This window comes from Gossypium hirsutum, chromosome D10, assembly GCF_007990345.1.
Source record: "Gossypium hirsutum isolate 1008001.06 chromosome D10, Gossypium_hirsutum_v2.1, whole genome shotgun sequence".
NCBI classification, from domain to species: Eukaryota; Viridiplantae; Streptophyta; class Magnoliopsida; order Malvales; family Malvaceae; genus Gossypium; species Gossypium hirsutum.
Window position 1 is genome coordinate 52,442,059 of NC_053446.1, and position 72,089 is coordinate 52,514,147.

The following is a 72,089-nucleotide window of genomic DNA, read 5'->3' on the forward strand; positions in this document are numbered from 1 at the left end:
TCCATAGATATGACGAGTCATCTAAAGAACTAGTGAAATTAGTTAAAAAGTGATAGGATGGTTTATGAAAAGATCATTTAACAATCTAATCGCCAATAGATAAGTTCGAAAAACAAATCAAAGACCGTCGGGTCAGGTTGAGAGAAATTACCTAAAAAATGAGTACGAAGTTAATTGCATTTAGTTTCTTTTCTTTTACTACCCGTATGAGACGGGGTCTATTTATGAGAAATCTAGTAAAAAAACTCACAAAGTGCTTTTGGAACTTATAGAATTTTAACATATGGTTGCAGGAATTCGCAGGATAAGGAACTCGATGAGGGATTAAGCCAGACCGTGTTAGATCAAGGATCAAAGTCAGAAAGGTGTCATGCACATTAGAAAAACGGGTGCCTTTAGAGGCTTCGCCTCAGGGTCGAATATATTGTAGTCGAATAGTTCCCTTAGAGTTGAGATTGGAGATAGTAAACTTTTATTTAGAATTCATCGTATCTGTTGTAAGAATTTTTTTAACAAGTAATACAGTTTGTTTTCAATTTAGTGAGTTTAAAATTTATTGATCAAATCGGGTTCATTTGTAGCACCCCATACCCGGATTCAGTGATTGGGTATTGTGAAGGTGTTACAACATCAAGTGTGCCTTTAATACAACCAAGTTTACAACCCTAAGGTTTGAAAAAAAAATGTCTTTAAAAAGCATGAGTTGACTTGAGTTGGTGTTGGACACAAAATTGCTCTGCAGTATTTGTCACCCTGTCAAGCTTCAGTGTCGCGACACACAAGCTTTAGTGTCACGACGTCCTCGGCAATAGGCACAATTTTGGCTTGGGAGTTCTCGATGTCATGACACAGATTACATGGTGTCACAACATCCTCAATAGTAGCCCTGGTTCTTTCACTTCAACTATCAACAGTAGAGTCACAACTTTGAAGGCTTGGAGTCGAGATCGGGGCTTGATTTCGCGACACAACACACCTGGTGTCGCGACATCCTTGGAAGATTGCTCCAGGTTGGTTTCTCGTTGAATTTTTGCTCCTCTAAGGTAATGGAGGATCGATGTCGCGACATCCTTACATTAGTGTCACAACAACTTAAGTATTTGATATTTTCCTCAAGGTTCGGTCATAGCCATTTCCTTACACACACTCAAATTAACCATTAAAGTCCTAATAGCATAGTTTTGCCAATTTGGGTCTCAAAAGGATTAAAACGATAGAAAACTATCATTATCACTAAAAAATAAAAGTGAACAAAAAGCGTTAAAAAGACTCGTCAATTACTTGAGAGCAAACTCATCAAGTGTTCGCGAGAGCCTAATTTGACATATCAAATTACGATAGATCAATTTCTTAATCTATTTCTATTTTGAAAGTATTTCAGAATAATAAATGTTTTCATGAGTTATTTTTGACCCATGTTTTCTTGAGTTTTATGCTTTTTTGTTTGTTTACCATTGGTTAATAAGTCTTCACTTTTAGAAGTTTTAGTCTACTCTTGTAGCACTTTTTTCGTCTTGCTTATGCATGTAATCTTACTGTGCAAGTGAATTTAGGGATGGTTTTTTCGTCGTCCTCTCTAGTTTTGTGGATGCTCGATTCTTTTGCTGATTTTGCCCACCCGTTGTTTTGGACCATCTACGGCTGGTTTTCTTATTATGATAGTTGCTTGCAATCACTCTAGATATGCCATGCTTGAGTTATAACAAAGTCGGTTGTTAACAAGTTGTAATGTTTTATTGATGTTAAGGTTCAACCTTTGTTGTGTTGATAAAGCTTATCATTCATTATCGATGATGGGTATTTATTATTATTATTATTTTACTTGAATTGTATGATAGTAGTTTGCAATGTTAATAGTCTCACATTGCTAACAAATTTAAGTATATAAATTATTTAAATATACAATTCCTTGTAACTTGAATAATTGACTTAAGTGCCTAGCTCACTGGAAAAGTGGACGGGTTTACCTATTGGGCTTTATATAAATATTTTAAAGGTCAAAATATGTGCACTTGAGACTCTTGGGATTTATTTGTTGGTGCAAATAATTTGTATATATATAATTATTTTTTTATTTTCTGAAATAAATTATTATTTATTTATGTTTAAACAATTTTATTCAAATAGACATAATTTCCAAAAAAAAAAAATCTTAACGAAAAGCACGGTTTTTCTGAAAAGTTACAATGTTATAGAAAAATGAAACTTGCGCCACAAGTTTTGTACTAAGTGTCTACATATAAAACTCAAAAATATCATTTTCACTATTCTATTTTTGTTGTTGTATTCTAGAGGCAAAATTAATAGTCTATTTATTTTCTTTTAATTTTCTTTTCTTGCACCATAAATTTCTTTCTTGTACTAAAATTTTTCTAACATATAATTATATGGTTGTATTTATGAAATGAATTAATGAATTTTCCCTTTAAAAAACAATTATATATAAGCATGTGATAAATTTGACACTAACAAAGCATAGATAAACAAATAATACGCACTCAAAAAATAAATATATAAAATTCATAAATAATAAGGTAAATGTACGTTTTGATATTTGAACTTAGTTTCAGAGTTCAAATTGGTACCTAAAATTTTTATTGGTAAATGTATGTCAATTTGCCTTTAAGCTTAAATTTAATACCTAAAATTTATTTTGGTCCAAATAGGTATGTGAACTTGGCTTCTTGGTTAAAATTGGTACATGAATTTAGCTTTTTGATCCAAATCAGTACTTAATTATTTGGACTAATTTGAACTATAAAGCCAAGTTCAAATACCTAATTGAACAAAAAAAATTTAAGTATTAAATAAAGTTTAAGTACCTAAATAAATAACCTTAAATACCAATTTAAATCTTGAAACTAAATAAAATAAAATTTATTAACATATTATTAAGAATAAAATTATTTGAGCCCATAACAAGGAAATCTCAAAGAATAAAATAAATGAATCTTCTATTTTGATAAATTTTCCGTACTCCATTGATCTTTAGTAAACTTTTAAAATGACATAAAATTATACTTAAAAAATTATTTAAGCAGACAACACTAAGAATCTTTAGAAAATTCCTAAAGTTCAGTCTGAAAATCCTTTAGTCCGAGCCCCACCTCATTTTGAATATTTTTTAATCCACAACACCCCATGAATTTTTAGAAATTTTTGACAAATCACTTGGCACCTTGTAAATCTTTTTAAAAACCGAAATAAATTTATTTTTCGGAAAAAAAAACCCCAATTTTATATTTCATGTTTTGGGAATAGACATATAGACCACTCAATCACATACTATTAGCTACAATTTGATAGTAAAAAGAAGAAAAAGAAAATCTCAAAATTTATACAACCAACACAAACTGCTGTAAAACTCCACAATTGTTAAGAGCAATCCATTGTGGGATTCACGCAAATTGAAATAAATCCGCATATACCAGAGTTTGTTTCCTTTATTCATGATGATGTTGCGGATGAAGGAGAAACAGTGAAGGGTTCTTGTTCTTCACAGGTGAGCATATCATGAGGACCAGCTTCTTCTCGGCCAACTCCCAAAAGGTCAAGGTAATAAAGGTAATGAGAGATCATATTGTTCATGGAATCACTATCACCTTGACCACAAACTTGGTCACCATAAAGAACATTCATGGTGGTTCCAAAACCTGGAACCCTCTTGGCCAAGGTGTCGTTCTTGGTTGGTTTCCAGTTGCCAACGAAAACGTCATGGGCTGAGGGTTGGTGTTTCTTCACCGGCGTCATCCACCTCCACATTGCTGTCTGGAAAGCCAAGGTTGCGTTGTCTTCTAAGTATTCTGGGTGGTTCAACAAGTCCACCTTCAAAGCCTCTCCAGTTTCCCCATAGTTGTAGTTCCAGTAGATAGGCAAGGCACCACGGCCATGATATGAGACTCCTGGTGTGCAAGGATAGGTGTATTTGTAGTAATCATCGCAATATATTTTGCTAGGGCTCATTTCTTTGTTGTAGCAAAGACCCCAAGCCAATGGTCCCCGGTAGCGACTCCGTAGCCACCTGAAATTATTATAAACCAGAGCCATTGTTCAAGAATAACAAACAGTTAGATAAGCCACATTCGTTTAACATTGCTCTTGGATGATCAAAAGTAATATTAAACACTTTTAACTAATCACATATTTACTTACATGAAGTTTTGCTGCCGACATGTCCAAGAAAAGCAGCGACTTCCTTCATATTCTGGAGCTTTTCCCCAGTGGTACCAAATCCATGAGGCTGATACTGAGCAGCAGCCGTAATGAAAGAATGGTAATCCCAGAACCCAACCGCATGAGCTACCGGCGTGTTACGCTTCGCAAAAAGGTCCTCAAACTGGTAAGTTTGGAAGTAATCAGAAATGGTATGGTTGCAACAATACTTTGACCACCCTTTACATTCCCACCCTTTGTCACACAGCTTCTTGCCCTTTACCATCTTCACCAATGGCTTCACAGATTCCTGGCAGTTGGCCAGTGCCATCAGCATTGCCGCCACTGAAAAAAGAACCAGCCATTTGGCTTCCATTATCAAAGATTCAAAGCAAAATGTGGTGGTTGTGGTTTGGATTTGGAGTGGAGGAACCAACACTGGGAGTTTATAGTAAAGATTTGGGGAATGTTTTTGAGTGCTGCAGTGAAAGGGTTAGAAAGTGAGGTTAGAACTGATTAGGGGAAGGGCGATTTTCAGGGTTGATGACTGATGGGCACTCACACTCACACTAGTGTCAAGTTTTGCTTGCGTTTTATGCTTCTTAGAGTGAAAGCAACGAATAGCTTAAAGCAAAATGTTGATGTTCTATTCTTACTCTGCACACTTGGCTTGGCTTCTAGGATTCATTGGTTCGGTTTTAATCAGTTCTGGATGAGATAATTTTTTTTTTAAAATATGAGCTTAATTCAAATCGCCATCTTTATCGTTTTAGATTATTGATTAATTTATTAAAAAAAACAGTTTTATATAACCTTTTAAAAATTATGAACCGAAACCAAAACCAAACTAAATTTAATAAAATTGAATCTTTTCAATTTTTCCATTTCTTTCCTCAGCCCTAGACTGGCTTGGACCTGGACCAGTTGGGGTTTTTTGGGATTCATAATTCATTGTCCTGAAACTTTTGCTTTTGGGCCAAAGACTTCTCATGGGCTGGAAGGGGATAATGTCATATTTGATATATATACTTTTATAAAATGTTCAAAATGATATTTATATTTTGAAAATTTTTAATGTGATACTTGAACTATCAATTTATGTATTATTTGGTACTTTTATTTTCATAAAGTGATACGTGTACTTTAAAAATATTCAATGTACATAAAATTAACACCCTGAATAAATCATATCAAGCCAATTTCTTTTCGAGATTTCGAATGTTGAGATGTTAGAAGACTATGGAAGATTTGCAGTTCTCATTGTTAAAAGAAATTTTCATCGATGTTGAACGCTGGTCTCGGTTCCATTTCATACGTTTTCGCACAACTTGGATTGAAGTTACAGGCGCTCCTTTGCACGCTTGGAACCTAGAGACGTTCAAAAGCGTTGCTAATTATTAGGGTGATTTTATTTCCATGGAGTCTAACTCGCTTAATATCGGCTAATCAGTTAAAACAAATTGAGGAACTCATTATTCCTGAATGTGGAGGTGAACATTTCCGAAGTTGGGGATTCACAGCCTTTGAATCTGGAGGTGGACGTGCTAAATTCTCATATGGTCATTTTGATTTTGCTAAAGAAGATTCGTCTGGTGGTGGAAGGAGTTGAGAGGTTGAAGATACATTTAATGAAGAGGTGAGGTAGTGACGAGAGGTTCTAGGAAATCAAAGGAATTAGCAGAGAACTTAGACCCGATTATTGCTATTGCCTCGAGAAATGATTAGAACGAGGCTTTGGGGAGCAACTCAACATCCATTGATTTCTCATCGAGAAAAAGGAAGGTGAGTCGTATTGGGTCTAATCACGGGTTGAAACTGGGCCAGAAGATTATTTTAGCAAGGTCACAAGATAAAATTATATATGATGCGGGCCAGTTTAATAGGACAAGTTTTGGGCCTTATTTGTTGAAGGCAAGTTCACACTTCGGTCACGATGAAATGATGGGTTGCGGAGCAGATTTGAAAGATGTGTGTTAGGATCGACCCGATTAAGCAATAAGTAAAAAAAATAGCAAAATAAATTGAGAAATTGAACGCACAAATTTAACGTGGAAAAATCCTTCCAAAGAGGATAAAAAGTCACGGGTAAGAATAATTTTACTATAATGACAAAAGAACGAAGAGTACAAAAGATAGAGATAAAAACTAAACCCCGAAAGCCCAAAAATAAAGAACTCTCAAAACGTAAACACAAAATTCTCTAACACCTTGTTTGGTTGGGTGTAATGGATTAGCCATTACACCCCGAATCGGTGGCCCCACTGAATACAGCGTTTGGTTCGTTGTTTTCCCTAATACGGGCCTAATCCGTTGCGAACGGATTTCGCAGTTTGGCTGCTTCACCACCGATTTCTAATCCCTTGCAAAAGCAAAGATTAGGTAATCGGTGTCTCATTTACCCTCCCCTTACCGAAATCGACTCCAGCCGACCCTCTCCCTCCCAACATCAACAGAAGGTGCCGGCGAACCAAACCTCTACCCGCTCCCGATTTCAGCTTTGCATCCTTCTCCGACTCGACGGTGTCAGATCTCCGGACGGCTTGAATCAGTAATCTCCGCCTCTGAGTAACCTATTTCTTTCCTCTCTGCATGCGATTGTTTCAGTTCTTGCCAGTTATGGTTTTTTTTTCATTGTTTGTTTGTTTGTCCTGAATTACAGGTTCTTTGCTCCAGCAGTTCTTCATCGGTCTCCTCTCTGATTTCCTCATTACAGGTTAGTTTCCCCTCATTGCATGTGGCTATACAATTGTTTGCAATGGCTGCATAATTTATTAAATGTGGCTCCATCTACTTGATCAGTCAGAAATGAAAACAAAGGACTATGAATGCTCATGTCCTGTTTGGATTTGTAGGCTTTTTGAGATTTTTGTTGAATAGAAACACTCTGATATTCTGTCATGGCTACTGCAATTTAACATGCATATAATGAGCTCTAGAATGACAGCATAGTCCTGGTTGCCATAAAATTTCTCGGTGGTTGTTTTCAAAATGAATCTAAACTAGACAGAGATTCCAACATATATATCTTGAGCAAGTACCAAAAAAAGAGATCATCTTTAAAACTGACTTGACTACTTCAACTTTGAATGCTTTGAAATGTTTGCTCACTGATAAATGTTTGAAATGGTGCTGTTAATTTGGTACTGTTAACTTTGAATGCTTTGAAATGTTTGAAATGAATTAACACCCAAGTACATTTACTGCTAATTTGATCTCCAAATTGGTGTGGAATTATGAAACTAAGAGAGTTTTTTCCTATATGTTGCTTTTACGTTTCACTCTTTTTGAAATATTTAGCTGACAAGGTCTCCTTCCACTGTATCTGCTTCTGGCCATATATGAGAAACCAAGAAAACCCTTTCTTATTCGGCTATATATATATATATATTGAAGTGAAAATGAAGCCATGACTTGTACCTCTAGTGGATGGCACCCAAGGAAGATAAATTACCCAAAGCTTTCTTCATTACCAAATCTCTCATTTTACTTTTAAAAGTTTTAAATTATCTGTCAAACTTATAATCTGTCAATGCATGGTTCGGATTCCATACCTGAGAATCAAATTGGGTTGGTCGAATCCCATGTCCTAAAGATTCCATAGACATACGTCAATTATAGTTCTTCGAGGGTTGGCAACACATTTGTAGTTTTCTTACACTATTCCATTCACCGAGAGTTAATATCCACACATAATAATAAGAATCCATTCGCATCACATATATACACCCACTACATTTAAAGAAAACTATCTAAATAAAATTTTATCACTTACTTCGAATGAATTTCCCAATATTATTGTTGCTTTTTAACATGTCTTCACAACAATCACTAGCAAGGAACCCTTTGGAAATTGTCACCTAAAACTTTGAGTTTGATTTTCAAAATCCACTCTTGTATCTTACCTCAACATTTATGAGAAAAATTCGATTCAACTAGAAAAAAATTAATTTTTTTATTTTGAGTTAACTGAATTAAATTATTCAATTTTTTTGAGTTAATTCGAAAAAGTAATTTGATTTTTTGAGTTCGATTCAAGCTGAATTTAAAACTTTAGTACCAATTCTTGTATTAATATCAATTATGATAAAAATATAACGATTTTGATACTTTCAAAGATCTCGTTCAAATTTAAACATTATTAAAATAAATTGCGCTAACTTTAAGCTCAAATAAAAATTTTATTTATGTTATTTAAGGTATATTAAAATATAATTAAAATCATTTTGATTATATAATATTTTTAATTGAAATATAATTAAAATCATTTTGATTATATAATATTAATATAAAACTATACATTTAAATCCAAAATATAAATAAAACATGGCATAACAATTAAAATTTAATATTAATAGAAAAACATATTTAATATTATATTTATTATTTAAATTTTTTGTCCATAATATTTTTTAACTATGTGTTATAAATTATTGTTTGGGTGATTGATAAAGAAATGAAATTAAACCCTAAATGATATCATTTAATAGATACTTTTTTGCTTCGTGTGTTCTAAATTTGTGGTGTTTATTTTTTTTATATTGTGTAATTGCAACTTCAATTCTTTAATGTGTTGCAGTAATAGCTCGTCTGCTTTTAATTGCACAAAATGTGAGGCGTAAAAGAATTGGTATTGCAATTACAGATTGAATTGATTTGTTGATGTTACTTTAGGTATCTAGTTTATGAAACTTTGGTGGTGTTTGATTAAAATTCTGTATTGTACTAAACTTTGTTGAATTATAATTTAATTATCTTTTCATTCAGGATGTGTTATAAATTTAAATTTATATCAAACTAACGATATAATATTATAAAATGTTCACCTTTTGATTCATGATATTAAAAATAGTAAATAATGTTAATTTGTTTTTTTTCTTAAGATAAATATGTCAGGTGTTCCACAATCACATGCTTCTTCTCAAGCTTCTCGAGGAAGCAAAAGAAAATGGGTTCCAAAAGAAGATGCAGCCTTGGTTTCTTGCATGGTGGATTTGCACAATGTAGGAACATTTAATGCTGATACCGGGTTCAAAGTCGGTTATTTGAACGAGCTAGAGAAAATGCTAGAAAAGGCTTTACCAAGAGCAATGTTGAAGGCGAAACCAAATATTGAATCTCGGATTAGGTGCCTAAAAAGGGAATGGTCATCGTCTATGACATGCTTAATGGCCAAAACAATAGCGGCTTTGGTTGGGACGAGCATAGGCAGCTCGTTGTTGCTGAAAATGCAGTTTGGGAATCCTATGTAAAGGTAAAATGTATTTCAAGTATTTATTTGTTTTTTTTTTACAAAACTTATAACTAATATGATTTCCTCATTTTTTTAGAGTCACAAAGAAGCCTCTCATTTCAGTCATCGTTCTTTCCCTTATTACAACCAGCTTACTGCCATATACGCGAGATCGAGTGACTGGGAAAGACGCTCAAACAGCTGCTGATGTTCTTGAAGAAATACATGCTGAGGATGCACGTACTACAGATATGAATGAAGAGAGAAACACATTCTATGACTGCGAAGCTGACGTCTCTTTAGACGACATGGATGTTTCTGGTACAGATCCGCGAAGAGATAGAGACCAAGGGGGTTCCTCATCTTCAAACAAGAGAAAGAAGAAATCTGATGCTCGTGATAATGTGTATTCTTCATTTGATGAGGCTGCCACTTTGTTAGGGGAAAAAATTTAGGTCGTTGGCGATCAAATCAGTAGGAGTATTGCCTCCGATGTGGTAGTTCAGCAAAAGTCAGAAGAACATCAAAAGATGGAAGAGAAAGCTTCAAATTTATATTCAGCCTTATGGTCAATTGAAGGTTTAACCGACGATCAGCAGTATGATGCTTTGAGTAAAATTCTCGATCATCCAACTCAAATGATCGTTTTCTTTAGTTTACCTTCTGTTGCCCGATTGGAATGGGTCAGAAGATTTCTTTCTCACCATTAAATATCAATGTTCAAACTTTTTGATGTTGTAAAACTATATAACATATGGATTATGATGTACAATTTCATTTTCATCTAACCTTTTCTTAATATAAGTTAATTATGTTTATGCAGAATATAATTCTCAAGTTATATATTAATTTTAGTAAATTCATATAAGAACATTTTATTATTAAGAATTTTATGAAATTATATATCACTATTAAATTATATTTAATATTAATTATTTTAAATTGTATAAATTCATATAAGAAAATTTATTATCAAGAATTTTATGAAATTATATATTATTATTAAATTATATGTAATAATTATTATTTTAAATTATACAAATTCATAAAATATAATTTATTATTTATAATTGTTTTAAATTTTATTAAATCATATATTTTAATTATAATATATTTAATATTAATTATTTCAAATTTTCTTTTATAGTATAATATATTATGATTTGAGTAAATTCATATAAGAATATTAATTATTAAGAATTTTATTAAATTATATATTTTAATTATAATATATTTAATAATAATTATGTTAATTTATATTTTACAGTATCATATATTATGATTTGAGTAAATTCATATAAGAATATTAATTATTAAGAATTTTATTAAATTATATATTTTAATTAAAATATATTTAATAATAATTATGTTTAAATATGATTAAATTATTTATTATTGATATTAATAATCTTATTAAAATTTAAATAATAATAACAATAATAATTTACCAAAACAAATTTCTGCTAATTATTAAGAATTTTATTAAATTATATATTTTAATTAAAATATATTTAATAATAATTATGTTTAAATATGATTAAATTATTTATTATTGATAATAATAATCTTATTGAAATTTAAATAACAATAACAATAATCATTTACCAAAACAAATTTATGCTAAAGGTATTCTAGTCATTTTAGTTTTTTCCATTATGCTATTACACCTCTATTCCATTCAACCAAACACAAGATTACTATTACGCCTCTATTCCATTACATTCAACCAAACAGTTGATTTGCTATTACACCTCTATTCCATTACACCTCTAATCCAATACAGCGAACCAAACGTGCTCTAAATGTGTTATGAGTTCTAATCTCTAATGTGTGTCTTTTCTAATATTGTAAAAGAACCTATTTATAGGCTAAATTAGTAGGTCAAATAAACTATGCTAATAAATACTAAATATATTATACTAATAAATGTTAAATATATTATACTAATAAATACTAAATCTTCTAGAAAGAAAATATATTTTGTTTAATTGACTTGTAAGTAATCTCTTAGAATTTGAGTCACATAACTTTAACACTGTGAATTGGTAGACAGAGGAGATTGTTGATAAAAAAAAAAAGCAAAAACGTAGAGGTAGAAAACCAATCATATAAAGGTGTGGTGTCTGGTGAAGAAGCAAACAACGGATGATCGTATTGTTAATGGTTCCCTTACTGACTCTGACATTAGGAATCGCAAGAAAAGTATAGTGAAGGAAGCTGCTCGAGGTGAATGCGAGTGATAGTGAGGATTTAATTATCATTGAGGATCAAGAAGCTGGAGTTTCAGCTATGAGTACGAAGATGTTTCATCTCTAGAAAATGTTTGGGGTGTTGGGAAGGTGTCATAAAGTAGGGTAATCAACGTTTTAGTGTTGTGTACCCATTTATGATATGGTGATGATGCATGTTGGATGCAATACATAATTGTTGCGATTGTGTATAATGGGGTTGGTTTGGATATCCCTTCATGTTTTTCTTCGGCAGGGATCGTTTTGGTGTTCCTTTTGAGACTCTTGATTTGTATGTTTTTTTGCGTTTGTTTTGAGGTGGGTTACATATTACTAAAATTGCATTTGGATTTTTCTTACTCTACTTTCCATGGATATTACTAAAAGTTTATTTTTTTTCTCACTAAAAACTATATTAAATTTAAATAAATTAATAAAAATTCAACACGTGAATAATATAACATTACATAAAAATTTAAATAAAATAAAAAAAATTAAATAACTAAGTCTAAACAATAAGTTTAACTTTGAAAAAAAATTAATAATTTAATTGTTTGAGACCTTTCTTAGAAGAGAAAAAAAATCAATTTCATTGTTTGAGACCTTTTCTTAGAAGAGATTTGAAAAGTAAGGCAGTAATTGGTTTGGTCTTGTAAGTTTAACTCATAATTTCTCCATTTTGTCAAAAGTAGTTGAAATTTATACATGTCGAAGTTTTTCAAAATTAATGTCTTTGGGTTAGAATAGGAGGTTAAACAATTTAATTTCGACTACCATGAGATTCTCTCAATTTTGTTTCTAAAATATGTGGGTTCATGTTAAGCAAAAAAAAAAAAGTGAAGTTTTTTAAACCCGTAATTAGGATTTCATGTGTAGGAACTTTAATTTATTTTAATGGAGAATATGATTTTTCTTATGCAAGTGTTTTATTTACTTATTCTTTTTATTAACTATACCTCGTTTAGGTTTAGGTTTAGTTATTTGTTTTTTTAATTTAGTTTATTTTTTTTGTTTTATTTAATTTTCCACATAATGATATATTATCCATATGGAATGGATGACTTGGAAAAAGAAAAGTTTCCACATGTTGAATTTTAATTGGTTGGTTTAGCATTCACTAATGATGTTAATTTCAGGTACCATAATAATACACAAATTCATAGTTTAGGTACCACATTTGACATTTTATGAAAGTACATGTATCAAATAATACACAAATTGATAATTCATATACCATATTGGACATTTACCTGTATCTCATTGGACATTTTATAAAAGTACAAGTACCAAACGTGATATTATCCCTAATGTGAAATTTTGTTTTTAGGTTAAAATAAGTTATAAGTCTTTGTACTCTTTGTAAATTTGAAATTTAATCGATGTACTTTTATTAATTTAAAATTCATGTCAAATTGTTATGATTGTTAAAATTTCTTTGTTAAATTTGTTAGTATGACATTTTGAAATAAGAAAAATACTCATTTGATAGTCATGTAACTAAAAAAATTACCGAATTCGATAAAGGAATTTAGTGGCGATAATAATTAGACTTGCATTTTTAAATTAGAAAAGTAGAAAAAATTAAATTTCAAATTTATTAAGAATAGTAATTTAATATTTATATGTTTAATTTTGAAGTAAATAGTTAATTTTTTTTTAGAAGGTGGATTACACAAGAGGAGGGAAAGACCCTAACAACAACGCGACTAACGCGGCTCGAACCCAAACTACATTTGGAGCGATCAACACCCTAACTATTAGACCAACACATAGATTTGAATAATTAAAATTTTAACTATCCGTAATCTTAAATGTTAAAATGAAATTGCCTTACCATATTTTGAAGTGACGAAAAAAAAAACAGAAATTTGCAATTTCTAAATCTTGAAAGTTTTTTACCATTATATTTTTATGTTCAATTGTAGTACAATGTACAGTTCTATCTAATTAATTACTTCATTCGTGTTATCGCTTGTTGTAATGTTCGAAAATGATATAAAGTACCTCCCCGAGTGGACCACACACATGAAATGAAAGTAATTATGTATGAAAATTGATATGTGTGGCATACAATTACGAGGTTCATTCACACTAGAGCAGGGCCTTTACGAATGTGACATATGCCCGACCTTGCTTATTAATGGAGTTGGATATGCTTTCTTTTCTTCATCAAATGCATGCATGTCGATGCTTTTCTTCCCCCCCCCCCTCTATCTCTCTCTCTCTCTCTCTTTCTCCTTTTCAACAAAATACTTTTACGTCTTTATGTAAGATCATTAAAAGATTAAATGTCATTTTCAATAAAAAAAATTCTTTATGTATTGATATCCAATCTTATTTTGAGAAAAATGAATCATTGTTTTTGGTGGGACTTTTTCACTTAAATAATACAAAAATAAAATTAATAACTAAACTGATATGTTCATAAGAGTATTTACTAAAATGGTATGGTTTTATTGGTGTTGTCTATCAAATTGGCGGCACCGGATTGAAATGCAATGATCTAAAGTGTTTAGGGACTTGATATGCAAATTTACCCTTTTGAGTGGCTGCTGAAAAAGAGTGAAAGGGTTTCGCGGCGGCACCAAACTTTAAATGTGGCTAATTGCCTTCTAAGCCCTTCTTATTTATTATTTTATTTTTATTCCCCTTCAACTCACTAGATTGTGTTTAAACAAGCGCTCAACCTATTTTTATAGTTAAATAACCTCTTAATCTATGATTTTTACTCATAAAAGCCCTTTATTTTAATATTAAAGTAAATATATTTTGAATTTTAAGCTCTTATCTTAATCTTTTGTTGATGCAATAAAAATTATATACACTCTAATATCAACATAAAATCTTAAAAAGTAATCAAAATTTTCAAAAGAGTAGTTAAGAATATCATGTATTTAAGCACTCTCAAGAAATTTTAAAATTTTATTTTTCTATTTAATAAACTATTCTTATCAAATTCAAATAAACGTAAAATACGAATTAATTTATATTTTTTTAAATAGCTTTACTTTGGGTAAAATATATTTACTTTAATATTAAAATAAATGGTTTTTATGAATAAAAATAATAGGTTAAGAGCTTATTTACCTACAAAAATAGGTTGATGGCTTGTTTAAACACAATCTAATGAGTTGAAGAGGAATAAAAATAAAATAATAAATAAGGAGGCCTTAGAAGGTAGCCACATTTAAGGTTTGGTGTCACCAGCGGCACCCTTTCACTTTTTTCAGCAGCCACTCAAAAGGGTAAATTTGCATATCAAGTCCCTAAACACTTTAGATCATTGCATTTCAATCCGGTGCCGCCAATTTGACAGATGACACCAATAAAACCATACCATTTTAGTAAATAATCTTATGAACATATCATTTTAGTTATTAATTTTATTTTGTGTATTATTTAGATAAAAAAAACCTTTTTGGTTGTTTAAAAGTATTTTATGTCTTAATATCTAAAATATGGTTCATATATTAAAATTAATTAAATTTATATTAATTACTTCAATTTTATATTTTATGTAATATAATTTTTAACAATATCCTAAACTAACCTTTTTTTTATATAGAATATTAGGAATGAGAATGAGGTAACATAGTTAGAAGTCATGTTAAAAATTGTTTAACAAACATTATAGGTTCTGATTATATATATGTTCTTTTTGACATAATACTTAGAATTATTTATAGCCCCTCCCCAACCTATAAATAGAAGGATAATGCACTTTAACGTACTCGAACTCACGTCCTTCTGCATTAACAACAATGTTTATGCCAATCGAGTTGACTCAATCGGCACCACCATTTTATTCAAGTCAAAACTATATTAAACTAAACCTTAATTCATCTATGCAACTTTTTTGTGTTTTCCTTTAGAATTTAAAAGTGAAAAATAGTACGTAAGAAATAAATAGAGGAAGGTACGGTTACATTGATTTAATATGACATCTTTGGAGCTTCTTGTACTAAGAGTTGGATTGCATTTTGCTCTTTCTACTAAAAAATGGGCAAAATAGTCTTTATATGTCAGGCCAAAGAGTAAACTGGTCCTACTGTTAAAACTTATCAAAGAGCAAACTGGTTCTACTGTTAAAACTTACATCCATTTTTACTGTTAAAAACAAGTCCATATACGTTAGCATAAGGTAGACTTGGTTATTTCGTCAGTTTGTCAGTTTTAACCGTATAAATGGAAGAATTTTTTAACAGAAATGACCAATTTACTCTTTAATCTAATGAACAGAGACTAATTTTAAGTAATGGAAGCAAAATACAATTAAGCTTATAGTATATAAGTCTCCATCATACTTTTACCCATTTATCTCAAATTTATTTAAGCTTATACATCAAAATAGGCTTCATTGATAACCCTTGTCTCATTTAGGTCCTTAAAATTTGACCATTTTACCAATAAAGGCCCATTTCCAATTTTTTCATTATTTATCGGAAAGACCGGTTTTAGCAAAACACATTCACGTGGGAATGTTTTTGGGGGAAATTTTAGCAAAACACATCCCTGGGGGAGCGATTTTGCCATGTCAGCATAAAACGCACCCACGTGGATGCGCTTTGCTGACGTGGCAAAATCGTTCCCCTAGAGTCGTGTTTTAGCCCGTGTTTTTCTAGGGTTAGGGATTTTCCATGTTTAGTCCCTAGGGTTTTTTGGTTTAGAGTTTTTAGGGTTTTGTTAAAATAATTTAAGATTTTTGGTAGGTTTAGGGTTTAGAGTTTTTTTAAAAAAAAATTAATTAAATTAAGTTTTTGGGGTTTTAAATAAATTAATTAAATTAGAGATTAGGGTTTTTAAGAAAATTAATTAAATTATGGTTTAGTTTTTTTAAAAAATAATTTTGTGTTTAGGGTTTAAGGAAAATTATATTGACAATATAAAAACTTTTGTTTTTTTTTCTACAGTAGTTTCTGAAAAAATAATTTTGAGAAGACGGTTCTGAAAATATAATGTAAAAAACGCTTAAAGCAAGATGCGTTGTCAGCAAAATTACTGAAAATAGCTCCCATGTAGACGTTCTTTTTCTATAGTAGTTCCTAAAAAAATAATTTTGAGAAGATGATTCTGGACAAATGGTGTAAAAAACATTTCAAGCAGGATGCACTGTCAGTAAAATTGATGAAAAAAGCTCCCATGTGGACGCTCTTTTTCTACAGTATTTCTTGTTTGGCCTTAGACTATAAATGAGTCAAATTTTATTCTCAAGTTGCATAAGTTACAGCAAGAAAAATTAAGGAGGCTAAGTAGAATAGAAATTAAAGATGAGTGAACGTATTAGTGCTGTTATTTACTATGATGGTGAGGCCCGTGACACCGAGAACGGCATTATTTTTTACCGGAGAACATAGCGCGATTGGTTTTTAACCAAAACATTGATTTGACAGAACTTCGTAAAAGAATTAGGTGTAAAATCTTCAGAACGACTCCAATAAGAGTTTCGTCTATTAAGTATCAATTTTGTACTTCTGTTGATCCCGTGACATGACTCATTTGATATCAAAGGTGGTCGTAGCTTGGAGGTGATGTTGTAGACTCATCTCGCTAGTGGATCACCCTATCTTGAGTTATATGTACAATTTTCATCGCCAAATGAAGTATTTGTGACTTCAACATCTAATGCTGTTCGAGAGGAATACATGACCCCTGTCTGACACTCCGTTAGTGGGAGGCAGAACATGGAAGCGCCCGTGTTTGGTAGTAGTATGAAATACACAACCCCTACAAGACACTCGGTTAGTGGATTGGACATGCACCTCGGTGGGTTGATATTCAATGCTGGAAATATGTACTAGGAATGACATCAACTCCCAATGGTTAGCAATCCACATCTGATTAGGGATGTTATGAAATGTCCACAAGAAGGGATGATGTACTCCTTACGACGTCCATCGGTGAGGGGGCCTCGTACATTGCAGATGATAGTGGGTTGGATGATGAGTCTGATGTGGATCCCTCTCGAGAGCCCGGCCTCGATGGTGTAGAGTTGCATTATTTTCTAAATCGAAGCCTGTTCCAACCGAACCTGAAAATGTTGAAGGGGATTCAGCTAAAGAAGAAGAAGATCTGATTTCAGGGTGTACTCGCCTCCAACCCACATGTATAATGTCGATCTATCGGTAGATGATGCATTAGAGTTTCCAGATCTACCACACAGAAGGCGTGACCGTACAAGTTCGTCATTGGATTCAGATGAATTGGAAGTTGGTAAGGAGTTTTTTAGTAATGATAGTTTTCTTAGTGCATTGAAACAACATAGCATCATGAACGGGGTTAACTACAACGTGGTTAAATCCAAATCCAAGAAGTTTGAGGCCAAGTGTGCAGTGCAAGACGGTACATAAAAAATCATGGCTTTGGTTAGAAAAAAGATAGGCTTGTGGGAGATAAAAAAGTACAAAGGTCCACATACATGTGTTGCTGGCACAGTATCACTGGGTGTTTAAGATTTTTGAGTAATACTTTTATTACGTAATGTTGCATTATTTAACGTACTTCGTTGACAGGTGTTTCATAAGATCATCTCAAAATAGATTTAGATATGTTAGCTAGCTTAATACTATCGACAATGAAGGCGGATCCTAGAACTTCTATGTCGATCTTAATTGCCAATATTCATAGCCAATTGAGGTACACACCCTCTTACCGCAAGGCTTGGATAGCTAAGCAGAAGACGTTGGAAAATATGTATAGTGAGTGAGACGCTTCATATAATGAGGTGTGGCAGTGGTTTCAGGCGCTAGAGAGGTACGTCTCAGTTACATAACAGACCTTGAAACGGTACCTGCGTACTACAACGACTGATTGCTCCGTGGATGCCAAGTGTTCAAGCGTCTGTTTTGGAGTTTTAAGCAATGTTGGGACGCATTTGTATACTGCAAGCCATTGATACTAACTGACGATACCTTTATGTATGTTAGATATACCCATCGACTATTGCTAGCTGTGGCACAGGATGACGGTGGGAGAATCCTTCCAATTACATTTGCAATAACACCGGGGGATTCAGGTGATGACTGAGATTTCTTTATTTTTAGGTTAAGGAGGCATGTCTGCCCCTAACCTGATATATGTGTTATATCGGATTGAGGTACTGGAATACTAGCCACAATTGAGCGACAAGGAAGCCTATGAGATTGCACAAACCATTGGTATTGTCTAAGGCACGTTGCGTCCAACTACTTCGGGAAATATCGGTCTGCCACTGAACGACGACAAATGACCAACATGGTTATTTAATCTCTATTAATATAATTTTGTTTGTAATATTCAATTTATTCTGAATGGAAGAATGATATTTAATTTTCGCTATCAACTTATATTGGCAGGGTACGATATCAATAAGGACCGTTTTCATAAGATGTTGTCGATTTTGCATTCAATTAACGAACAAGGTGCAAACTGCCTTTATAACATACCTTTCGAACAGCGTACACAAGCATACGACGGCGGCCTACGATATGGTCATATGACCTCAAACCTAGCTAAATGCATAAATTCTATTCTAAAAGGAATGTGTCATTTGCCGATAATCTCGGTTGTGCGAGAGACATATTTTCGTTTAGCGGTACTATTTCCAAAACGAGAAGCGAGTTATAAAAGGTCAAATGTTGGGAGGCCATGTATGGTACCGGAAGGTATTGTAAGAAATTAACAAGGCGAAGGCGCGGGCCAACACCATGCACAAAGTGTGTCACGATCGCGACAACCTATGGTTTCGTGTGGTGGAGTTTGACAGATCGAACCAAGGTACTATAGACGGGCAATATCGTGTACACCTAAAAAATAACATTTGCGACTGTGGGACGTTTGACGCACTTCGTTATCCTTACGCTCATTCAATTGTAACTTTTCAGAATCTCCGTTTGGATCACATGAGATATGTCGACGAAGTGTACAAAATATAATACATGTACAATGTGTGGAGACACGTACTCCCACCGGTACCAGATGAACGTAAGTGGTCGTCTGTATCACTTGCTCTATTTAAGTTGTTACCGGATGGAGAATTGTATCGCAAACTAAAAGGTCGACATTGCTCGAGTGGAATACGTAACAATATGGATATCTGGAAAAGAACGAACCAACAGAAGTTGTGGTGATGGTGTAGGAACCTAGGTTATACAATTCAATCGTGTCCAAATCGAAATAGTTGATAGTTGCTGTAATAAAACTATGTTGTATTATTTCTATTTTATTAAAAATATAAAAATATTGTCTTATTCAAAAGAACTTCTATTTTATTAAAAATATAAAAAAATTACTATTAAAATATTAAAAATAACTTTTGTTTTATTAAATGAAATAATATAAAACTAGTTTGTACAAATATATTAAAAAATCAATGTTGGTGTCGGTCGGAATCAGTGCCACATGGGGGTTGTCGACGGTTATGCGCTGAAGTCCTTCTTAGTTTAGCTTTCGGAGGGAATTGTGGTTGTAGGTGTTGGGAGGATGACCCACCTTGATAGAATAAATAATGCAGAGGTGTTTGCATCAGCCACAGTGGAGGTGTTTGAATCCATAAGGCAATAAGGATTGGTAATGAGAAGAGCTCCCCAACGGCGCCTCGTGCGATCCCTCCTGCGACGGCAACCTATATATCGTTGGTTGACTCGGAGTCATCAGAAAAGGAGATGCACCGGGCCATGCATTCCAATTTGGCATAGAACTGGGAAAAGAAAACATATAAGGGTTAGGATACATATAAGGGCTAGGATACACACCTGGTATAATCTGAAGAGGCTGTGATGTGGGTGTTGTCGGTTGAGGCATTGGGCTCGGTAATTGTGTGAGCGCTGTTGATAGGCCCATGCCGTCATCTTTTCTCTTTGCCTTTCCCTTTCGAGTCTAATTTGTCGACGTCTCTGCTCTTCCAACAGTAAATATGACTTGTCATAGATCCTAAACCATGGCATGTAATCCGGTGCGCACGCTAACTCTGGAACAATGATCGGTTCCCGAGTAGGTATATGATCATACCGATTCTCTCACATTTTGACATATTTCGAGCAGAATACCGGCCAATTCGTATTCGATTATCGTAAATCGATTTTGTGCTCCTCATCGAGCACCTCAGGTGCCATGGGACTCAGTTGTTGAAATCTAAATTGTTGTAACACTCTATCCGTCTAGTGCATCTCCACGGTAACATAGTTGACCAATGGGACCTTCACATGCCAAATGTTTTGATTTTGAAAGTATTCATCTGGAATTACTGCCCGAATTTTTGGATCCTCGTATGGTGTCTATTGAAACTATATGAACATGATAAAATATTAGTTATATACATAATACTAAATACTAAATATAAAACGACTATTTTATGTATATATATGTTATTTAATACTTACTTGCGCTTTTGGCCGTTAGTGTAATAGAAGCCTTATATCTTCAAGAGCAATAGATATTCCAACATAACTTGCCGAATGGTTCCACCTAATTAAATAATTTTTTAGCATACAATTATATTTTAAATCTATGTAATAATTATAAAATCTAATATAAATTTTACCTCGTTATGAGTGGGAATGTATATGGGTGGTCTACTTGAGGATGTAAAAATGGAAAACGAAATTGAGCCCATGATTGTAGTAGTGATAGGCAGCCTCGGATTTTGGCTTTAGTTGGTGGCGTCACCCCGCACATCTCTCGGTACAATGTTGCCAACATGGACCCGATGAGTGCGGACCTATCCACCGGCAATCTCAATTGTAACTGCATGTCCTTCAAAGTGATGATACACTCTCCGCATAGAAGATAAAATGTGTGCGTCTCGGGTCTCCACCTCTCTATCAATGCGCTGATGAGTTTCGAGTCTAACTTGCACCCCTGGCCTATAGTGGCCACGTGCCAAAAACCCGTTTCCCGCAAGTAATTCTCTATCAACGGTGATGGAGGACCAAACATATTACAAATATAGCATTGTAACACCTGATCTACAGACTGTTATAAAAAATTATAAAATAAAAATTAATTAAAATTACATAAATGAAAAAATATTAAATTAAAAAATTAAAATTAACCCTTACTATTCTCATTTTGACGGAGATATGTTTATAATCGAGACGAATTAATTTCCCGACCATTGCTAACACAATCAAATATTTTTGAAATTATAAAAAAAATACTAATTCAGAAAAAAATAATTTAAAGAGAGCTTTTTTGCCAAAATTAAAGAGAACTTTGAGAAATTTGAGAGAAATTTGAAGAAATAATGTGTGAAAAAATATGATGGGGTTTTATAGGTTTTTTTTACCGTTGGACCCCCCAACAGTCAAAAAATTGAATAGCCGTTGGGGAAAAAAACACGGGTTAAAACGCGTCCCTGGAGGAGCGATTTTGCAACGTTAGCAAAGCGCGTCCACGTGGGCGCGTTTTGTGCTGACATGGCATAATTGCTTCCCTAGGGACGTGTTTTGACGAAATTTCCTCCAAAAACACTCCTACGTAAACGCATTTTGTTAAAATCAACCTTTTCCGGTAAATAATAAAAAAAAATTGACCCATTTCCATAAATAAAGTTAAAAATGAGCCTTTAATGGTAAAATGGTCTTAAAATTTGTTTGGGTAAATATTATACATAAACTATGGTAGTATTACACAAAATGATTCAATCATTACTTTTTTTTTAATTTCTTAACCAATTGTATCATGATACAAGGCATTTTCAAGTAAATAAAAAAATAAGTAAATTTAATATTATATTTTTCATCTTCTTCCTCACCATCTCCTAGTCATCCGTTCTATATATCTAGCAATCGGATGAGACAAGGCATGAGCTTCGGGTGAATTGATTTTGGATCTTTTAACTTCATGATGGGGCGGTTCTGATTATATTTGTATGTTTTTGCTGAGTTAAAGGGAGTTTAGGGGTGGGATGTGAATTTGTGGGGGTTTATTAAACCATTTTGGAGGGGTTTTCTGATTCTTGTCCTTGGATTCACATGCTTAATTCCACGGTTTTAAGGGCAGTTGTAACGAGGAGGATGGTGTCTGGACAGCCATGACATGCTTGTAATTGCTGATTATTGATAAAATTTTTATTTGAAGGAGAGAAAAAAAAAAAGCAGCATGCAATGCAATATTTGCGGTGATGAGCTGCTTGAGGGAGGAAGAAGAAGAAGAAAGAGAAAGAGAAAGAGAAAGAGAGAAAATGTTATAAATATAATATTAAATGATAATTTTATTTTATTTGTAATTTATTTTTTATTTAATAAAAAATGCCACATTGATTAAGATTTTTTTTTAAAAAAAATAACGATTGGATGATTACGCGTATCAAAATTAAAATTTAAATACCACTTTTAAAAAATTAAATATATTAAATGAGAAAACATTATAATTTAGAAATCAATTTTTTATTTAAGCAATAAATATATATTAATATATCAACCACCAGCGTAACTCAAAATTCAACTATATTTAATTAATGATTTAAAATTTGGGTTGTCATTTTCAAAATAATTTTTATTTTTGAAATATAAAATCATGAAATATAATATCAACATCAAGGATGATTAAGATAATTGTGTTCAATTTAATTAATATAGTTTCGTTTGTTAAATACTTTATATAAATATATTTATCAATTTTCATAAACGTAAGGTGTAGTTATGGTCTGAATCTCCGTGTTCTTTCCGACAATGAAGTTTAGTTCTTTACTTTTAATTTTAAGTGGGTTTAATGCTCACTTTTATCCTTAAATTATACTTGCTTTTTTTTATAGTACCTAATGTTTTTAGGGTAAACTGTATCAATTGTCCCTAAGCTTTATTTAGAGTTACATAATAGTCACTAGCATTATTAAATTGTTATATTTTTGTCACTTAATTGTTAACTTTCGTTAAATTGATAACGTTACACCTTAATTCAAAGGGTTAATAGCTAATTTAATCCTTGAACTACAGTTAAAAAATTATTTTGATATTTTTAAAATTTTCTTAATAATAATTGTAAAAAAATAAAATAAAAAATCTTGAACTAAAAATTATTAGAAAATCCATAAAATAATTAAAAATCATATATTTTAAATATAAAAATATTTAAATATGTATAGATCTAAAAATTTCTTAAAATTAAAATTTAAAAAATTTTAAACTATCATTTCTTGTAATGTTTATTATATTAAAAAAATCTTAAAATCTTTAAACTAAATTCCATTTGTTTTCCACTATTGATGAACAGCTTCATGTTGTTTTACTCATAAATTGTTTTGCAAATTTTATTTTATTTTATTTCTCAAATCCTTAAAAGTCCTAGTAAAATACATTTTAATGCAAGATTAAAATTTCACTATTATATCGATTGTTGCTATTCAAGTTTTGAAGAAACAAAATCTAAGCTTGCAACACTGCTTTTATTCTTGAGAATCATAAAAACTTTTATCCTTAATGGTCTGTTTGTAAGATTTTCCCGATAATTATGAAGAGAAAAAAGAAAAATTAAAGAAAAGGGCAAGAGAGAAGAGCAAAATGTTCTATTATACTATCGGAGTTCTTGGGTAAGTTTTAATTTTTTGAAATTTTTTATTTTTCTTTTAATTTATAATATAAAGTACCCTCTTTTTCTCAACCCATCATTTCTTTTATGTAACTTCAGTTACTAAATTGATTAGGTTTTTTAGTAAACCTGAAAATGAAGAGAGTGTACCAACAAAGCAAATGAAGAAATGAGTAAGATGAAAGTGAATAAGTATTTTCTATTTTTGAAAATTCAAATACTGTGATTTTTTATGAGATTAGATATGAAAAAATTAGCTGCAAAATTCTTGATTTTTCTTTTCTGTAATTGATTTTTTTAATTTATTTTAAATAATTTTTATTTTTATTTTACAATTATTGTTAAAAATTTTAAAATATCAAAATATTTTTTAATTATAGCTCAAGGACCAAATTAACTATTAACCATTTGAAGGTGCAACGTTAGCTTTCTAAACAGTTGAGTGGCAAAAATGTAACAAATTGATAAGGTTAGTGACTATTATGAATCTTTTGAAAGATGAGTGACTGAAATGAAAATTTATGGACAATTAGGGATTGAGAGCAGAATTGGACCTAAAAAGTAACAGAAAGGTAAAAAGCATCTCAGGAATGGAAACCACTCGTTTACGAGTAGACCCAGCGCAGAAATCAAAGGCATGGGTTCCGACAGCAAATGCTTGACCAAACTGTAGACTGTTATCTCCTCCACACAAAATTAAAAAAACCGCTTTATTTCAGCAAATCACTTTTCACAAAATATAAAGGAGAGTCATCTCATAATTAATAAACTAATTTCGATTATTTATTTTAACACCAAAATTAAAAAAAAAAAACTTCCATTTTCCACGCTCCAAGAACACACCCTTCACTTTGCACAAGGTTTTGCTAGGTTTTAGGCTAAAGCTGTTTTCTATTTTCATATTTTATTATGATAACTTCGTTTTAATGCGTTTAATGTGATGAAACTAGCTTATTTTTTACAGTGTAGAAAGTTAATTAAATCGAATATTCTTTTCTCGTAATCGGATTGTGGCGATGGACGGTAGTGGTTCGGGTCGACTCGCCGGCACTGAAATTCATGGATTTTATACATTGGAAGGTACCGTACACAGAATCTATCTTTTCTTTTATCTCATCTAATTCTGCTTTAATAATTTTCTCACTCTAGGAGTTTTGTAAAATCTGTTAAACTTGACGTTTTAAATTTATTTAATTACTTGTAAATTGCAAAGAATTCTGGCTTGTTAGCTTTTTGTAAGCAAATTTCTTACTTTTTGTTTCTAATTTGTTGAACAATTGAGGTTCTGTAAGAGTTATTTTGGCTCTTTGAGAGCTAGATAAGTAGTTTAAGCTTTGTATATGTCATAGTTATGTGACTGTCTCTCTTTTGCTAATTTTAGTTTCTATTGATAGATTTGGATGTTCAAACTATGATGGAAGAGGCAAAGTCAAGATGGTTACGTCCAAATGAAATTCATGCTATACTTTCCAACTACAAATACTTCCCCATCCACGTGAAGCCAGTGAACTTGCCCCAAAGTAACTACTCATAATACTCCATTTTCTTTACCCCATTTTTCATGTTTTCCCGGATTTCCATGAAGCAATAATCTATTCCATGTTTAATCACGAAAATTCTGATTGAATAAAATATATGCCTGAGCTTTACCATTTTTTCAGTTCTTCTAAGTTTATAATAAGAGTTTATAAACAACTGGCTGTTTGAGATAAAATTTGGGCTCCGATTGATTAATGCATTTGTTTTCCGTTCATGTTTTATTCTTTGCCTTTTGGCTTTCTGTACATTTTTTCTATTTTGCAGAAAAAAAAAAGGCACATAAAAAGTATGAAAATGTAAAGGGCATCAATCAAATGAACACTTATTTGATTCAGTATTTCATTAGGATTGCCAAAGTTATCCATGCTGCAATAGAATGTCTAAGTGTCATTACTTATGACTCTAGGAAATTTTAACTTTGCTTTCAAATTAACTGTGCTTTCTATACTTACATGTAATGAATAAGAAGGAAGTCTACCTTCTATAGAATCAATAACTGTATTCTTGATGTTGTAGGTGGTACTATAGTATTGTTTGACCGAAAGATGCTCAGAAACTTCAGAAAAGACGGTCATAATTGGAAAAAGAAAAAGGATGGGAAGACTGTTAAAGAAGCTCATGAACACTTAAAAGTGAGATTTTCTTGCTTTATAAGGTCTTATAAATTGCACCACCCTGTTATCTATACAGCTTATATAGCTAAGTGAATAAAGCATTTTTTCTTTTTTGGATTGAAATCCTTGGTTTCTGAAACTGTCCTATTTTTACATATATCACTTGTTTGTATTATATGTTTGTACATAAAAATTGTTAGATTCTACTGTTGTCTTACACTGCACGCAATACATTCAATGTTCTCTTTGTGCATTAAGATTATCTTATGTTTTAAATGTTCCTATCTCAAGTATTTGTGGTTTAGAAACTAGCTTCACTTGTATAGAATCTTCCGGTTGCTGTATCTACGCGTTGGCTTGCTTCTTCCTTTCCTTTTTAAATTTAAATTTAATCTCCTCTCCTTAAATACATGCATTTTATCTCCCATGCTTTTGAATGACCAACATGTAGTTATTTTGAGAAAGCATGGATCATTGATATTTTCACTGTATTTCACGTTTCAGGTTGGTAATGAAGAAAGGATTCATGTATATTATGCACACGGCCTAGATAATCCAACTTTTGTTCGCAGGTGTTACTGGCTGCTTGATAAGTATGTAATTTATATCTATTAGTTAACCTTCCTATCTAGTCCCCTCATTATTAGTTCTGAAATAAAAATCATGAAATTTTCTCACTTTATCTCATGTTACAGTGTGTGTTAATGTTGGCATCATTAGCCTAATCTTCTATTATGGTTTCTTTTGCTTCAGGACTCTGGAAAACATAGTTCTTGTTCACTATCGTGAAACAAAGGAGGTTGGTGTTAAAATACTTAAAAATGAAAACTTCGAGATACTGTCTCCAAAGATTATCAGTTCATTATTCTTTATGCCTTGTAATCAGATAGTGACCGACATTTTCCGTTTATGGTAAAGTTGCAGGGTTCTCCAGCCACACCTGTGAATTCAAATTCCTGTTTAACAACTGATCAGTCTACTCCTTTGCTTGTCATGGAGGACTTTGATTCTGGAGCCGCTAATGCATATTATAAAGGTGAGAGTTGAATTTTCTAGAAGTTAAATTATGTAAACGATAAAGGAGTTTCTTATTTGACGAGCAAAAGATAACTCACGAATAGCATGTCTTTGTCATCATGGTTTTCTCTGCTTATCAATACACCATCTTCTCATTGATTACTGTTCTTGAAAGTGAACAGATCTCAGTGATAGCATTAAGGCAAATCATGAAATGACTCTTCATGAGATTAATACACTTGAATGGGATGAGCTTCTGGTGACAAATGATGGTAATGACTCGGCTGTATCTAGTGGAGGTAACCGACTAGTTTATAGTTGTAGTACCCCCAGTTTAATTACTGAATTATTAACTTATTTTAATGTGATGGCAGACATGAGCACTTGCTTTGACCAATGGAACCAAAAAATGCTAAATGGCCTCTCAAATGATGTAAGAAAACCAGTTCATAGCTTTCAAGTTCCTATAGTTCTTATCCCTCTGTAAGAAGAGAGCGTTTTTGTTTATTTTTGTTATACTTCTTTGCTTTAGCCTGCATGGCAACTAGCTTTGATTGTCTTTGTAGGCAAAAGGAGCATATTGAATCTCCTCCAAATAATTTTTCCTCATGCATGTAATGCCCAAAATTAGCATGCCAGTTATGCAGAAACCTGAAAGTTACAGATCTATTGAATAATTTTCTAGATCTCTGTAGCATTTATTATATGTTACACTTCTCTATACATATATGTGGCATGTTTATCTTACATAGATTTATGAGTTTTGCATGCGTGGAAGTATCTGCTTGAGGTGTCTTCATATTCATCTATTATTTATTTATGTTTATCGTTCATTTTAGTTTGACATGTAAGTTATCATTTCTGTTTATGGTGAAGATCACTTAAATATTCTCTTTTGCCTTATTTTGTATTACTCTCTTAATGCTTGATAAATGATGACCACTCAAGTTGCTTCACTTTTGCAGGGTGGCCCTATCTCCGCCTATAATTCATCACCGGACATTTCATTGCTTGACAATTTAGTTGATCCAGTTGCTCAGAGTAATAATGCTTACCTCAACACCCCAGGAGGTGTTTGTTATCAAACACCAGGTACCGAAGTAAATTCTACTGTGCAGAGGGAAGACTCTAGTGCAATAGGGATGGGTAAACCATTGGACCTTTTGATCAATAATGGTTTAGAAAGTCAGGACAGTTTTGGAAAGTGGATAAACTGTACTGTGACTGCATCTCCACGTTCAATGGGTGATCCTGTGCCAGAATCTTCAAGTTCATCTGGTCAAGATTCCTTAACCTCCCCAGGGGAAATATTTAGCATAACTGTAGTATCACCTGCATGGGCCTATTCAACTGAGAAGACAAAGGTTCTCTCTCTCTCTCTCTCTCTCTGTTTTTGGGTTGATAGAAATCACCCCTGCTGTTGCTGCTGCTGCACTCATTTTAGTAACATGCATGAATTTTGGTTGTGTTATGTGTTTTGACTTTTATTTATCTATTAATTTGCAGATTTTAGTCACTGGAGTCTTTCATCAAGCTTATCAACATCTTGCTAAGTCCAATTTGTTTTGTGTATGCGGTGATGTATGCTACCCAGTGGAAACTATTCAAGTTGGGGTTTATCGCTGTTTGCTATCACAACATGCCCCAGGATTAGTGAAGCTCTATATGAGTCTTGATGGACATAAACCCATCAGCCAAGTTCTCAATTTCGAGTATCATGCTCCTTTATTGCATGACCCAGTAGTTCCTCTAGAAGACAAGTCCAGGTGGGAGGAGTTCCGGTTGCAGATGAGGCTTGCTTACTTGCTCTTCTCCACTTCCAAGAGCCTTAGCATTCTATCGGGTAAAGTGTCACCAAATTCCTTGAAGGAGGCAAAGAAGTTTGCTCAAAAGACTAGCAACATATCCAATAGCTGGACATATTTGATTCAGTCAATTGAAGAAAATAGAGCTTCATTTACACAAGCAAAAGATAGTTTATTTGAAATTGCTTTAAAAAACAGGCTGAAGGACTGGCTGTTGGAAAGAATAATTTACGGCAGTAAAACAACCGAATATGATGCTCAAGGTCAAGGAGTGATTCATTTGTGTGCTATTATTGGTTATGCGTGGGCTATTTATCTATTTTCATGGTCTGGCCTGTCACTGGATTTTCGTGATAAACATGGATGGACAGCTCTTCATTGGGCTGCATATTACGGCCGGTACATGCTTTTTGCAATCGTAAATATTTACTTTTCACTATACTTAAATTTCCTAAATTCACTGCTTGAATTTTGAAGCTTGCTTCATGTTTTGTAAACTGGAACCTGTTAAGCATCGTTTTGTCCGAAGTGATGACAGTAATGTTGTCTATTGTGAATGCATATTTCTTTGTTCCTTTTCTGTGAGTGTTATGAAACTTAAAGGTGTTGAATATATTAACAGTCTTGTTTCCACATGATCTTATTTCTCTCAGTAGTTTGTTTCAAGCAGCTTTGGATTATTTATTTGATTTAAAAAACCTTACTTTGCAGGGAAAAAATGGTTGCTGTTCTTTTATCTGCAGGGGCAAAGCCGAACTTGGTGACGGACCCCACCACCCAAAACCCGAGCGGTTGCACTGCTGCTGATCTTGCGTCTTTGAATGGTTATGATGGGCTAGCTGCTTATCTTTCTGAAGAGGCTCTAGTGGCACAGTTCAACGATATGGCACTAGCTGGAAATGCTAGCGGGTCTCTTCAAACCAGTAGAACAGAGGCAACAAACCTCGTTAACCTTAAAGAAGATGAACTGTATTTGAGGGAAACTTTAGCTGCTTATAGGACAGCCGCTGATGCGGCTGCGCGCATAAACACTGCATTCAGGGCACACTCCTTCAAAGTTCGAGCTAAAGCAGTTGAGTCTTACAATGCAGAGGAGGAAGCAAGAAGTATAATTGCAGCTATGAAGATTCAACATGCCTTTCGCAACTACGAGGCTAAAAGGAAAATGGCTGCTGCTGCCCACATCCAATATAGGTTCCGCACTTGGAAAATGCGTAAAGATTTCCTAAATATGCGCCGCCAGGCTATCAAAATCCAAGTAAGTGCTCTCCCTTTTCTTACTGATTTCGTGTTTACTTGTGTTCTATGTATTATTTCAAAATCCTTTTATTTTTGTTGGCGACTGTGAACAAGCATGATTTCTCTTTAATTGGACCAATTAAACTAGGATTTACAAATTTCCTATTTTCTCATATTCACAAAGGTTCAGAAATTCATGCTTTAATAGCTTTTTCTTAAACAAATTTCTTATTTTGTTTGGATTTCTGATTTTTTGACACGGTATTTAACTTTTTATTTATCTGGTTTTTCTTTCCGAGGAAGTGAGGATTGCTTAGAATAGGAAAGATTCTTCAACAATTGACATTGCATGAAAATTTAAATACAGGCCGCTTTCCGGGGCTTCCAAGCAAGGAGGCAGTACCGTAAGATTGTATGGTCAGTTGGTGTGCTTGAAAAAGCAATTTTGCGATGGCGATTAAGGAGAAAAGGTTTTCGTGGACTACAAATAACCACAGACGAAGCAGTTGAAGAGCAAAGGCAGGAAACTTACGTAGAAGAGGCCTACTACATAAGCAGCCGAAAACAAGCTGAAGAACGTGTTGAGAAAGCTGTTATACGAGTTCAATCTATGTTCCGTTCAAAGAAAGCACAGCAAGAATACCGGAGAATGAAGTTGGCTCATGATTTAGCAACGGTATGTGAAGTTGTCCTAAAGAAATCTCTATTTTGTACACCAGTTTACCAACACAAATCCTTTTTATTTTTTTGCAGTTGGAATATGAAAGCCTTATCGGCCCTCTTTCGGATATGATGCTCAAAGACCATAGAAAGTAGAGGATCGGAGAAAAGTAGTATAACAACATGGTAGTTTCATATGTAAGTATATTAGAACATTAGAAACATAAGATCTATCTTCCTCTTAGATATGTTACCGTAAAACCGGAGCAAATATGTTGTATGTATCTAGTTTGTTACAAATGTATCTTGCTCTGGAATTAGGTTAACATCTGGTAAAAAGCTTGTTAGGTAAACCTATATGTATATATAGGTGTATGACTAATTGTGCATGAATCACGTTGTGTGTAAGTTGATACTGAATTAGCTGATAATTGGTCTCGATGTATTTAGTTCTTTTTGTTTGATTATCACAATTAGAGTTGTTACACATGTTACTAGCAAATCTCAATCTTCGATCTAAAATTTAGTTTGAAGGTATGATATTTAGTGTTTGTATCTTTTTAATATCGTCTATCGACATAGGCAATGGACAAATTCTCACTTCTGTTTATGGATGAAAGATAGAATTGACTAATCCATAGCTTTGTAAGCTCGAATCTCATAATATTTTTGCTAGCTTCCCAAACCTTGTTTTAACTCACAATGAAAAGAAATAAAAGTTTTGGAAAATAATGTGTCGGATAAAGAAAATTGGCATAAAGAAAGCTCCAGCCATAAGATGTTTGAGGTTTGGAAATTAGAGAAGAAATTGTGTGAGCTTCACTTTGAATTGCTCAAACAATTATCCCTAAAAATGAATTATTCCTACTCGAGTTAAACTTTGGACTATAAATACTAAAATATTTAAATGACATTTTCATAGATTATTAAATGCACATTGATATTATTAGATGGAAGTGGACAATTATAAATGTATCTAATATCCATGAAAATAGCAGTACTCATACCCGCCCTAATCAAACCTGAATAATTTCCATGTTTAAGCTTATAATATTAAAAAAAAAAGTAATGTGTCTATCAAAAAAGTAATATGCAGTTTCATATATATATCCCAAAAAAGAGCTTAACAGTAGGCCTAACAAAGCAACAAACAAAGGCAGGAATACAGCGGCACAGCAATAAAAAGGTTTAGGAAGATATTATCTACTTAATATATTGAGAGACCCATTTGAAGCCGTCACCATATCCCATTTTGCGAACAATGCTGCACATAAACACCTCAAGGGGTCGAACGGAGGAGTTTGTAAGATTGACCTTGCCCTTCCCAGTCGTGAAATTGGTCAGCCCAAGATGATAATGAAGCTCATCTTCTGAAGCTGCGTACGGAATGTCAATCTTGTTGCCTAGAATTAGAAAAGGAACATTGGCCAATGCTTCATCTGAAAGCAGCGCATCTAATTCCCTCTTCGACTCTGCAAATCTTTCCTTGTCGTACGCATCCACCAAATATACCACTGCATCAACCTGCTCACTACATTAATTACACTTTTGCGCCTATACACATACATCCATGCATACAAACAATTACATTCTAAGGTGGAGAGAGGAAGGGGTTTCATAGGGACCGAAAATCCTACACAGCATGCCAACACTTGGAAACCAGAAGCTTGTTGGGTTTTTATGTTTTCACATATAATTCATTGTTGATATCAATGAAAAATCCATTGATGTATGGAAAAGCTACAAATAGGACACTTCCTATGAATTAAAAGAGAACGGTGCTTTCAATGATATACTATATTGCTCGGCCTCTTATTTTATTTTTTCTTGAAGTAACACAGGGAGATAGGATATGACCTCCAAGTATCCTCCAAATACATGAAAAAGAAACTTAGAAACGACTAAACATACCCGTATCCAACATTCACACGTGAATCCGAGTGACCATGGATGCAATATACATTGTTAATATTTGCCAATCATGAATCAGACACACTATGAAACTTTATTTGGGATTATAAAGGCAGAATTAGCCAACCAAATTAGATTACTTGGAAAATGACTCAAGCAGATAAAAATATAAATAAATAAAAAAAACCCCCCACATGAAACAGAGAAATTTATGAAGATTTAGGGATCAGAAATGAGCAAAAACTGGAAAAATAAATGGAAGCAATCCAAATCCAAAGCTAAATTTAAATCTAAATCTATTATTGATAAGCATTGAAGCCAAATCACTGTTCTTTGCCAGTTAAATAGAATCAACAGATGAAATCTATTGTTTGATAAAGATTCAACCCCATAATTATATATAAATGATGAAGATCTGACAAAATCAAATACCATTATAATAAAAAGAATATTACCTTAGCATAGTAATCCTTCCAGACACGGCGAGCGATTTGGTGACCACCCAAATCAAAAGCTTTGAACTTGATTTTGCCTATACTCAATTCCTCAGATGTTGGGTGCTGGGTTGGTTGATGTTGAACTAATCTCTGCAAATTACAATTACCCAAAATCATCAATGTTTCAACAACCCACAAAACACAAAAATACAAAATACAAAAAAGGGGGAAATTTTTGAAGAAAATTGTGTTTTACCTCATCTTTCAACATGTGAAGAAGAGTGGTCTTGCCAGCATTGTCAAGTCCTAAAAACAAAATCTTGGCTTCTTTTTGCCACAAACCCAAAGATGCAAGAATCCCATAAAACCAATCAAATAAAAACATGGCTTGTTTTTTTTTTCTTTTTCTCCCTTGATTGCAATGATAGATCCAAAGCTTGGATCTTTGAAAGGGGGAAAAGAAGAAATAAATGTGTATATATAAGCTTGTAAGGAATTAAGAGGGGTTGAATTGAAAAGAATGTGAAAACATAATGTTATATTTATACAAATATTTTTATTTTTCCAGCTAATGAATGGGTTAACGTTTACATTATTGCATTACACAGCTCAATCTCTTGACTAATTTATTGCACCTCTGTTGTTGGTCATGTTACTGTCAAATTTCTCTCTCTTTTTTAATTAATTTTATAAACATTAATTGATGTCTAGACTCTAGTATATGCCCAAAAAAAGGAAATATTTCTTTGTGGAAATAATTAAAATAATTTGTGTTTAATATTTTTAATTTTTTTTGTACCAAAAATATTTTAAATATGTTATGTGTTTTACACGCTCCTGGTGGACTCTATATCTGTAGTTTTTAATTTTCAAAATATAATAAAAATTAAATATTCTTCAAAAATATAAATAATAGCTGCTAACATGGATTTTTTTTTTAAATTTTCACTTCCATTATATTAAATAAGTTACCCTAATCTCAATTACTCATGAAACTGATCACTCACAAAAGGTTTATAATTGTACAAGTCTGATGCCCGCAGTTAACGATAAATAACTTGTAAAATTTATTTGATAGAATTTATATTTTAGATTTTTTTAAATATATAAAATTTAGAATCAGTGATAGTTTTTAAAAAATATAGTGGATTGAGTTTAATATAATATGATAAATATTAAAATTATTCATAAATTTTGATATAATTTGTAATATTATATATCAATTTTAAGTTCATACATTTGTATACATCAAACTTTAATTTTGAATCAATTTTCACATTTAACTCATTATCTATGTAGCACAATTTTTCGTTAAGTCCAAACGCATATTTAAGGGGATGATAATTAATGTCTAAAAACACGAAGATTTGTGTTTGCCCCCAAAGTTTTTTAAAGTTTTTAGCTTGATTTCTTATACATTTTTAGTTTAATTTCATAAATTAATACAAAATGGTATCTAAATATTGATTTGGTAAAATAATATTTGGTAACATTTTTAGTTTAGGTTGTGTTTCTCCTACTGAAAAATAGATTGATTTTATCTGGTGTTTGGATGATTTTGACAAATTTTATAAAAATTATTTTCTAAAAGTTGTTTTTTAGTGAAACAAACTCAACATAAAATATATTAGATATATATATAGTAGCATTTCCATTTGAAAATAAAAGTTTATTTTATAACAATTAATATCATATATACACTTAATAATTAAATTGCTTAATTAAAATTCACTTTAAATTACAATATTTGTTAAAGCGTGATTTAAACAAATACTCATATTTATATAATAAAAATTCATATTTTATTATAAAATATTTATTTAAATATTTGTAAATTGTAATATATATTTATTATTAAAATATTAATATAAATATTTTCAGTAATATATTAAGAATATTATTTAAAATATAATAATATTATTGTTAAATTTATTATTAAAATAAAATTATAAAATTAAATAATTTAAAAAAATAACAAATTATAGTAATAGTTTATTATATTATTAAATATAAATAATTAAATATGTATGTTTAATAATATTATACATTATAATATTTGATTATTAATATTTTAAAAATTAAAATTATAAATTTATTATAAATATAATAATATTAGGTTTGATTCAAGTTAATTTTTATATTAAAGTAAAAGTACTCATAAAATATCTCTTTCTCGAAAAATAATTTACGCGTTTTTAAAGGGTAATTCAATTTATAGAAAAAATGAGTTTATTTTCTATTGCCTTGTAAGTCATTTTTCGTTGACCAAATTATTTTTCATGAAACAAACACAGAAAATATTTTTAGTAAGTCATTTTTTGTAAAACAAACACACCCTTAATTTGGTAAACTAATACAAAGCAATGTCTAAATATTAATTTAGTAAGAAAATAATGTTAAATAATTGCAGTATCTAAATAAAAAATTGTATTAAATATTTATTTGATAAAAATAAACTTAAATAATTACAATATTTAATGCAAATTGAGCATTTAACCTTTTATTTTTTAAAATGTTAATTTAGGTTCTCAAGACTAGCTCGAATTTAAAAACACTTTGTTCAAAATAGGTCTAGACCGTAAATTTGAAAATGTCTACTTTATATAAACATCTCTACCCCCTTATAAATATTTCTGGCTTCACTCCCGATTAAGTCATGTGTAAATTGTTGACTTCATTTTATTAGGTTAAAAAATAAACAAACAAATTTAAATTATTTCCATCAAGATTAAAAAATAAACATACTTGGGAAAATAAATTTTTATTTCCTAGGTTTCTTATTTTCCCCCAAGAAATCTATTTTTTTAATCTAGGTGAAAATAATTTAAATGTATTTGTTTATTTTTTTAACCTAATAAAATGTCAAGTCAACAATTTATGCACGACTTAACAAAAAATTGTATCACATAGATAATTAGTGGAATGTGAAAATTGAACCAAAATTAAATCTTGATGTATACAAATGCACCAAATTAAAGTTGATGTTTAACATTACAAATTGTATAAAAGTTTTTGTATAATTTTGATTTTTTTTTATCTCAAATGACATCTATTTAAAGATTCCCTTTAGGTGGGATCCCTTTAAATCAAGGGTTGAAATAAAAAGGGAGAAAAAGAAACACCAATCCACCATTGATTTTGCCATGTCGGATTTCCATAAAGAAATGTGTTATTATCTTTCCACCAATTTAACCGGTTCCATCAACAAGAAAGGGATTTTTAGTAAAGTTTCAGTTGAAAGAAATAATCCTCTCTATTGCAGGACAGTATTCTGAAAAATTTTGAGCCATTGGAACTGGAAACCAAAATTCTCTATATTAAAGGAAGAAAAGTACCAACTTTAGGGGTGGCCATTTTGGAATTCTTAATAACTAAAGTTAAGAGGGATTTCAGTGCAAAGTATTGAGGATAATATTGAAATTGTTGTCAAACATCTTAAAAAGTAAGTAGGGTGATTTGTGTGATTATGCATAAATATATGTGAATTTTTTTTGTGTTAATAGAGTTTGTGAATTTGATGTTTATGGATAAATATTAAACTATTTAGGAATGGCTAAAGGTTCTGAACAAAATAGAGAAAATGTTAACTTAAATGATGAATTAAAAGAAGGTTTGGGAAAAGTTGGTTTTATATTTTTTTTAATTTTAACGGCGCAATTGAATTAACAACAAAGGAAGGTAAAGGAATGGGATTCAGTAGCGTAGAGGATATTCAATTGCTCTATCTAACCTATGCTCACATACTTGAGTTCAGTGTTAGACTTGACGGAATAAAGACAAACCCTAAGACTGGGTTTGTTGTTGCTAAGTATTTATATTGTAATAAAGAAGGGAAGCGTTCAGAGAAATGATTGAATAATAAGAAAAGGAGTTGCGAGCCTAAAACTATAACTCAAACTAGATATGATGCAAACATTCGAGTGGCATTCAAAAAGTGTAAAAGCATATGGGTTGTTACTGTAATGACTCGATTTTTAGCGGTGTTAGAAAATGTAGCTTCTGAACCTCATTTTCGTAAACCAAGTCTATAATGATGAAATATAAATATTTATGAAGTCATTATGAAAATATATTGAAGTTCAATTAAGCAATTTAACCTAGAAAATAGTTAATTAAAGCTCAGGGACTAAATTGTAATAGTCCAATCGCTATTGAGTTTTAATTTAGAAAAGACTTGGGGACCTAGACAATAATTATCCAAAGGACCAAATTGGTTAATAAACCAATTTTTAACATGAGTTAGTGGATGATGATGATTGTTCCACTTAGTTTAATTAATAGTAATGTTATTACAATAAAACCTTAATTAAGTTAATTAAACAAGATTAATTAAAGTTTAATCATAGTATAAATATAAAAGTAAGTGGAAAAAGGTGAGAACATCATATTTCTTCCTCAATTTCACTGTGCAACATTTTTGAAAAAGAAAGAGAGCTTCAAATTTTCTTAATACATTCGACCATCAATTGATTAAGGTAACCAAGCCCTTTTCTTGTAATTTGTATAGATTTATGATCATAGAAGCTTGATTTAGCTAGCCTATGTATCAATTTGTTCAATTTTTAAGTTTTTATCAAGTTACCATCATAGAGAAATTGATAAATTAGGCTTGAATTTGATAGTTAATAAGCTTAAATCATAATAATGACTAAATTATAAGCTAATTAAGCTTATTAGATACCTTTGTAACATTAGGGACTATATTGAATAAATAAAAAACTTGTCATGAAATTATGCTATGAATATAAAGTATAGGGTCCATAATGAAATAATGTGAAATCAGATTTTGATTCGATGTTAGATATCAAAAAATATGCATATCCCGAATATAAGGACTAAATTGGATCAAATGCAAAATAAATTTGGCTATGTATTTGAATGTCAATTGGATGTAAACAAATGTTGTTTCTATTATTGAATTATCAAACGTAGCTAAAGACGATGTTGGGTTGTCGCGAGAGAAGGGAAAGACGAGAGTCGTAGACGAGTGACGAATGTTTCGGTTTGTACTTTTATAATTTGAGATAATTTCATTTATATACATAAATATACATATTTGTTGCATATTAAATATTAAGGTAAGACTATTATTTGTCTTGAATTGAATTATACGACGATGTTAAATGTTGAGATTGTGAATTGTTCTGAGCATAGTAGAGACGAGTATGATATAAATTGCTAAATGAAATGTGATATGTGAAATGAATTATTGATGGAAATGGTATGGAATTGAGAAATTGAATTGTAATTGATTGTAGTTGCTTCGACAATGAACTCGGCATCCTGTAGCTCAGACTTGGCAATCAGGTTGGGTAGGGGGTGTTAAAGTTATTAACTTCATTAAAGAGCACAATCATGAATGGGTTGTACATCATGCACAGAATAACCTAATAAAGTCATTTCATAAAGTTTCAGGCGGTGTAAAGGTTGAAGCATCAGTGATGAGACAAGTTGGAATCCAACCTTCCAAGATGATCTCGTTCTTCGCTGACCAAGTTAGGGGATATGAGAAGATGAGCTTCAGGAAAAAAATATCTTATTAAGTTTTTGCAAGTGGAGTCAATGAAAGCAGTTGAACATGGGGATGCAAATGCCGCTTTAGAATATTTTGAGACGAAAAGAACAACTAATCCTAGTTTGTACATGACGTATACCAAAGATGAAGACAACCGGCTTCAAAAATTTTTTCGGCTGACTTATGTGGCAAGACGAATGACACATGCTTTAAAGATGTCGTTGCATTCGATATGACATACAAGAATAATGGATACAATCTTCCACTTTTAGTATTTGTTAGAGTGAACAATTATCACCAAAAAATTACTTTTATGTTTGCATTTTTGACAAATGAGTAAGGTGATAGTTCTATTTGGGTGTTGAATAAGGTTCTACAATGAATGAGAATGAAGAAGCCAATCTCGGTGGTTATTGATAGGGATTGGGCAATGCGTTCAATGTTGAAAATGATAATGCTAAAAGTTAACCATAGGCTTTGCGTCTGTCACATACAAAGGAATGATGCCTCTCATATCCACAAAGTTGAAGTCTAAAGGCATTTAAAATATGCATGTTGTAACTGTAACAACCCGATTTAGGGCCTAGTCGAAACAGTGGTTTCGAGACCACAAATTTGACGAGGAAAAATTTTATTATCATTATATTTTTATGGCCTACAATTTCATGGACAAATTTTTTGAAAATTTCGTTTGAAAATTTTGACGTTTGGGCACTCAATTTAGTCAAAAGGACTAAATTGTAAAAAGTACAAAAGTTGAGTTCTACATGTTATAGATGTCCAATTGTTGTGAAATTTTAAATTGGAGGTCCTTAAATGGAAATTAGACCATTGGTTAAATTGTGGACAAAAATGGACATGAGATAAGTGAAATAGGATATTTTTAAGTGAAGGGTATTTTAGTCATCTACTTATTAAAATGAATTAAAAACAAAATTAAAAGCCAATTTTTGTCCATCTTCAATATAGGGCCAAATTTTACAAGAGGGAAGCCATAGTTAGGGTCTTCCAATCTCCATAGTAAGTGATCTCAAGCCCCGTTTTTAATGTTCTTTACGTTTTTAGAGTCCCGATAACTTGATTTAGTTTATTCTAGCAATAATTTAACCTAGGGTTCATATTTGGAAAAATACCCATAGGTGAAATGTGTTTATTTTGATGTTCTATGGTAGAATATGAAGCTTGGAATTATGTTAAATAACTTTTGCTAAGCGATTTTAAGTGAAAACGAGTAAAACGACATAATCGGTAAAAATACCTAATACTCATAAGTAAGTGTTAGAGTGGGAATTTGATGTTACCATAGAAGGGAAAAATTTCCAGCATGTCATAAAACATAAGAATAAGGGATGAAGTTTAATTTCCGAGCTTTGGGACAAAAGTGGAAATATGCAAAAGTTTAGGGATAAAATCGTAATTTTTCCAAAAATTGAGTCGAGGATTGTTTTGATAAATGTGAATATTAAACAAGCTAAATTTGATATTATAGATCAAGAAGAACGTGGAATCAATCTCAATCGGGGAAAGGAAAAGATCGTAGACTAAATTGCAAAATTTCTATATTTTGCACCGAGGTAAGTTTGTATGTGAATAATGCATTGTTTTAATTTTATTTAATATATTGTTGAGATATGATTGAATATCAAATAAATATTTGATGTAGATTACAAAAATGTGGTTAAATTTGAAAAAAATTGGTAAAATGTTGTAAAATAAGGCTCCCAATTGAACACTCGGATTAGACCGAGATTCATTGAATGTAAGGGGTCGCTAAGTGTAGATTCCCTGAATCATTGATCAAAAAGGGGTTGCTAAGTGCAGATTCCCCGAATCACTGATCAAAAAGGGGTTGCTAAGTGCAGATTCCCCGAAACTCTGATAAAAAAGGTGTTACTAAGTGCAGATTCCTCAAGGGGTTGCTAAGTGCTGATTCCCCGAATTATTGATTCCAAAGGTGGTTGCTAAGTGCTAATTCCACCGTATCCTTGATTGTGAAAGGGGTTGATATGTGTCGATTCCTTGTATCATTGAATATAAGGTGGTTGCTAAGTGCTAATTCCATCGAGTAACGGTTAATATTCCGAAGTGTTCATCGGGGAAATTCGACAAGTGAAAGTACATGTGAAATGGATAAGATTACGTGATGAATATTGGGTTCGATATTTAATCGACCCTTGAGTAAGATGATATGAAGTATTAAAACTATTAAAGAGTAAATTTAGAAATAAAACAGTTTTGAACAACAACAGTTGTGTAATTTTGAAAAATCACCAAAAATGGTGGAAATTGAATTATGGGTTTGATGAGATATTAAATTAAATCTGAATGAGTCTATTTTCACATAAATGAAACAGAATAATCAAAAGAGTTAAATATTTTGAGATATTTGAATTTTAGTGAGACATGGTTAGAATGATTTTGAAATCTCCTATTCCAACTTTGTAAAATCATTAAAAATTGTAAAAAAAAATAGTTATGGTTTTTAATTTACATGATTAAATTTATAAATGAGTCTATTTTCAAGAGAAACAAATAGAAACATCATTTGAATTCTGTACAAAGAGATAATTATTTTTTAGTGAAGAGGGGTCAGAGCTATCGAGCAATGAAATAGGAGAAACTTTAAAGAATAAACTGTACTAATTGGTTAAACCAAAAATTCTGAAAATTTTATGGTAAGAATATATATGAGTCTAGTTTCAGGGAAAATTTACAGAGCTTAATTTGGAGTTCCATAGCTCTAGATAAAAATAATTTAGTGACTATGATGCAAATAAACAACTTGCTGGAACTTGAATAAATAGTGAATTTATGTGTGATTAAGATTATATTATCTATGGAAACATGCTAAAAGCTTGTTTATTATTTACATACTTACTTACTAAGCTATAGGCTTACTCCTCTTACTCTTCCCTTGTTTTATAGTGTTACCAGTTCAGCTCGAAATTCAGAAATAGTCGGGAACTCATCTACAGTATCCACAACTTTTGGTATTTTGTAATCAATATTTCTAAATTATGGCATGTATAGAAGACTTGATTTTAATGTTATATATTACAAAATATTTAGCCTAAATGTTAGTATATGTTATTTGATAAATTATTTTATACAATGCTAATGATGATAGTTAAAATGTTAAGTATGATTTAAATATATTTGAGAATATAAATGTTGGTTGAAACATTGGAATTGACTGGGTTACGATCTGAAAATTTGCAGGTGAGGTTACATATTTATAAAGGGGATTATGTCAAAATTTTCATAAAAAAAAATCTCAGTTGGAACGATAACAAGTGTTTGTGTTCTAGTAATACCTCATACTCTGTTCTACCGAGGAACACGGGTAAGGGGTGTTACATTTTAGTGGTATCAGAGCTATGGTTTAGTCGGTTCTCGGATTAATATAATGTGTGTGAAAGTCTATCTATACATGCCATAGATATATTGTGATAGTGTGATGATTTCTGACAATTTAAATTGTGTTTTTATATAGTAAATGGATCCCGACCAAGCTATAACAGATGATATAGAGAGTAATGCGCCGGCTCTCGCTCAAGGGACCGTACCTGAGGAAAGTAGACCTGAAACACATAGTCAGGGTGATAGGGCTCGAGAAGCCTTCCTTTATATGATGAATAATTAGTATACAGAATTTGTTCGAGCAAATCCGAATGTTCAACCTCCTCCACCCCCTCCTATTCCCCAACCGGTTCCCGTAGCTCTACAAGGTGTTGATTTGGTAAGATTGAGTAAACCTCCAGTTGATAAAATCCGAAAGCAAGGGGCTGAAGATTTCAGGGCTAATATAGATGATGATCCCGAAAAGGCAGAGTTTTGGCTTGAAAATTCTATCCGAGTATTTGATGAGTTATCTTGTACTCCCGAAGAGTGTTTGAAATGTGCTATATCTTTACTGAAGGATTCAACATATCGTTGGTGGAAAACACTAGTATCTGTGGTCCTGAAAGAAAGAGTTACATGGGATTTCTTCCAAGAAGAATTCAGAAAGAAGTACATAAGCCAACGGTTTATTGATAAAAAAATGCAAAGAGTTTCTCGAATTGAAGCATGACCGAATGTCTATGGCAGAATATGAAAGAGAGCTTGTTAGACTCAGTAAATATGCTCAAGAGTGTGTGTCCACGGAGGCTATCATGTGTAAAAGATTTGAATATGGGTTAAACGAATATATCATATTGTTCGTTGGGATTTTAGAATTGAAAGAATTTGTGGTACTGTTTAATCGAGCTTGCAAGGCCGAAGAATTGAATAAAGAAAAGAGAAAAGCTGAGATTGAGGCTCGAAATGCAAGAAAAAGGCCAATGAGTAATACATTTCAATCCCAATCAACGAAGTTTAAAGAGACGAATCCACGATTAACTGTTTCAGCTGGGTATTCACATAGAGACTGTGGGAAGTCATATTCAGGTGCTAAAGCTCAAGCTACTTCAATGGCAAGTGTGGGCAATGTAGGGCATAACAGACCTGAGTGTCAACAGTGTGGTAGGCGACATTGAGAAATTTAATCATGTAAATTACAAACCATAACTCTTTTTGTACATTTTTTAATGATTTTACAAAGTTGGAATAGGGGATTTCAAAATCATTCTGACCCTGTCTCACTAAAATTCAAATATCTCAAAATATTTAACTCTTTTGCTTATTCTATTTCATTTATGTGAAAATAGACTCATTCAGATTTAATTTCATATCTCATGAAACCCCTAATTCAATTTCCACCATTTTTGGTGATTTTTCAAAATTACACAACTGGTGTTGTTCAAAACTGTTTTATTTCTAAATTTACTCTTTAATAGTTTTAATACTTCATATCATCTTGCTCAAGGGTCGATTAAATATCGAACCCAATATTCATCACGTAATCTTATCCATTTCACATGTACTTTCACTTGTCCAATTTCCCCGATGAACATTTCAGAATATTAACCGTTACTCGGTGGAATCAACACTTAGCAACCACCTTATATTCAGTGATACGGGAAATCAGCACATAGAAACCCCTTCATAATCAAGGATACGATGGAATCAACACTTAGCACCCACCTTTAAAATCAATAATTCGGGGAATCAGCACTTAGCAATCCCTCAGGGAATCTGCACTTACCAACCCCTTTTTGATCAAAGTTTCGGGGAATCTGCACTTAGCAACTCCTTTTTGATCATTGATTCAGGGAATATTCACTTAGCAACCCCTTTTTGATCAGTTATTCGGGGAATCTGTACTTAGCAACCCCTTACATTCAATGAATCCCGGTCTAATTTGAGTGTTCAATCAGGAACCTTATTTTACAATATTTTACCAACTTTTTCAAATTTAACCACATTTTTGTAATCTACATCAAATATTTATTCTATATTCCATCATATCTCAACAATATATTAAATAAAATTAAAACAATGCATTATTCACATATAAACTTACCTCGGTGCAAAATATAGAAATTTTGTAATTTAGTCTATGATCTTTTCCTTTCCCCGATTGAGATTGATTCCATGTTCTTGATCTATAATATCAAATTTAGATTTTTTTAATATTCAAATTTATCAAAACATTCCTCGACTCAATTTTTGGAAAATTACAGTTTTACCCCTAAACTTTTACATATTTCCACTTTTTTCCCAAAGCTCAGAAATTAAACTTCATCCATTATTCTTATGTTTTATGACATGCTGAACATTTTTCCCTTCTATGGTAACATCAAATTCTCACTCTAACACTTACTTATGAACATTAGGTATATTTACCAATTGTGTCGTTTTACTCGTTTTCACTTAAAATCGCTTAGCAAAAGTTGTTTAACATAATTTCAAGCTTCATATTCTACCATATAACATCAAAATAAACACATTTCACCTATGGGTATTTTTCCAAATATGAACCCTAGGTTAAATTATTGCTAGAATAAGCTAAATCAAGTTACCGGGACTCCAAAAACGTAAAGAACATTAAAAACGGGGCTTGGGATCACTTACTATGGAGCTTGGAAGCTTTAAAACCCTAACTATGGCTTCCATCCTTGTAAAATTCGGCCCTAGCTTGAAGATGGACAAAAATTGACTTTTAATTTTGTTTTTAATTCATTTTAATAAGTAGATGACTAAAATACCCTTCACTTAAAAATATCCTATTTCACTTATCTCATGTCCATTTTTTTCCACAATTTAAAAAATGGTCTAATTTCCATTTAAGGACCCCCAATTTAAAATTTCATAACAATTGGACACCTCTAACATGTAGAACTCAACTTTTGTACTTTTTACAATTTAGTCCTTTTGACTAAATTGAGTGCCCAAACGTCAAAATTCTTGAACGAAATTTTCATGAAATCTTTTCGTAAAATTGTAGGCCATAGAAATATAATGATAATAATTTTTTTCCTCGTCGGAGATGTGGTTCCGAAACTACTGTTCCGACTAGGCCCTAAATCGGGCTATTACAGTATCAGCTTGTTCTTTAGTGGTGTCAAAAATAGTGATTTCAAGACCCCAATTCTGATAAGTAAGTTAGTAATTGTTATTATTTAATTTTTACGAGTCAAGTATATCGATATAGTTAATTTTAATTTAATAATTTTTATTAATTGAATGGTTAATTTAGGTGCAATGACTAAATTGTAAAAACTAAAAAACTTAATCGTTATTGATTTTTTTAGCTAAATTGCTTAATTGGAAAATGGTTAGGTGTAGTATGGCAATCATGCCATATTCTATTATAGTGAGACAGTTGATACATATTTTTTTATATTTTATATGTTACTTTTAATGTTATAATAATATTAATAAAGTAAAACATAAAATATGTCATTTTCTTTTCCATTTTTGGGTCTTTATCGAATACTCAAACTGAAGGAGGAAGCCATTGTTTTCAATTGAAGCTTCTGTCCTCTTGCATGTAAGTTTTCCTAAGCCCGTTTTTGATAAATTTTATATTTTTGATATCGTCGTAATTTGAATTAGTTAACCCGTACATCTATTTTCAAAACTGTTAAAGTTTGTTAAAGTTACCATTGATGAATTTTAGATATTTTTTTATAGAAAATGGTAGATTTGAAAGCTAGGAGATGTTTAAAGACTATTTTGTTAAGTAAATTTTGTTAGTTTTGCATTTAGGGATTAAAAATTAAATGTTGATAAAGTAGCATGAAATTTTGGTAAATTCAAATTTTAAAGGGCTGTAAAAGGGTATCATTGAAACTGAAATGAAAAACAAGGTTCAATTGTGAAAGTTGTTTTGGTTTAAGGGACTAAATTGAATAAAAGCAAAACTTTTGGGAAATTATGAAAAATGAATAAAATATGTTATATACATTAAATGAGATGATTTAAAGTGTTTGGAACTGATAGTTGGAAATAAATTACTATATAGATAAAGAATCGATAGATAATCGAGGAAAAGAGAAATTTATAGATTATACATGATACTCTTGCTTTTGTTGTTTGACCCTGGTAAGTTCATACAGTATAAATAAGTTTAATTTGTTGTTTAATTATGTTTTAATGTGTATTTTTATGTGATTGGAAGTTTGGATTGGTTTTGAGGTAGTATGCAAATTGGTGTTAGACTTTATTGAAGTGAAATAATACTAAACGAAAATGTTAAGATTAATCCCGATGAACTTAGTAAAAGTCTCATATACAAGGTTAAGAATTGATGTCCAATGGTTCTGAATTCCAACATTTGTTGCGGACTCGAAGATACATCTAACATAGGTTTAGCCCGAACGGGTAACCTTACATGTATATAAAGCCTTGTACAAATTATTTGTTGTGCTGATAAAGGTTTAGCCCGGATGGATAACCTGACACTAGTGTTTCTGATTAGTTCGGACAAGCATTTGACATTATCTTCACCTATGTACTGAGTTCTTTTACGATGTTTCATCGGGTAAAAATAAAAGATGGAAAAATGTGAAACTATGAAATTGATGGTGACAAAAGATGATCATGATATGAATATGAGATGCAAATTGACTTATTCTTGATATATGGTTATTGGAGATTATATGTAGATTATAATTCAAAAACCTTACTTATTTGATGATGTTGTATTATACCTTGATAGGGATAATTGTTTAGCATATTGAATAGTATGTGCTAAGTGATTGAGGTAAGTAAATTGTTTATATTGTATGAGCTTACTAAGTATTCATAGTACTTGCCGGTGTTACTACTTTCTCTGTAAACTTTAGACGTCTGAAACGTGTCGATCAGATCAACGAGAAGCACACTTCTATTGTTTCCCGATTCGATAGACTTTTAAATGTTCAAGCTTGGTTATTTGTGGCATGTACATAGGATGGTTAAACTTGTAAAAGTTGAAGAATGTGTTTTGGCATGGTTATCCTTGTATAAAAGTATATATGGTAACTTGTTAAATGATGTACGGTTTGTTGCCAAGTTTGGTATTTAGAATGTTCATATGAATAACAAAGCTTAGATGATGATATGAATATGACTTAATATGTGGTATGAATTGGTTAAAGGTTATGGTATGAGTTGTAATGACTTGTTTTTAATGTTTGTGTGGATGCCAATGATGGTATATTGGTTGTATGTTTAAGGAAGAGTTTATGCTATGATATATCATGAATTGATCAAGTTTTGGGATAGTTTTGCATTGGTTATTGAATGCATTATAGGCCATTTTGGAAACGTTGGGTTGTCTTATGCCACCTATGGTCTATTTTGTTGTACACGGTCTAGCATACAGCCGTGTGTCACACACAAGGTGACACGACCATGTGCTTATTGGAAGTTATGGAACATTTGCATACACGTTCGTAGTTTGTAACACAAGATGGCCACACGCTCGTGTATGTCTCGAAAGTGAATTCCTTATTGTTACATGCGACATCAGAGAGATACACGGTTTAAGTACACGATCGTGTAACTCTTAATCAGACGGTCTCAATCAGATGCACAGTCCAGTTACATGGGTTCAACCTGTCACATGGCCTGGCCACACAGCTGTATGGCCCCTATTTGTAGATTTTCCCTTAATTTTTGTAAACTTTTAAAATTAGTCATTGCTTACTTCTGAGAGTATTTTAGAGCTTTCGTAAGCTCATTTTAAGGCCAATTTTGTTTGTAAAGCATGAATTGTATAATGTATAAGATTTATTGAATATTAAATGAATTCTTGATTTAAAATTTCATGTAATCATTTTGTTAATTGATGTAGCATCCTGTAACTCGATTCTGGCGTCGAGGACGGGTTAGGGGTGTTACACATATATTCATGGTGGAAGTAAGAAAAACATGATCAAGAGTGAAAGAACATGGTTGAGACACATAACCTACATAATCATTCTTGGGTTGTAGAGAAATATACCACAAGATGGATATGGATATGGGCACAAGCTTTTTTTATCGGTAAATTCTTTGGACGTATGAAAACAACATCTAGATCCAAAGAGTGCAACTCATTCTTGAAAAATTATATAAAGAGAAGTTAATTTTTTTTTCTTCGCTTTTTATATTTGATCGATAATGTCGTAGCAAGAAAGCATAGATTGGAAGTAGAAGTTGATTCTGACCGAGGTAAAGTGAGCTCATGACCGAAATCTTTATTCAACCAATTAAAAAACATACAGTTGAAGTTTATACCATAAATTCATTCAAATGATCCAGAAAAAGCGAAGAAGGTAGGATACGATCATCTAAAATGGGAATGCTATAAAAATGGACCAAATTAGAAAAGTTTATAGGCTAACACGTTATTTGCAGCCTAAAAAGGAGATAAATTTGTGCTACGATTTAGTAGATGACACAATGAGATGTTCATGTAGAATGTTTGAAATGGAAGGGTTTACTTGCAATGTAAGCATGTTATATTTGTGATGAAAATTGAGCATATAAAGTCAATACTAGCTTTACGCATAATGAATTGTTGGACGAAAAATACAAGGGATGCTAGTTGGCTATCCCTTTATTCTAGTATCAATAATGACGCAATGGAGAAATTGTGGCAAGGTTCATCAAATTCCATTTCCAATCGTGTTTTGGACTCTTTCTTAAAAAGTTAAGAGGACTTTGAGCGAGTTGGAAGAGTTTTGGATGAGATGGCTGCAATTTGCTTTATTCTTCCAGACTAAACAACAACTTCTCAAATGAGGATGCAAGAGTTGAAGACCCTTGTAAAAGATACAACCAAATTCCATGGAAGTATGTGGAAAACTTGGCCATAATTTTTGAACTTGTCAAATGTGTTGGATTTGGTGCCCTAAGTGTAGTATTTTTGTCAATATACACTTGTAATTTTTTTGAAAAAATTGGTTAACAAAACAAATTTATTGATTACATTAATATACTTTGTATAATTTTCCTCACATGATTTTTTCACGCAAAGCAAAATGGAAGCACATGTTGCTCATTGGTTGGCTAAATGTTTAACTATTACTAAGCGGTATTACGTGGTCAGATCGTAGTACGAAAAGACAACTTGTATTAGTAGACGAACCTAAACAAGTCTTTAGTCTAATTAGAAATGAGCAAACTGATTAAAAGACTAATATTTCATCTATTAAGTCCAATTGGAGAGATGCCTTGTCTTGGGCATCGGAGTGGATGACTCCCAGAAGATAGAGACATAGATGTGGTTGATAGTACATCGGACAAAAAACAAGTAGAATAGATCCTGAATCAGTTTATGGAATTATTCACTTGTGACATTCATAGTGTCACATACCTTAATCCTGAGTGGATGCTGGACTATATATGCGTGACTTGTACACTTTGAAGTAAGTAAAATCCTAAGTTCAAATAGATAATGAACTAAAAGCTGGTGTGTTGGGTGTACGACTTCTGTAGTATGTAATGTCATTTACAACAATGGAATTCATAGCCAAAAACATGGGTAAATGATATCCTTTCATTGGCATTATATGGTTGATGAAAAGTAAACATGGTCACAGGTCGTCTGCCTTTATAATGGATGACTTGATCATTATTTGATAGTGATTCATTTTTCATGAAAGAAAATGTAATAGTTACAATGAGATAAAATAGGATCACATTAGGAGAATGAATATTATCCCAAACAGATCAATGATATCCTATGAAGGTAACCCACAAATGACAAGGTCATTGGACGAGCACTAAGTAGTTGCTTTCGTAATGGTATGTTGTTGAGGAGAGCTGAATCACAATACTATAGTGGAATGACTTCGTGACTAAATGAGTTTATAATTAACAGGTGAAAAGCCGAAACTTAATTATAAATCATTTGAGCCTCAACTACATATGTCCAATTGGTCCCTGCACCAACGCGTTGAAACCAGAAATGAATTACGTGTTTGAATAGAAATGAACAAAATGAATAGAAAAAGAGAAATAGGAAATATTCAGGAATGATTATAGTTTTCTTCGAAATGGTGAAATGGAATCATTTGTGAATGAATGTAGGTTTCCAAAAATGGATATGGAAATGAAAATGGAAATTTGCAATCTTATATGGATTATTTAAAAATGATTGGAAAAATGAGTTTATGTTTTTGGACTGTTTTGAAGCTCAAAAATGAAAATAAACCATTCGTTAGTAGTGAACATGTTGATTTGTGAAATATTGAATATATTTTCTCGAAATTTTACTAGGGAAAAATCGTTAAAATCTTATCAGGGGTAAATTCGTCAAAATTTTGCTAAGGGTAAAATCATCAAAATTTTGTTGGTGGTAAAATAGGTATGAGAAAATTATTTTATATATAAATATTAAATTTTATTTTTGGAAATAGGAAAATTGAATCGGATTAGATCACATTACAGAGTATTGGGTCAAAAAGACCTAGAAAGTACTCGTAATTGGACCTGATGTGAGAGAGGCCTAAAGCCCCTCATGTAACATGAATGGGGAGACAACCCTGGTAGGAGTACTAGGGTGTGTCATCCACCCCTATCCAACTCTAAGTAGAAAGTTGTTGTTTTCTATGTGAAATAAACCATTACAACTCAACAAGGATTCTACCTTCTCTTCCTATACATAGATGACGTTATTAGAACTATTTAGACAACTTCGAGAGATTGTTGTTCTACCGAAAAATTGAGAGAATTTATTCTCAACTATTACATATATTTTTCTGGAATAACAATTCTACTGATTTCTATTTAGAAGAAAGAATTTTCGTTTTCACTCCAAAAGGAGAGAAAAATTTTTCTTGCTTTGTGTTTTAATTCAATTGGTTCGAGCCCACACTCGAAGTAGTTCATTGTAGGAGAATAGTGGAGAAGATCGTTTGGTTGAAAGCCGAAAAACATCAAGAATCCGCTTAATCCAAAAACACAGGTACAATTTCGGTTAAGGTTTATTGCTATAAATATCACAAACCGAGTTGGTTTTCAAAATTTTAATTTTTCGTTGTGTAAACAAATTGGTCCCAAACTGGATTTTTTCCAACAAAATGTTCAATTTCGGTACTAATAAAACCTCTATTTGTGTAGAAATAAGTAATTTGGGGTATAATATATCAAATGATGAAGTAGGCGAGAGCAAACATTATTTTGATGATAGTCAGTCTGATAAACTACTATTATAGTGCTTATATTTGTAAGACTTCATTTTTACCAAACTATACTTAATTAATTTTTCTTTAGGATCAATCAATGGAACCCATCAACAATGCTAATGTTGGCAGTTTGAAGAATGACGGATGTTGTAGTTTGTGACCCTGGCTACTAACCTTTCAATTAATTACTATGTTCATGTGTTTAGCATTAATAGTAAATTCGTTGAATTATTATGTATAGTGGCATGGTATATGCATTTATAATGAAGGAATTTGTTTGCTACAATTTATAAAATACAAAATGGCTAATGCATATTCATGGTGAGTTGGACTTAGCCTAATAGTATGGTTTAGCATTTTGGGTTTAGTTGTTGTTGAAGCCCGTGATGAATAAGTTCACTAAATTATGTGAGTCATACCAATATTGAAAATACAATAACTTGTTCCAGCCCAAAATGATGGGCAGGAAAAGGGCTAACAATTTCAATAAAACAAGTAAATCATAAGTATTGAATGCAACAATGCCTTACAAAGTTACAAAGTCAGTCTTAAACATCATAGAAAGATTAAATAAACAATACTACATAAAGATGGATCCACTTATCTAACTGAGGCTTAAGTTTAAGAAGTTGAACTTCCTCATAATCTCATCTGGTTTAGAATTTAGCTTGTTGTAAATCAACTTGCCTGCTAGATTGGTATGACTGTTAGGATTGCATTCCTATGAGAAAAAAGTCATTCAATCATAAATTTAATTAATAGGGCATAGACTATGTGAAATAGATTATATTTATTTACTGGGTTCAGTTATACCATGTATCGATAATCTTTGATATGCATACTTATCATCAACATAATTGTAAACATATCGTAGTCGCACCTAAAATCACATGAACACTCATCCAAGTTAGGTAATTCTAGAAATTTCCTTAAAGACTATATTGAATTGTACATGTACATTTAAATGTTTTCTTGTTTTGGAGAATCCTTAATGAGGTTGAGTTTTATGTCTGTTATGTTTCCAACATATCGAACACTAGCATCATAATTCTCAAATCTAAATAGCGCATCACAAAGTTGTACCTACATAATAGAATATTTGTTCTATCAACATCCATATATGTTAATTATGTAGTATGCTAAGACAACACACATGCTTAGGTTCTCACCACTTTTTTTTCCAAGCTCTCATTTTAGATTACATCTACAATTTGGAAAGCTGCCATAAATTTCAATCTCAACCTTAGCAAAGTTATTGACAACTACCAATGTGTATTGAAGTTATTCATTGGTATAAAAATCAAAATGTGTATGACCCATCACCATATAATTAAAGAAATAGATATGTAACCTCTTATATTTGAATCTTACAAATAATCACGGTTGCATACTGCGTTTAAGGTGGAAACCTCCGATCAAGGGGTTATATATATCTACTATCACATTAATTCTTATAACCATATCTAACTTACAAAATACACAGAATAAATAATCAATCTAACCACATTTAAAAAAATAAGAAGTAATTTTATGGGCATTCCTATTTGAAATGTTGGAGCTTAGCATGCCTTGCACTTGAACACAATTATCTGTATGGGTTAAACCTATTTGTTCAAACATGGAATCATGGTCCAACTCCTTCAAGACTAGAGACCTCCAAATTATCACCTATGAACCTTTACGCATTACTATTTGTTTATCATCCTCTTTAGTAAAAGGAAATAGAAAGTAATTCCTATTAAATTCATGTATTTCCAGCTTTTCCTTTATTGGCCTTGCATTATGCAATACAACGCGAACATGACAAACCTCGATTGAGAAGTCAATGGGTCGACCAACAAGAGAGTGTCTCTTTATATATGCATCGACTAGGGTATCAGTGTTATTGTCAATGATGTCAACATCTCTTAACACATCTTGCTATACTAGAATTTATCAAATAAAACCATTATTATTATCTAAGTTAACCTTCGGAATATGAAGTTAGGGGCTCGAATATTATTTTACAATCCTAAATATGTGAGCGATGTTTAGGGTTTTAGTGACAAGCGTATGAAATGGAGTTAACCTTAGGGAAAAAATTGCATGGGTAAAGGTTAGCCAACTTTAAATTTTAAAACACAAGTGCAGTGGGTTTAAAAATATAGGATTTTCACTGTTGATTATTTGAAATCACTTCTAGCATACTATTATTAGGTTAACACTTTATAAGTTGCAAAATGTTAAATGTTTAACTTATAGTACTTATAGGATATATAGGCTGCTATTGTGTAAGGTTGCATGCATGATGCATGGCACGGTATTCGATATCACAATGGAGTTCCATTGACTGTGTTATAAACATCATACACCCTAATCATTACTATGACCTTAATATGCTAGGCTTTAGGCCATAAGTTTATATTTGGAGAGGCCAAAAGTAAATTATAAAAGTGTGAATGGGTCAAATTTCAATTTTGTCTTTGTATATATGTGTTATTTTTAGCATTTTAAAGGAATTAAATTGAAAATTTTTCAACTTTAGTGGGGTGAACTAGTATTTTTACCATATAGCATGCTATAATGAAATGTAATATTATTAATGAGATAATCTACATATTAGAATTCATTAAATAAAAAAAATGAAGAAAACGAATCCAATCTTGTAGATATATGCTTCCAATCTAACATGTTCAATTCTAAGTTCCCTATTTTCCCTCCACAATACTATGTTTTCAGTTAGCAAATCTTACATTATATCCTTTGAATATGTCTCTAACGAGTTATATTCATAATTGATATAATCAATCCATCAAAAGAACCCACAATTATCGTCATACATGATAAGTACAACGCAATCATAATTTTAAAAGGTGTAACATGGTATGTCATACTTTCAACATAAGTAGAAACTTAGGAACCACAATACATAAATCAGTGGTATAATAACCGATGTTATGGGAACTTAACTCAAAGCACTTACTGCACCCTAGACATTGCTTGCCTATAGTTATTTGTGTCTTCGATGTCCAAGTTTCAGCAAGCAGGTCATAATGACAGGGTACATTTCTTGCTTCCCTCTTTCCTTTTGAGTTTAAGGAGAAAATTGACATCAACAATACTGAATACAAAAATTTTAATGCGGGAAGAAGTAAAATCTCCAAACTTTGAACTTCTATGTAGATGACTGTTGGAAAACATTCGGTTTGAAAACGAATTTCTTGCATAGTGGAAAATTAAAATTTTGAAAATCGTCTCAGTTTGTTATATTTATAGCAATAAACCCTAATTGAATTCATACATGTGTTTTCGGCTTAGCAGACATTCTTTGTTCCCAGCTTTCAACCAAACGACCTTCTCCATTATTTTCATACCATGAACTACTTTGAGTGTGGGCTTGACCAATTGAATCGAAACACAAAACTAGAAAAAAAAGTTCTCTCCTTTTTTTGCGGGTGAAACCAAAAATTCTCTCTTCTTAATAGAAACCGGTAGAATTGTTATTCTAGAAAAATATATGTAACATTTGAGAATAAATTCTCTCAATTTTTCTATAAAGTAACAATCTCTCAAAGTCATGTAAATAGCTCTATCGGTGCCATCTATTTATAGGGAGAGAAGGTAGAACCCTTATTGAATTGTAGAGTTTTATTTCAAATAGAAAAACAACTTCCTAATCAAACTATGAGAGGGAGAGGGGTTAATAGGGTGTGCTTCCCCTCATATGTATTATGATGGGGATTCAGGCCTTTCACTTGTATTGGGCCTAATTTTATATGTTTTTTTTGTATTTTTAACCCAACACTATATAATTTAATCCAGCCCATTACATATTTTTATATTTTTCAAAATAAACTTTAATATTCTATTTTAAATAATTTCCTCATCCTTATTTTACCCTTAGTAAAATTTTGACAATTTTACCCCTGGTAAAATTTTGATGACTTTACCCCTAGTAAAATTTCGAGAAAGTATGTTTACTATTTCATAACTCAACATGTTCACTATGACTGAATGATTTATTTTCATTTCCGGGCTTCAAAATAGCTCAAAAACAGAAACTCATTCTTCCCATCATTTTTATGCAATCCATATAGAATTGCAAATAAATCATCTCCATTTCCATTTTGGAAACATACATTCATTTCCAAATGATTTCATTCTCCATTTTGGAAAAAAAACCATAATCATTCCTGAATGTTTTCCATTTCTCTTTTCTATTCATTCCGTTCATTTTTATTCAAACAAGCAATTCATTTTTTGTTTCAATAAGCTAGTGAAGAGACCGATTGGACATATGCAATTAGGGCTCAAATGATTTATATTTAAGTTTTGGATTTTTGCATATTAATTATAAACTCATTTAATCACGAAGTCATTCCACTATAGTATTCGTGACTAAGCTTTCCTTAACGACATACCATTACAAAAATAACTACTCAGTGCTTGTCTAATGACCTTGTCATAAGTGTGTTACCATCATAGTATATCCTTATTCTCTTTGGGATAATATTTGTTCTCCCAAAATTATCTAATTTTATCTCATGGCAATCATTACATCTTCCTTCATGAAAAGTCAATCACTATCAAATAGTGATCAAGTTATTCATCACAAACACGGAAGACCTGTGGCCACGTTTACTTTTCATCAACCATGTAATGCTAATGAGAAGATATCATTTGCCCATGTTTTGGGCTATGAATTCCATTATTGTGAATGACACTACATACTGAAGAATTCGTACACCCAACGCACCAACTTTCAGTTCCTTATCTATTCGAACTCAGGCTTTTACTTACATTAAAGTGTACGAGTCATACATACATAGTTCGTCATCCACTTAGGATTTAGGTATGCCACACTATGAATGTCACAAGTGAATAAATCCATAAACGAATTTAGGATTTATTCTGCTTGGGTCCTGTCTGATGTACTGTCAGTTAAGTCAGTCACATCTATGTCTCTATCTTCTGGGAGTCATCCGCTTTGATGCCCAAGATAAGGCATCTCACCTATTGGACTTGATAGACGACATATTAGTATTTCAATAGGTTTGCTCATTTTCGATTATACTAAGGACATGTTTAAGTTGGTCTACTAATACAAGCTGTCTTTTCACATTACGATTCGACCACCTAATACCACTTAGTATTAGTTAAATATCAGACAACCAATGAGCATCATTTGCTTCCTTTTTGCTTTGCTTGCAAAAATCATTTGAGGACAATTTTATACAAAGTATATTAATTTAATTAATGAATTTATTTTATTAATCAATCTATTCAAAAAAATTTACAAGTGTATATTGACGAAAATCCTACACTTAGGGCACCAGATCCAACAATCTCCCACTTGCCCTAGTGAAGTAGATAAGTCATGTTTTGCATTCTTGTGCCCCTTCATATGTTTCCCAAAGAGCTTTCTAACTATAAGAGTCTTGGCTAAACAAATTGTAACAGCCCAATTTTCAGTAGTGTCAGAATAGTGATTTGAGATCACTAAATCTGATAAAAACGTTAGAAAAATTTATTAATTAATAATTATAAGTTCAGCATGATTTTAGAAATATTTTTGAATTAGTGAATTTTGTGATTTAAAAGAAATTATTAGGAAAATTGGGTCGAAAACGAGGTATCGAGACCTCGATATTATAAACTGAGCTGTAAATATTTTTATAAATATTTACGGAGTGTCATTAGGGTAGTATTAAAGTTTCGTTAAGAAATTTTAATGTTCCGATGGTTAATTGATTAAAAAGGACTAAATTGCAACAAAGGTAAAAGTTTAATTATAGATTAAAGAAAATTTAAAAGGACTAAATAGGTAAATATGCCAAGTCCCATAAATGAGGCGGCATATGCATGATAAAATCTGAGATTTTTTTTAAGTATATTATTATTTTATTATATTGTAAATTATATTATATTATTATATTATTATATTTTAAATAAAAAATTGTTGACAAATGTATGGTGTATATGATGACATGTGGAAAAATAAAATACATATATTAGTAATTATTACACATTTACTTATTATTTAAGTAAATAATTTTATATTATTATTTTATTGTTATTATATTAAACTAATGAAATAAAAGATAGAAAAGAGAATAGAAACAGAATAGCATGGACGAAACAGAGAAGGAAAGAAGGAAAGAAAGAAAAGAGAAAATTGAGGTTTTGAGGTTCTAAGCTCATTTGGTAAGTCAATTTAATCCATTTTCTCTTAGTTTTGATGTTTTTGGAATCTTAGAGATAAATACTACTTGATTTATGTTGATATTTGAAAGTTAGTAGATTATTAGATGATGTTCATGTTGAATAAATTGAAGTGTTAGGGGGGTTAAATTGATTGAATTTCAAGTTAGAAGTTAGTAAAGGATTTAATTGTAAAATAAAGTGTCAGTTTTGAAAAGTAGGGACTAAATTGAAAGAATCCAGAAATTAGGGATTTATGGTAAAATTGAAGAGCTAAATTGAGTTTGTAGTAAGAATTAAGAGAGAATATGGAGTTAGAATGGGAAAATAAAATTAATATTGATAAGGGATTAAATTAGAATTTGGGTAAAGTTTAAGTACAAAAGGAAATATTTTAATGAAATTGTGTATTAATGATTTTTAATTGTTTAATTACGTAGCTAATGTCGTGCAAGAGTTATTGTCCGAGAAAGAAAAGGAGAAGGTGAACAAGGAGTGACTCGAGAGAAATTTCGGTTAGTATTACCATAATTCGAATTTAATTATTAATTGTTATATTTTAATTAAAATGCATGCAGATAAGTAAAATTAGGTAAGCAATAGAAATGATAATAGTGATTTGGATTGAATGAAGAAAATACGTATTTGAAATGCATATTGATTGAAAAATAATTAGTGATTTGAGTTTGATTGGAAAATGAATTAAAATATAAATTGAATAAAAGTGAATTAAATTATGATTATGTGTGAATATGTGAATTGTGAATTGATATGTGAATTCGAAATCGAGATATGAGATTTGAAGATATGTGAATATGTGAATTGTGTATTGATTGAAAAGTGGTTTGATTTGAATCGAAGTATGATTGTATGCGAATATTTGAAATATGTATTGGTATTGAATTGTATATTGATTTGAAAGTGGGAAGTGAATCTGAGTTGAATTGTGATTGAATCGAAAGTGAATTTGAAATAGAAAAATGATTTGAATACCCTATTAACTAGTCGGGCTGAGTCGGATATAGTTGGCATGCCATAGGATTGGAAGTGTTCAGGGATACTTTGACCTTGAGTCGATGAGACACTGGGTGTCATACTGTTACTTCGGATAGATTCGATGAGGTACTGGGTACCAACTTACTTCGGCTTGGCCGATGAGACACTGGGTGTCACCTTATTGCTTCGAACTATCCGATGAGGCACTGGGTGCCATTCTGGTGTGTTTGGTTGGATCCGTGTATCCGCCAAAGTCTGAGTCAAGTTAATAGGGATAAATGAATAATTTTGATAATATAAATTTTATTGAATGATCTTGAAAATGAATCGAAATGAGATATTAAATTGAGATATGGAAATGAAATGTATGAACCAAGGGTTCAAGAAATAGTTAACGATATAGTTCATGAAATGATTTTGGTAGTATGAGATGATGTAAAAATATAAGTAAAGATAAGCAAATTGAAATAGCTATTGCTGAGAAATGATAAGTGAAAATAAAATGATTCGAAATAGTGGAATTATATGTGAATTTAATTGAATACAAGTTATTGAAATTTATTTATGGATGTAATGTATTAAATGTTTATTAAATGATTAAAAGTATAAATTGAATATAAATAGAAATGATAATGAATGAGTTGATAAATTGATTGAATTTGTATGAATTGAAATGAGTTATTAGAATGAGATGTTGAAAAAACCAACAGAATTGAGATAGTGAAATAAGGCATGAATACAATTAAATACAAGATTGAAATATTGCTTATTGTTATTAATTATCAAGTTGTTTTAAAGTACGAGACAATTAACGAATAATTATAGACATAAATTAAATGTATATAATTTATCCATTAATGTTATTAATTTGAATTATGGTAATACCACTGAGTATTCCCATGCTCAGCGTACGGTTGTTTCCGTGCGCAGGTTAGTAGAAAACCAGTGTTCGGTCCAGCATCCCGAGTAATCCCGACCTCAGAGAAATTTTAGTGATGTACCTTTCTTTTGATAACGCGGCATGTACCTAAGTAATATATATACCTAAGTGATGTATAGGAATTAATCATTTTGATTGTTTTTATCTATGATATTGCTAAAGGAAGATGTGTAAGTATGTGATTAAAATGGTTAAGTATGAATGTGTTTGGTACTATGTATGTTTAGGTGATAAATCATGCATGGAAATCATGAAAGAGTAAAAGTTTGCAAAGAAACAGATTTCAAGAAGCTACAGTGATGTGACTTTGAAAAATCACCTAGGATAGTATATAATGAGTTAGAAGGTGAATGATATATGGAATTAAAGCTTGTTGTGTCTATTTTCATGAAAAAATAACGGTTTAACAAAAGAAGTTTTATATTTTAAGATATGTGAATTTTCGTGACACAGGGTCAGAACAGTTTTTGGTGTCCCCTGTTTTGAGTTTAGAAAATCATTAAAGATTATACAAAAATATTTATGAGTTGTATTTTACATGCTTAGATTCCTTATTGAGTCTATTTTCTGTAGAAACAAGTAATAACTTCATATGAAAATCCTAAAGTGAGAAAATTTATTTTTAGTGACAAGAGGTCAGGACAGTTAAGTGGTGAAATATGGGAAACTTTATCTAATAAACTGTACTAATTGGGTGAACTAAAAATTCTAAAAAATTTATGGTAGGAAGATATATGAGTCTAGTTTCAAGGAAAATTTACGGAATTAAATTTCGAGTCTCGTAGCTCAAGTTATAATTAATTTAGTAACTGTTGCACAATTGGACAGATTTGCTATAAATAGTGAAATAAATTTTCAAACAAGTTTTTATACTCCGAATTAGTAAGATAAGTTAAGTAACGCCTCGTGCTCGACTCCAGAAACGGTCTCGGGTAAGGGGTGTTACACAAATCCTCAGGTTTTGTTCTCATATGCGATCTTTGACTATGTCTACCATTCTGTTAAACACTACTGTCTCTCTTATGTGTTTTGTCCTTATGTAGTTTATTCGGGTTTAACGAAATGGTTAAAGCCATACATGGAAGTGCTTTGAAGATTTAAAATTCTTTCCTAATTAGAAGAATACACCGTATATTGTCTCAAGAAGGTCAATGGATATTACGTCACATTCTTAGGGAGCATAATCAAAATGCAGACTATTTAGCCAAGTTGGCCTTTGCAAAAAAGGAGGATTTACAATTGATTGAGACCCCTCCAAGAGAAGCACTTGAGTTTCTTGAAGCAAACAAGAAAAAGAGTATTTGTATTCCTCAATCGTTTTCTATATAATTTAATATAGTTATGTTTTTATTTCACCAAAAAAAAATAGTTATTCATAACAATGCCATTCTTTTAAGTTAGAAATTTAAATTATTTCCAAATTTCACAAGAAATTTTAATTAAAAAGTCAAACAAGGTTAACAATTGAAGCTAGGTTTCTAAATGGACTAAATTCAAAAATTTGTTAAGAGTAAAAAACAAGACTGTAAGGGTGTTTTTTGTTTAAGTCAAATTATAGCACCTAAGTCGGACCTAATGAACCATTTTCTATTAAAACTAATTCCAACTTTTTCTGACTTTGAAACTTCTATTTTGTCTTGCTTGATATAACATGTAGTAAAGTATTACTCGGGCTTCCATGATTAAACATGGTTCATGCAGAAACTGATGGTTTAATTTTGCCTCCAGTCCCTTATATTACGGGATATGTCAAATTTACTCCATCGTCAGTTTTAAACAATTTTAAGTTGTTTTCTTAAATCATAATATATACAGTTCTAAAAAAATGTAATCATTTAAAATTAACTATGAAATGAAAGTGATATTAGGGTTAACGGCATGGATGGCCCCTGTACTTTAGGATTTGTTTTAATGTGGCCCTTATACTTTTAAAATGTTCAATTAATCTTATGTACTTTATTTCCGTTAGTTAAAGTAGTCCCTGACCCAAACGGTGTTACCTTTTTTATGGTGTGGGCTTTTGCCCAACGAGATTCCCCCGTGTGTACAAGTGTTAAATTATTGACCAAGTTCAAGGGCCTCTAAATAATAAGTCCAAAATTTTCTTTTCTATTTTCTCTTTCGTTTATTATTTTTCTTTTCAGATTTTCGGCTTTTTCACTCCAATAATGTGGAAAAAAATTAATTACCAAAATAGGTACACTACAAATTATTTTTAAAAAATAGGTAAAATGAACATTGTACAACCAATACTGCCATTCCCCCCAATCATTCAACCATCATTACAAGTTATATAAAAAAATAATTTTTTTTGGTGCCGTCACTGTATTAAGTAGCACCGATATATATATATATTTTTAAAAATATCGTAAGAAATACTAATATTTCGGGTTTAAAAAAAGAAAAAATATATTTTTAATGATTTTGACGACATGTCAGGTAGCATTGGAAGTGAATTTTTTTTTGCTAGTTTTTGTAAAAAAATATCTGAGAAGGAAAAAAAAGGCAGAAGAAAAAGAATCTATTAAATCTTTGCATGGTGTCGCCACCAACGCCAATGGTGAATTTTTTGATGATTTTTAACTCCAAGACCATGTTTCGGATTACTTGGCCGGCGATGGTGGGGGATACGCTGATTGGACTTTGCATTGCTAGAGTTTCTCCATTCCTTCCTGAACTGTGTTTTACCAATGAAGATGAGAATGAATATTCTTTTGGGCGGGGCATTGTTTTTTGGTTTAAATAAGGGAGGGTGATAGTGGTACATAAAATATAATTTTCTATTTGAAAGATAGTGATAGGGAAAGAAAGTTATAAAAGGCTATAATGACAATGTCAAGTTTTATGTGAAAACAAATTAATTGCAGACAATATTTTTTAAAGAACTCAAGAAAAGAGAAAGAGCTAGCAATCACAATATTTTTTTTATTTAAAGATCTGGCAACTATCTTTTTGTCAGCCATTTTTTTTTTAATTTTTAGCCTTTTTTTAATTTACTTTCCCATGAAGCTTGTCACAATTAATTTTACGTTTTAGGGGCTGGCATGGAGCACAATTAAAGGAGAGAGAAAGAATTAATTATTTTACGTTTCCTGCAATTAATTCCATTTCCCATGAAGCTTGTCACAATTAATTTTACATTTTAAGGGCTAGCCTACATCACAATTAAAGGATAGAGAAAGAATCAATTATTCCGAACAAATTGGTTAATAAAATAATTCATAGATTACGTTAATATTCTTTGTATAATTGCCCTCATATAGTTTTTGTATGCGAAGAAAAATAAAAGTAATATTGACTTACTGGTTGTCTAATGTTTAAACGAATACTAAGAGGTATTACGTGGTTGGATCGTAATACGGAAAGACAACTTATATTAGTAGACTAACCTAAACATGTCCTTAGTCTAATCGGAAATGGAAAAATCGATTGAAAGATTAATATGTCGTCTATCAAGTCTAATCGGGGAGATGTTTTTCCTTAGACATCGAAGCGAATGACTCCCAGAAGATAGAAACATATATGTGACTGACGGACTGACAGTACATCGGGCTGGACTCAAGAAGGATAAATCCTGAATCCGTTTATGGATTTATTCACTTGTGATGTTCATAGTGTGACATACCTTAATCTTGAGTAGATGACGAATTATGTATGTGTGACTCATATACTTTGACGTAAGTAAAAGCCTAAGTTCAAATAGATAATGAACTGAAAAGTAGTACATTGGGTATACGAATTCTGCAGTATGTAACATCATTCACAACAGTGAAATCCATAGCCCAAAATATGGGTAAATGATATCCTCTCATTGACAATACATGGTTGATGAAAAGTAAACGTGGTCATGGGTCATTCGTCTTTGTGATGAATGACTTGATTACTATTTAATAGTAATTGAATTTTCATGAAGGAAGATGTAATGGTTACCATGAGATAAAATAATATTATATTGGGAGAGCGGATTTATCCCAAAGAGATTAAGGATATCCTATGAGGGTAACACACTTATGACAAAGTCATTGGACGAGCACTGATCAAGTTACTTTTGTAATGGTATGTCGTTGGGGAGAAATCAGTCACGATACTATAGTGGAAGGACTTCGTGACTAAATGAGTTTATAATTAATAGGCAAAAAGTTGTAACTTAATTATAAATCATTTTAGCCTCAATTGTATATGTCCAATTGGTCCCTTCACTAGCTTGTTGAAACAAAAAATGCATTTCATGTTGAATCAAATAAACAGAAATGAATACAAATGGTGAAAATGGAGAAATGAGAAACATTTGAAAATGATTATAGTTTTTTCTAAAATGAAAATGAAAATGGAGAAATGGAATCATTTGGAAATAAATGTGGTTTTCTCCAAAATGAAAATGACCTAAGAAGAAATTTATATTTTTCGAATTAAATGATGTTTAAAAATGGAAATAAGTCATTTGGTCATAGTGAACCGTTGAATGTAGAAATACTAAATATATTTTCTCATAGATTCTTTTATGGTAAAGTTGTAATGATTTTAACGAAATTAGAATTGGGTTGAGAAGATTATTTAATTGGAAAAATATTAAGATGTTTATTTTTAGATATAAAAAACAAATATCGGGTTGGAACAAATCATAATATATTGGGTTCAAAGCCTAGGAAGTGCTTGTAGCTGGACCCGAAATGGGAGAGGCCCAAAAAGTCCCTCATGTTAAATGGGGTGGATGGAAATCCCTAGTAATATCAACTAGGGTTGCCTCCACCTATACGTCTAGTTAGAATAGGAGTTCGTTTTTCTAGTTAAAATAAACTTCTACAATTCAAAAAGGGTTCTACATTCTCTCTTTATAAATAGATGACACCAGTAAGGCTATACATACAACTTTAAGATATTGTTACTCTACCCGAAAATAGAGAGAATTTATTCTCAATTATTGAATCTATTTTCCGGAATAACAAATTCTATCAGTTTCTATTTGAGAAGAGATTTTTTGTTTTCGCACTAAAGAAAAGAAAACTATTTCTAGTTCTGTGTTTTGATTTGAATCATTCGAATCTATATTCGAAGTAGTTCGTGGTACAAAAATAGTGGAGAAGATCGTTTGATTGAAATCTGGGAATGACAATGATCTATTTATCCGAAAACATAGGTGCAAATTCGATCTAGGGTTTATTGCTATAAATATCACAAACTAGGTCAATTTTTAAAATTTTTATTTTTCGCTGTGCAAGAAAATTGTTTTCGAACCAGATTTTTTTCAACAATTGTATCAAAGCTCTATGTTATGCTATGTTTATAGTGTAAATTAAGACCGAAATTATCTCTCTTCTTCTTGTATGATTATATTTGATAAGATGTGACATTCTTGTAATTATATGCATGTTTAGGGGAATGTATGCAAATGAATGTGTGTAATTATTTCATTTTTATGGATGATAAAGTAATTTTGTCAAAATTGTGATTCTTAGAAAATTAATTGTAATTTATTATTATCTTAGGCATGTATATTTTAGATTATGGACTATCATCTCAACGCAATTTTTATTTATTTTTATTATTTATTTAGAATAAAATATGTTAGTTGAAAACGAACATAAGAATTTTGTAATATTTTCCCGACGGAACCCGGAGAATCGAGACACATCCAGACTGATTGAGACGATGCGAAGCCAACCTAGCCGAACGGTCACGAAACCAATGGTGGTTCGATAGTAGGAGATTGTCAGTGGTCTGGCGGTGATGATCGACGACAATTGGCCAACGATGGTAGTGGCCGACAATGATCGACGATGGCTCGAAGGTGGTCGGTAATGGCAATGACACAAAAACAATAGCGGAAAGACAACGAGGATAGAAACCTAAACCAATGCCGTAGTAAAAGTTCGCGGTGACAAAATTGAAGACCCAAAATATGCTTTAGGTGAATTTTGTAATTTTTATTTTTTCTATGATGAAATCATGGAAACTTTGGTTGGTCAGAGTCATTTAACTTTTATGCTTTTAAATTTATGAGATAAGCATGATGATATTTATATGAATGCAAATGTATGTTCATGCATATATATGATACACATGCTATATAGTTTAGGGAAGAATGCCACATGTACTTGTCATGCATATATTGATCATTCATGATTGAAACCAAACATTAAAAACCTTGCATGTTTTCTTAAAATATTGAGTGGGAAAAGGTCTCTAAATAAGACCTACGACCTCCATCAATGGTTTCTTGTAATGGCATGATAATTTAACTACCCTACGGTAGGATTGTCATGTGGACCTCACTAAGGAGATTTCTTGAAAGTAACTAGAACTCTCTTGTATCGTATGGTAGTTGGGTCGACCTTTGTGGTAGGTACTATCATGTGATATTTCAAGAAGTTGTCTTCAAAAAGGACAACTAGTCACAAAATGCTACTCAGCGAGACTATCCCACGATGACTCATTTTTGGTGTATAATGCGATAGGTGTTAAGTTGATGGTTATACATTCAAAATCTTCTAGTTAAGTAACTCTTCACGGAGCTATACTTAAGTTAGAATGATGGTCAAATGTTACATGATTATTAGTACGTGTGAATGCCTAAGGAATTAGGCTTATGCATTAATTGGATAGAAATTCATGTTTTTACTAGTTGATCATGATCATCCTACGGTGGCTTGATTCAATGGGTATAGGAATTATCATTGCAACGAATTACAAATGTTTTCAAGATTTAATGTGAGAAGCATGCATCATTTTAATGCATATAGTAATGTTACAAAACATTTTCAAACATTTGCTTAATACAAATTAGATATTAATGAATAAATGTATAAAGTTACTAGGGTAATTAATGTAAATCCTAAAGGATAAATATTTATAGAATTTAAATCTCTTATGACTCTCAATTGTAGATGGACTCTAATTTTGACCATTGAAGTAACTCAATCTGTATCATTGGTTTTTTGGGGGAGCTCAACTATAAATAGAGGTTTCCACATTCATTTGTAATCATTCCATTGAATCCTATTGATAGTTAAAGAATATATTTGAGAGCATTTACTCAAACACTTGGTGTGCATTGCTTTCTTGTGACTTTTTCAATTCTCTCGTTGCTCATTCGTTTCGAGTTTGGTTTTGCTATATTTTCTGGTGCCTTGGAGAATTTCTTGGAGAATTCTCACTTTTCGAGTGTTTGACTGACTTAGGTAGATTTGAAACAAAGAAATTGCCTAAAGCCGCGCGGTTTGCCAAGCTTATGTTCTAGCCTCGTGGCACTAGTTTTATGGGACACCTACGTTATGAGTGAAAAAAACCTACGAAAATAATATATTTATAAAAAAAATTGTATATTAGACGAAGCATCGATTGAAAGGTTAAGTTAAAAGTTTAAAATGCATGTGTACCAAGTTCAAGTCTTATTATAGAATTATTTTACTAAAAATATATATTAAAAAACATTGTATTAATATTTATTAATTATTAAAACTAAAAATAATTTTGTAATTCTTTAATCGAGTTGGTGTTTTATTGACTCGTGATACCAATTAAATCAAGAGCTTGTAAACTATGTTTTTGGTTAAAATGATAAAATTAAAAGAGTAAATATTAAGGTGTTTTGGATTCAAACTCATTATATATATTAAAATGTAAAAAGATAAAAATACCCTTAAAATAATATTTGTTGCTTTGTAAAACAAAGGCTTATCATATAGATTGGGCCTTGAACTTAACAATTTTTCTCAAATTGGCCCTTACACTTTTTTATCACATTGGTCCCTAAGGTTGGCATCCGTTACACAAATTGGTCCTTATAATTAACATCATTAGGTTTTGAACATTCAAGTGATGTGGCCAAAACAAGGAAAAGGACACATGTTTTCGTTGTTTAAAATTTTAAAAGTGTATAAATTAAAAAAAATACATTTTTTTAGGAAAATATAAGAAATATAAATAAATTATAAAAATTCAAAAAATTAATTTAGAATTCAAAATATAAAAATAGAAAAATTATTTAAAATTTCAAAAAAATTACAAAAAATAGTTCAAAAGTATTTTGAAAAGTTCAATTAAAAAAATATTGTTAAAATTTTAGAAAATTAAAAAATTTTAAAATCGGTGAATGCTCGGTAAATGTCAGTCAATTTTTTGAATTTTATAATTTATTTTTTTTGTAGTTTTCTACGAGTTTAACTATATTTTTATGTTTTTTAAGAATTTTTCAAAAAGATTTCCGTACTTTTTTTGAAATTTATATATATTTTAATTTTAAAAGAATTAAAGAGGAAGACTAATGTCGCTCACCTGTTTTTTCATGTGCAACATACATGTTTGGTCATGTCACCCAATTGTTAATCAGAAAGATTTATTTGTGCAACAAATGCTAACCTTAGGGACTAATATGCTCAAAAACAAGTTTAGGGCTCAATTTGAGAAAAATTTGAGGTAAATTTTTAAGTTTAAGTCTGAGTTTTTGGTAAATTAACAAATTCAACTAGAATCAAATATTACATATAGTATAGAATAAAATAGATGTAATGGGCCCAAAATGTTTTCGCATCCAGAATTAAGCCCAATAAATGAGTTTTAAGGCTTTAAGCAGATTCACGAAAAAGGCCGAAATCCACAAATTGGGTTCAAATTTTCTCCAAATAAAAAGGGCAAAACTATTCTTTTCCTGTCCTCCCCCAAAAGCCCTAGTCAGAGCCGCATCTTCTTCTTAGCCTCAGGTTTTTGCTTCTAACTTCCATCGGTTTTCTTTCAAAGAACCGATCATTTGTTTACAGATCAAATTAACATTGTTTGTTCATTTTGTTGGTGTTTTTGGATTCGAAGTCGGGGTGAACAGAAATGGCGAAGTCAAAGAACCACACTGCCCACAATCAATCTTACAAGGCTCACAAGAATGGCATCAAGAAACCCAAGAGGCACCGCCACACTTCCACCAAAGGGGTATCTTTTTTAAATCTTCTAATCGAATTTTCAGTTAGTCTTCGTTTAAAAATAAATAAAAACGGTTTTTTCCTTGTGGACATTTATAGATGGATCCCAAGTTCTTGAGGAACCAGAGGTATGCAAGGAAGCACAACAAGAAGAGCGGTGAGTCTGCTACTGAAGAAGAGTAAATTTTTAATGGCAAAAGATCTAGCTTTGATTAGTGTTTTCCAATTGTTGTTTTTCCCCCCGGTGGAATTGAGTGTTCGTTTACTATAATCACCTTAGTTGAAATGTTATTTTGGGATTGTTGAATCTCATTTTCAAAAGAGATTTGAAGCTGTGAGCTTATTAATATTAAGAACATGTTTTGAGCTTAATTTTCTTTTTCTTTTCTCTTTTCTTAATATGTTTAAGTATTAGTTAATTAATTTTTGAGCTGTGGTTGATGATGATGCATGGTTTGAGAGATGGTTTTATCATTTTCATTTTTTTAAATTTGAGAGGTTCATGGTTTGATGTTTCGTATTGGGGCTTGTTAAGTTATGTGATGATTCGTTTTTCTTGAATTACTTGTATCTACATTTTCAGACAATGGTAACTCTTAGAATACCTGAAAAAACTTAAAAAATATTTGAAAATATTCAGTCTCACACGTGTACCAGATGTGCATCGATGTCCAGCTAACATAGTCATTAAGCATTCTTATCTAAGTAAAGTATTTGGAAATAAAGACAAGAATTGTTGATGATTCTGTCTCAGGATTGGGTTTTTAGTGGTAAGGTTTAGGGTAGGCCATGAATCAGGACAGTTCCATGCTCATGGATTCTATAGCTTATTTTGGGAGTGGTCAGAGTTTCATATTTTTGGCGCAATGAATCGGAATTATTAATCTCATTTATGACTTGCTTACTTTCAAGAGTTCGCTTGTGTTTCTGTCCTTAGGCAGAATTTGTATGTAGGAACTGTTTGTGGGTTGACTTGCCATCTTGATGAGGATCTCAATTGTGGGACTTGGGTGTAGCTAAATGTTTCTGATGGCAGGAAGATGTGTATGAAGAACATGGGTTTAGGTAGTTGTTCTGGTTGCTGAGGGTGTTGTATATTCTGAGTTTTGCTATGATTCAACTGATTCCTTGGTGGTAGATTTTGGTCAGGGGATTCTGAAGTTTGGATTGTGGTTATATCTGTTGATCTCGAGCGAGGATCTTTAGCTAATTGTTCCGAGTGCTGAGGGTAATCTGTTGCCATAGGCTCTGTCTCTGTAGAGAAATTAGGTTCAGGCAACTACTTGGGGTTGGGGGAGAATATGAGAAGGGGTTGCTCTATCTCTGATTGCCCCATTCGCTGATCTTAAATGAGAACGGTTGTAGAGAAGGTGGATTTAGGGGGTACTTGTTCTATTTCGGACTGTGCCTTCCATTCTATGATAATGGAGCGGAACGGATCATCTTATCCATTTTCTCATTTTCTTCGTTGTTTCACCTATTTTTCCCGTTTCCATAGCAGGTTTGGTTGGTCATGTATGGTCCCCACTCTTTGAATGTACTTGTGCTATTAATCTCGAGTTGGAGACAATTTCCAGAGAGTAATAATTACTTTAGAATGAAGGCAACATATAAGGTCTTTGTTATGGTAAATGCCCAAATAAGGTGTTAACCTTTTAGAGGGGTTGCTAAGGACCAAATCTTTCAAAATATTCAATTGCTCTTTAAAAAAAAAACAATGCCTGTGTCGAAATTTGATGATGTAGCAAGGTGTGATTAAAAACTAATGGGAGAAACAAACATAAATTAAAAGGAATTTTTTTGTTAATTTTTTCAAAATTAAACTTACAATCTAACTCGTGTTTCGATTGAACTATTTCCACCAACAAAACAAAAATTGAAATCTTGACACAAATTTGTCAAAATTGAAAGAAAATTGTGTTATTTTGAGAAGGTATTTGAGCATTTTATTTTATTTTGTTTGTGTATCTGAATATTTTGTTAATCACTCATGCTTTTGTATGGAAATTGCAGAATTTTTTAAACACAGGAAAAGAAATTGAAAGACTGAGTAACTTCTTTTATGATTTTTTTTGTTGGGGGTTTTATGCTTACCAAACCAAAATTCTAATATCATATATTCAAAACAAATAAATTAACATATATTTTGAAGGAGATGAACGACCTAAATTCAGATTTCTTTGACATTGATGTAATGGGTTGTCTTGGATTACATCATAAGTTCTAAATTTACTATTTTCCCCCTGGATTTAAATAATTTTTGAAAAAATTGAGGCCTTGCTCAACTTTTGGATATTAGGGTTCTTCTCAAAGTTTGAGAAATTTAGTTCTAGCAAGTAAAAAGGAACATTATGTGTGTTCCTATTTTAAATTCAAAAAATGAATTGTTTTTATCTTCGTAAATGCCACGTGAATGTACTTTTTTGTTTTTTTAACTGAAAATGTCTCTTCCACGTGATTATTGCTCAGATAGGCTTTTAATTGAACCAAGTCAAAAATGTTTGATCTCTATTTCAATATTTTGAAAGGTTTGATCCGTAATCTCTAAAAGGTCAAGTCATTATTTGAGTATTTAGCCTTTGTTATATCTTGAAGGTCAAGGAATACAAAATTTATATGTTAAATTTTGTACTATGCTTAAGTTGTGGATTTAGTCATTATACTTTAATTTAGGCACTTTTGGTCCTTGTATATTATGAAAAGTTTTCAATCATTGGTAATTGTTAAGTTCATTAAGTTATGCTAATTCTAAAATTTGATGTGGCAAATATATTATCACGTATATAATGTCATGTTAGCTTGCTATTTTCACGTATTACTTATAAAAAATCAGTTATAAATTTGAAGATGAAATTAAAAAAATAGGGACTAAAGACGAAATTCCAAAAATAAAGGGCTGATAAATGATTTAATTGGAGAACATGAACTAAATCTATAAATTTAGGCATAGTATAGAACAAATAGTAAAAATTTAACCAAACAAATTTAACTTCGACCATTTGATTAGGACTGAGATTTCAAAATTCAAAAAGTATAAGGATTAAAATTAATCAATTCAAAAAGTACAAGATTAAATTGATTAAATTAAAATATAGGGATTAAATTAACATCCCCAAAAATAAAGAGCTAAAGGTTTGCCCTAACAAAAAAGCTCGAAAAACTCATGCACGCTTAATGGCAGATATGTTGATCATATGATCCTAAAAACCCTATAAACACGTTCGGATTCCCATTCTAGATCGACAGACATGTCAAGATTCATGTTTTAGATCTTGCACTCTCGTGACCGATTAGACCTTCCTTGATTGATAACAAAAAGGAAAACCCTAAATCCTAGAATAACACAAGAAACAACAAACAAGAAACTAAAATATAGTATTAAATAAAAGGCTTAATTCATAATTTTACACCTAAAGTATATATGTTTTCTCACATAGGTACTTTAATTTCTTTTGTTCCAATTTGGCACCTAAAGTACACTTAAGTCTCCCAATTTGGTACCTAAAATATGCTATTGTTAATTTTTTTTTCAAACATTGAAAAAAAATTCCTATAGCTAATCACAAAGTGCCATGTGGTGTCTTTATGTAAAAAATAAGTACTTTACTTTATTAAATGTATATACACATTAAAAATATATATAAAAATAAAAATAAAAATATAAAAATTCAGAAAAAAAAATATAAAAT

General features: G+C 31.5%; 4 protein-coding genes across 12 annotated transcripts; 2 read left to right on the forward strand and 2 right to left on the reverse strand.

Annotated features, from left to right (window-relative positions):
• Positions 1–3,266: 3,266 nt before the first annotated feature.
• On the reverse strand, positions 3,267–4,591 carry LOC107943097 (chitinase-like protein 2). The gene is given in 3 exon segments (XM_016876835.2): positions 3,267–4,001; positions 4,004–4,021; positions 4,153–4,591. Coding segments are annotated over 3 exon segments (948 nt in total). The 5' UTR covers positions 4,529–4,591; the 3' UTR covers positions 3,267–3,447.
• Positions 4,592–24,723: 20,132 nt separating this feature from the next.
• Positions 24,724–31,475, forward strand: LOC107943094 (calmodulin-binding transcription activator 5). 8 transcript variants are annotated; one of them, XM_016876832.2, is made up of 14 exons: positions 24,724–24,984; positions 25,079–25,194; positions 25,496–25,634; positions 26,170–26,285; positions 26,772–26,860; positions 27,021–27,066; positions 27,186–27,303; positions 27,467–27,583; positions 27,659–27,717; positions 28,250–28,648; positions 28,791–29,488; positions 29,801–30,347; positions 30,696–31,004; positions 31,082–31,475. In XM_016876832.2, the coding sequence occupies exons 2-14, from the start codon at positions 25,174–25,176 to the stop codon at positions 31,142–31,144; spliced, it is 2,721 nt and encodes a 906-aa protein (XP_016732321.1). In that variant the 5' UTR covers positions 24,724–24,984; positions 25,079–25,173; the 3' UTR covers positions 31,145–31,475. The 8 variants fall into 8 exon arrangements, with proteins under 8 accessions (XP_016732321.1, XP_016732315.1, XP_016732322.1 ...); XM_016876826.2 differs by having other exon boundaries at positions 25,509–25,634; XM_016876833.2 differs by having other exon boundaries at positions 24,724–24,974; positions 25,065–25,194.
• A 588-nt stretch (positions 31,476–32,063) lies between these two features.
• On the reverse strand, positions 32,064–34,045 carry LOC107943095 (GTP-binding protein SAR1A). The gene is made up of 3 exons (XM_041103249.1): positions 33,593–34,045; positions 33,355–33,486; positions 32,064–32,512 (listed from the first exon to the last, which is right to left on the reverse strand). Exons 1-3 carry the CDS (start codon positions 33,719–33,721, stop codon positions 32,192–32,194), a joined length of 582 nt encoding a protein of 193 aa, XP_040959183.1. The 5' UTR covers positions 33,722–34,045; the 3' UTR covers positions 32,064–32,191.
• Positions 34,046–68,066: 34,021 nt separating this feature from the next.
• LOC121222450 (60S ribosomal protein L29-1) lies at positions 68,067–68,772 on the forward strand. Of its 2 annotated transcripts, none has more exons than XM_041103251.1 (3): positions 68,067–68,187; positions 68,294–68,410; positions 68,500–68,772. In XM_041103251.1, the coding sequence occupies exons 2-3, from the start codon at positions 68,309–68,311 to the stop codon at positions 68,581–68,583; spliced, it is 186 nt and encodes a 61-aa protein (XP_040959185.1). In that variant the 5' UTR covers positions 68,067–68,187; positions 68,294–68,308; the 3' UTR covers positions 68,584–68,772. The 2 variants fall into 2 exon arrangements, with proteins under 2 accessions (XP_040959185.1, XP_040959184.1); XM_041103250.1 differs by having other exon boundaries at positions 68,083–68,187; positions 68,286–68,410.
• Positions 68,773–72,089: the final 3,317 nt, after the last annotated feature.

Coding starts and splice junctions, on each gene's coding strand:
- LOC107943095 (XM_041103249.1), bottom strand. CDS start 33,721: ATGTTTTTATTTGATTGGTTTTATGGGATTCTTGCATCTTTGGGTTTG. Junction 33,487..33,592: donor TTCACATGTTGAAAGATGAG/GTAAAACACAAT, acceptor TGTAATTTGCAG/AGATTAGTTCAACATCAACC. Junction 32,513..33,354: donor GGAAGGATTACTATGCTAAG/GTAATATTCTTT, acceptor TGTAGTGAGCAG/GTTGATGCAGTGGTATATTT.
- LOC107943094 (XM_016876826.2), top strand. CDS start 25,131: ATGGACGGTAGTGGTTCGGGTCGACTCGCCGGCACTGAAATTCATGGA. Junction 26,861..27,020: donor TGTTACTGGCTGCTTGATAA/GTATGTAATTTA, acceptor CTTTTGCTTCAG/GACTCTGGAAAACATAGTTC. Junction 30,348..30,695: donor GCCAGGCTATCAAAATCCAA/GTAAGTGCTCTC, acceptor ATTTAAATACAG/GCCGCTTTCCGGGGCTTCCA.
- LOC121222450 (XM_041103251.1), top strand. CDS start 68,309: ATGGCGAAGTCAAAGAACCACACTGCCCACAATCAATCTTACAAGGCT. Junction 68,411..68,499: donor GCCACACTTCCACCAAAGGG/GTATCTTTTTTA, acceptor GGACATTTATAG/ATGGATCCCAAGTTCTTGAG.